Genomic DNA, 70,069 nt, shown 5'->3' with positions numbered 1-70,069 from the left:
AAATAAAACTTAATTTTTTTTTAATTTAAAAAGTGATTCCACTACAGGAACTGTCTGCATCATCTTTGTAAATTTTTTGTAAAACTAAAACTATTCTGAAATATGAAGTCTATTTTTTTAAGTATATCATTTACAATGGCATCAGACAATATCAAATGCCCTTGGATAATTCTGATAAGAGATTATTGAGGGAAATTAAAAACCTTAATAAGTAAAAGAATAGGCAAGAATTTCTTAAACAAGATATAAAGAAAAAGATTGTTTGAACGACATTAATATTAGAAACTTTAGCTCATCAAAACACCATACCTGGGCTTCCCTGGTGGCACAGTGTTTAAGGATCTTCCTGCCAATGCAGGGGACATGGGTTTGAGCCCTGGTCCAGGAAGATCCCACACACCGCAGAGCAACTAAGCCCGTGCACCACAACTGCTGAGCCTGCGCTCTACAGCCTGCGAGCCACAACTACTGAAGCCCACGCGCCTAGAGCCCATGCTCCGCAACAAGAGAAGCCACTGCAATGAGAAGCCCACGCACCGCAACAAAGAGTAGCCCCCGCTCGCCGCAACTAGAGAAAGCCCGTGCGCAGCAACAAAGACCCAATGAAGCCAAAAATAAATTTAAAAAAAAGAAAAGCCACCATACCCAGTGAAAAATTAAGCCCTATAGTGGGAGAAGATATTTTCAATACATGTAACCAACGTTCATGTCCAGATTGTGTAAAGAGCTCTTACAAATCAGTAAGAAAAAACATGCAACAGCTCATAGACAAATAGGCCAAGACTTGAGTCACTTTAAAAGAGGGACTTTCAAATGGAAATAAAAACAAAAATAAACAAATGGGACCTAATGAAGCTTAAAAGCTTTTGCACAGCAAAGGAAACCATAAACAAGACGAAAAGACAACCCTCAGAATGGGAGAAAATATTTGCAAATGAAGCAACTGACAAAGGATTAATCTCCAAAATTTACAGGCAGCTCATGCAGCTCAATATCAAAAAAACAAACAACCCAATCCAAAAATGGGCAGAAGACCTAAACAGACATTTCTCCAAAGAAGATATACAGATTGCCAACAAACCCATGAAAGGATGCTCAACATCACTAATCATTAGAGAAATGCAAATCAAAACTACAATGAGGTATCACCTCACACCAGTCAGAATGGCCATCATCAAAAAATCTACAAACAATAAATGCTGGAGAGGGTGTGGAGAAAAGGGAACCCTGTTGCACTGTTGGTGGGAATGTAAATTGATACAACCACTATGGAGAACAGTATGGAGGTTCCTTAAAAAACTAAAAATAGAACTACCATACGACCCAGCAATCCCACTACTGGGCATATACACTGAGAAAACCATAATTCAAAAAGAGTTATGTACCACAATATTCATTGCAGCACTATTTACAATAGCCAGGACATGGAATCAACCTAAGTGTCCATTGACAGATGAATGGATAAAGAAGATGTGGCACATATATACAATGGAATATTACTCGGCCATAAAAAGAAACGAAATTGAGTTACTTGTAGTGAGGTGGATGGACCTAGAGACTGTCAGACAGAGTGAATAAGTCAGAAAGGGAAAAATAAATACCGTATGCTAACACACATATATGGAATCTAAAAAAAAAGGTTCTGAAGAACCTAGGGGCAGGACAGGAATAAAGACGCAGACATAGAGAATGGACTTGAGGACATGGGGGAGGGGGAAGGGTAAGCTGGGACTAAGTGAGAGAGTGGCATGGACATATATACACTACCAAAGGTAAAATAGATAGCTAGTGGGAAGCAGCTGCATAGCACAGGGAGATCAGCTCGGTGCTTTGTGACCACCTAGAGGGGTGAGATAGGGAGGGTGGGAGGGAGACGCAAGAGGGAGGAGATTTGGGGATATATGTATATGTAGAGCTGATTCACTTTGTTATACAGCAGAAACTAACACACCATTGTAAAGCAATTATACTCCAATAAAGATGCTAAAAACAAAAAAAGAGGGACTTTCCAGATAGACAATTAACATCAGAAAAAGTTAAAACTCTTTAGTGACAAAAGAAATAAAAATTAAAACCACAGTGAGGTAGCACTACACAGTCATCCTTACCCTGATGGCAAACACTTTAAAGCCTGATAATACCAAATGTCATCAAGACTGCAAAACAATCTGAACTCCTGTCCATTTCTAGTGGGAGAGCATGAAATTGATTCAGCCACTTTGGAAAACTGTCAGTATCTACTGAAGTTGAATATAAACAAACTCTATGACCTAACAATTCTTCGCAAAGGTATAGCCCAACAGGAATCCATACATTTGTGTACAGACAGGCACACGAATATTTGTAACAACCCTATTCATTATAGCCCCAAACTGGAAACAACTCAAATACCCATTAACAGAAGAATGGATAAGTAAATGGTGGTATATTTGTACAACCGAATGAATTAGCTACTGCTCCAGGGAACAACATAGATGAACCTCAAAATATGTTGAATGAAGTCAATCACAAAAGAATAAATAAAATATGACTTTATATTTATGAAGTTCCAAAATGGACAAAACTAATCAATGGTGTTAGAAATGAATGGAAGGGGACATAAGGGGTATTCTGGAGAGCTGGTCATGATTTTGAACTGGTGACAGTTTACACAGGGATGTTGATTTGAGATGATTTAATGAAGTGTACATTTATGATTTGTGCAATTTTCAGTATGTAAAACTTCAATCAAAAAGTTCATAATGAAGGAAAACAGTTTGGCAATTCCTCACAAAGTTAAACATAGAATTGCCATATGAGCCAGCAACTCCTCTTCTCAGTGTAGACACAAAAGAATTGAAAGCAGGGACTCAAATACCTGCACACCCATGTTCACAGCAGCATTATTCACAATCGCCAAAAGGTGCAAATGCCCACCAACAGATGAGTGGGTGAAAAAAGTGTGGTAGACCCAGGGCTTCCCTGGTGGCACAGTGGTTAAGAATCTGCCTGCCAATGCAGGGGACACGGGTTCGAGCCCTGGTCCAGGAAGATCCCACGTGCCACGGAGCAACTAAGCCCGTGAGCCACAACTACTGAGCCCACGAGCCTCAACTACTGAAGCCCTCACACCTGGAGCTGGTGCTCTGCAACACGAGAGGCAGCAGCAGTGGGGAGCCTGCGCACTGCAGTGAAGACCCAACGCAGACAAAAATAAGTAAATAAAATAAATTAAAAAAAAAAACAAACATAGTAGACCCATGCAATGGAATATTATTCAACCTTAAAAAGGAATGAGATTCTTTTTTTTTAAATTTTTTTCCCAGCTTTATCGGGATATAGTTGACATATAATGTACGTTTAAGGTGTACAACATGTTAATTTGTTAATATTGCAAAATGATTGCCACCATAGCATTAGCTAGGAGTGACATTCTGATACATGCTACAACGAGGATGAACCTTGAAAAGACTGTACTAAGTGAAATACGCCAGACACAAAAGGACAAATATTGCATGACTCCACTTAAATGCGGTACCTGGAATAGGCAAATTCATAGAGACTGAAAGTAGAATAGAGGTTACCAGGGCCTGGGGAGGAGAGGGGAATGGGGAGGTTTTGTTTAATGGGTACAGTTTCTAACTGGGATGATGAAAAAGTTCTGGAGATGGATGGTGGTGATGGTTCTACAACATTGTGAATGTACTCATGCCACAAAATTATACACTTAAAAATGGCTAAAATGTTCAATGTTGCAAGGTAAAAAGAGTTCTGGAAATGGGTTGTACAGCAATGTGAATGTACTTAACACTACTGGACCATACTCCTTTTTTTATTTTTTTTTGGCCTCACCACTCAGCTTGTGGGATCTTAGTTCCCAACCAGGGACTGAACCCAGGTCCCCTGCAGTGGGAGTGTGGAGTCCTAACCACCAGGACCCCACTGCAGGGACCACCAGGGAATTCCCTGAACTATACTCTTAAAAATGGTTACAGTGGTAAATTTTATGTTATGTATATTTTACCACAATTTTTTTACATTCTTAAGTTTTATGGTTAGAATGAATTTCTTTATATGTATTTTACCACAGTAAAAAAAAAGAGTTAATAGTCAAAAATTCTTTGTTAATTTGAAAACATAGATCAAATGGACACATTTCTACAAAAACGCAATGTAACGTAATGTCTCTTAGGAAGAGACAATCAGAACAGTCCTATAATTATTAAAGAAATTGAATCAACTGTTTAAAAATATTTTCACAAATCAAAAACAGGCCCATGAGGTATTACTGGAGAGTTTTCCCAAACATCTAAAAAACAAATAATTCCAAATGTACATAAAACATAGCCTAGAACAGGGATAGGTAAACCACGGCTTGTGGGCCAAACTTGGCCAGGACAATTCTTTTACGTATTGTCTGTGGTTCTTTTCACACCATAACGGCTGTGCTGAGTAGTTAGGACAGACATCATAGAATCTGCAAAGCCTAATATTTACTCTCTAATGTTTACTATCTGGCCCTTTACAGAAAAAAACATGCCAAAAATAGAGAACTCTCTCCAACTCATTTTATAAGGCAAGTATAGCTTTGGCACCAAAATCTAACAAGGATAGCATGAAAAAGAAAAATTATAAGCCAATGTCACTTGTGAACTTAGAAAAAACCTAAACAAGACAGGAATGAATGAATGAAAGTCTTCCTGAGACTTTTTTTTTTTTTAATATTTATTTATTTATTTATTTATTTGGCTGCGTCAGGCCTTAGTTGCGGCACGCGGGATCATCGTTGGGGCATGTGGGCTCAGTAGTTGTGGTGAGCAGGCTCTCTAGTTGTGGAGCACGGGCTCTAGAGCACGTGGACTTAGTTGCCCCATGGCATGTGGGATCTTAGTTCCCCAACCAGGGATCGAACCTGCGTCCCTTATATTGGAAGGCAGATTCTTAACCACTGGACCACAAGGGAAGTCCCATCTTCCTGAGACTTTCCTAGTTTTCAGCCTATATTCACTGGGCATTTTGGGTCCCTTAGATGAGTGTCATCTTTTTATTGATCAATCTCTTCCAATTCGTTTACTCAACCCTGGAAGGCACCATTTCTGGCTAAGCATCCCCTTTTCCTTGCCCACTTCCCAGCCCCTCTTGTAGCTAATCGTAGTCATGTCTCTCACTGAGACATAAAAGGTAGTCAGCTGGGGACAGTTCCGGGAAATCTTTTGCTTTCTTATAAAAACAGGCAAGAGGAGAGCTTGCCAACATTGTTTCTTCCCCCTTTTTTGGCACTAAAATCAGGTGTGATGCCTGGAGCTGAGGCAACTATCTTGTGACCATGAAGATAAAAAGCCAGGGTGCTAATGATGGCAGAGCAGAATGAAAGGAAAGTTGGGTCCTCAATGGCTTCATAGAGCAGCTGAAGCAGTGTTAACAACTGCCTCTAGACGTCTTGTTATCCAAGAAAAATACCTTTTTTAATGAGTCTCTGGTAGTTGGGGGAGGGGGGCTGTCAACTGCATATAAAAGCATGTGATACATCCACAAATATACAATATTTCTGTCACTTTTCTAAGCTATGCTTTCACAGAGCTTACATTCTGGTTGGAGGAAACAAATATTAAAAGTAGATAAGGTTTTTCAAATAATTATAAATACATTAAGAAGATAAAGCAGGATAATGAGACGGAGGATGAGGGGAAGGTGGGAGGAAGAAGACGGGGGGGTCGGGGAAGGCCTCTCTGAGGTGACATTTGAGCTGAGGCCTGACTGAGAAGGAGCAAAGTGAAGATCTGAGGGGAAGAGTATTCCTGGCAAAGAACAGTTTTTAAAAATTCATCTCTTTATTGCATATTGCTATTTTTTTTAAGTGTATAGTCTCATAACCCATACAACATTTTTTTCTTGGTACTATAGCAACAGTCTTGCAGCTAAAGACTAAGTGGTTCCAACTGCTAAGCTAATAAGATACAAGACATATAATTAAGTTTACAAATTATAATGCTTTTTCTTTTTGGCATTAATTTAAAAACAAACAAAAAAACTTTTAAAATACACACCTAAGAGGAAAGTGGACACTTACACCAGCACCAATCTAAAAAGTAGTTTGTTTTTTTTCAACAATGGCACATGGAATTACCTGCACACAGCTTTCAGGGAAAGAAACAAAAAATGGAAATGGCAAAGGAGACCCACCAGGATGGCCACCCAAAGGTGGGAAGAAATTCGGTAAGTGTGAAGGTCACCCACACACAATCCATTAATCCCCTGATCCATCGTCAGCCTGATCTAAGCCACTAGCTCCCTTGCTTGGACACCTGCAGTGACCTCCACCTGGTCTCCCACTTCTACTCTGGTCCCTGAAGTCTATTCTCCAAGTGGCCACAGAGATCCTTCTAAAACATGAGCCAGCTCAGGGCAATCCTTGCTCAAAGCCATCCAATGGCTCCAATCTCACTCAGGGTTACAGAGTCCTCACCATGACTTCCAGGCCGTACACCATCTGCCCTGCTCTTTCTGCAACACCATCTCCTACCACTCCGCCCTCTTCTCCTGCTCTTCCTTAAACCTACCAAACGTGCTCTCACCACAGGGCCTTTGCACCTGCTGTTCCCCCTGCCTGGAATGCTCTTCCCCCAGATAACTCATGGCTCCTCCTTCATCCCATTCAGATTACTGCTCAAGGGCCATCTCTTAAGAGAAGCTTTCTCTGACCACGCATCCCAAAACAGCCACCTGTCGCTCTGGGTCCTTCATATTTATTCCTGTGCTATAGTTGTGAAGGCCGGCCAAATCTTCTTTTTAAGTTCTGAGTCTGATCTTTTTTCTGTGCTGGAAGTCCTTAGCGTTAAGGATGGGGAGAATTGGGGTGAATTCTCAAAGTCAAAGTATTCTTCTTTTCACTCCTGGGTTTGCTCAGATGTTGGGCTGCTGCTTTAAATCATCTATTGTTGAATACCTCATAGAAATAAAAGTATATTTTTTAGAAGTCTTATGCAAATTTGTGGATATTTTCTTATTTTTTCCAGCCCCCTGGCTCCAATTTCCCTAAGCCCAGGTTTCAACAGTTCCACCTTCATGAACATGAATAGGTTTTTAACAAACCATTAAAATCCTTATAACTTGCAGACAGACCCACCGTGGATAAATGACCCACCTTCCATGGTGTCCTCGGAAGTATTAGATTTAACCTCTCAAGAGCCCCAATTTACTTCCTACTTTGTTCACTGACCTTCGATCCTCATTAGAAAAATGTTAATGATGTTATCAACACAGGCGATTTCCCATAGCCAAGAGGAATAATTAAAGGGGCTGGTTTGCACATTCAGGCCTTCCTCGGCTACCCCAGCTTGGAGAGGAAACCAAGAGTACATTTATCAGTGAGGAAGTACTGGTGCCAAAACTGGGCATAGCCAAAAATTCCATAATCATAAGATTATGAAGTGGGATCAACTGTACTCAGGAAGATTTACAAGGAAGTTACCCTCTAGTGAAATTAAAAGACCAGTCAGTGGGAAATAAGATAGTGACAACTGGCATCTACTCGTCCTCATTTTAATTTTCTGGTTGAGCGGAGTCCTGTACTCTCTGAGGTCAAAGAGTCCCAGGTCACTCACCTTCCTTGGCCAAAATACTTGAGAAGTGGCCCTAAGAATACCTTATGTTAGATTTTGATTTTCTTCCCGTAACGGGTGATCCGTTGAAATATCCTGGAAAACACAAAGAAGAAGCCAGTGCTGTATTTTTGCTTATCTTCAATCCCCTGCATTTTGTTTGCTTCTCAGTCATGCTTGCAGAAACAAACTTCTCAAGGGCTCATTCCTTGATTACTTGCCGGGCACCCTCCATGCGGTCACGCAGAGGAGCGCTGCCAGAGTGGATGAAGCCGTGTTCCCCTAAGCATGCCGTTTTTCTAGCTGAAGCATATACTGTGCGCTCATGACATCCAGTGGTCAGAAAAATACCATGCAGAATTTTTTAAACTTTTATACAAGAGCCAGGGTAACTGCAAACAGCTGATCTGTAGAGGGATAAAGGATCCACAGTGAAAGAGGGATGAGTTTGGTATCTCGCTGCTGAGATGTCAAGGAGAATCCAGGCTGGACCAAGAAACCTATTTGACGGATGCTCAGGAAAGGTGGTTTAGCTTTTCCCAGAACACTCGTGGATGAGCTAGCTGTCTTTTCATTCCTTGTCTGTAGCCACTGCTGCTGTCCACTCCTCCTTGGGCAGTGAGTAACACGGCCTCTGCCTCTTCTAACTAACCCTGCACTATAGCAACACAAGCTTCCAGAAAAGCATAGACCTTAGTCACAGGAAGTGCTGCGGTCGGCACCCCCTCACGTAGGGGGTTGTTACATGTCACTCTGTGAGGGGAGCAGGATAGAAACACCCTGCTCTCCGGCAGTATCTACAATGCCATACAACCCAATTCCTGGTACGCGCAGTGAGAAATCCCCCTGTGATACTGGCCAGTCACATCTCGAGGTTGGCATATTTTCACCTCTTCTTTCGGGATGAACGAGGATCTGCACCCCCCAGGTCCCCCTTCAAAGAAGGACTTGTTGCCCCAATTGTCATCAAGAAGCCTCCAGCTATGGTTCCTTCAGGAACTACCTCAGCTGCAGGATGGCATCTTGCCTATGATGATCACCTCTCCCAGTCCAGCCCACCCCTGCGACTGACCACACGGTGGGTATAAAGGCCCAGCCATCTCAGCCCTCCAGGGATGACTTTGCGGGACAATATAGGCTCGAGAGCTCCCCAGGGTGGGCTGAGATCTGTCAGACCGGTTCAACTTCCCCCCTGCCCACCCCTGCTCTCTGCCCTTTCCTTCCATAGGTGTTCGTCCCTAATAAACATCCATTGTGCCCAACTCCAAAAAACAAAAAAGAAAAGGTGGTTTAGGGTCTTTGCTCAGAAAATGTGGTTTAAGGTCTTCCCTGCCGGTCCAGTGGTTAAGACCTCGCACCTCCACTGCAGGGAGTGTGGGTTCAATCCCTGGTTGGAGAACTAAGATCCTGCATGCCACAGGGTGTGGCCAAAAAAAAAAAGATGGTTTGGATTTTCAGGAAATCCCATTTCCCAAACCATCAAATATGTGGTTATAGAGAAAGTGATAGAATTTTTTAAATTGAGGTGAAATTTCCATAACATAAAATTAACCTTTTTAAAGAGTACAGTTCAGTGTCATTTAGTTTATTCACAATGCTGTGCAATCCCCATTTTATCTAGCTCCAAAATATTTTCATCACCCCCACGAAACTCCTGTGCCCATCACTCTCCATTCCCTCCTTCCTCCAGCCCCTGGCAACCACCAATCTGCTTTCTGTCGCTGTGGATTTACCTGTTCTGGATATTTCATATAAATGGAGTCATACTGTATGTGACTTTTATGTCTGGCTTCTTTCACTTAGCATTTTTTTGAGGTTCATCCATTTGCAACATTGTATTCCATTTCTTTGTTTATCCATTTAGCTGTTAATGGACATTTCCGTTCTTTCTACCATTTACCTGTTATTAACGGTGCTGCTGTGAACATTTGTGTGCAAGCCGTTGCTTGAGTACCTGGTTTCAATTCTTTTCGGTATAGCCTAGGAGTGGAATTGCTAAGTCATGTGGTAATTCTATTTAACTTTTTATTTTAATTTTTATTGGGGTATAATTGATTTACAATGTTGTGTTAGTTTCAGGTGTACAGCAAAGTGAATCTGTTATACAAATACATATATCCACTCTTTTTTATTTTATTTTATTTTTAATATTTATTTATTTATTTATTTTGGTTGCACCGGATCTTAGTTGCGGCACTCAGGATCTTCGCTGCAGCATGCAGACTCTTTAGTTGCGGCACGTGAACTCTTTAGTTGCCCCTACAGTTGCAGGATCTAGTTCCCCGACCAGGGATCGAACCCCGGGCCCCCTGCACTGGGAGCATGGAGGCTTACCCACTGGACCACCAAGGAAGTCCCTATCCACTCTTTTAGATTATTTTCCTGTATAGGCCATTACAGAGTATTGAGTAGAGCTCCCTGTGCTATACAGTAGGTCCTTATTAGTTACCTATTTTATATATAGTAGTGTGTATGTGTCAATCCCAATCTCCCAATTTATCACTCTCTCCCCATTTAACTTTTTGAAGAAAAAAAATTTTAGGCTCCTTGAAATTGAGAGGGAAAATTGAAATAGATTTTTAGATTCTTTGAAATGGATAGAGGAAGAATTTCATTTAGACCAGGATCAAATTTTCCCAAATGACCTGTTGATCTAACTTGCTAGCCCTATCTGAAAGTACCCACCAGAATGAATGCAGATGGGTGACATAAAAGAACCCATTCAGGGGAAAGTTAATTGCCTAAGGATTCTCTGTTGGCATTTGTTTAGCTTGAGATGACAGCTCAGCAAACAGAAATTCTTGCCCCAAATCTTTGGTATGAACTCTGTCATAACATTTTGTTTGAAAATTGCCTGCAGACCTAGAATGAATTTGGACAGCCAAAGTGAATTAATTAAGCTGAAAAGAACTCTCAAAACAATGATTTCCCTGGTGTGTTTTTTATTCAAAGCTTCCAGGTCACTAATTTGTCGTGTTTTCTTTAAAAGGAGAAAACAGTGAGGGGGTGTACTGGGTGCCCTCTACAGTAAAATATTCTTGATTTTAGCATCAATGGAGAAGGAGCTGCTTGGCATAAACAAACGTTCCCTTTAAGCCCCCATGATAAATATGTTAAACTTTTTGGATGAAATGCTTTCTAAAACTGAGCGTTTGATTTCCTGTTTCCTTAAACAGAGCGTTCTGAATGTGATTATAAACACATTAGTCAGACCCAGTTTGAGCTACAACACAGTGGTCTTCTCAAGAGCGAAGCTTGGAAAGTGGGGGTAGTGCCTGCAATCTATTTTTTTTTAATGTTTATATATTTATTTATTTTTATTTATTTGGTTGCACCAGGTCTTAGTTGCAGCAGGCGGGCTCCTTAGTAGTGGCAGGCAAACTCTTAGTTGCGGCATGCATGTGGGATCTAGTTCCCTGACCAGGGATCGAACCCGGGCCCCCAGCACTGGGAGCGCAGAGTCTTATCCACTGCGCCACCAGGGCAGTCCCTGCAATCTACTTTAAAATCCTTCAGCAGGATCTATCTGTACATGTGAATTAGTTTCAATCTACTTCCTAGGGGCAGCCCGCTCGGCTAAGCTGGAAATGCAAAAATCCAAAGGTAGTTAGAACCTACATTTAAAAGACTCATCAGAGACACTGCTTTGGGAAAGATCCTCCGTGTTCCGCTTACTTTCTGCAAGTAATAAATCCTCCCTTCTCCCAGTATTTGGCTTGGTTGTGTCTTTTGGCTCAACGCTCGCCAAGAGGTGAACCCAGTTTTCGCGTAACATAATGTTATTATTCGTTGCTGTGAAAGACCAATGTGTTGGTATAATTTTTTCCTTAAAATTAATGTAATTAAATAGGATTAATTCGGGAATTCCCTGGCGGTCCGGTGGTTAGGACTCGGCGCTTTCACTGCCGGGGCCTGGGTTCAGTCCCCGGTCGGGGAACTAAGATCCTGCAAGCCACAAGCCTCGTGGCCAAAAAAAAAAACAAAAGAAAAGAAAAAACAAATAAATAAACAGGATTAATTCATTGCAAACAATAATAAAATAAAAGACTCATCAAAAGCTCACGTTGGCTCTCTTTATCTTCAATCAATGCCAGATGGTTTGTTAACTAGCACAGTGGGTGCTAAGAATAATTTTTCATTGATGAAATGATGGAATTGCCGAGGATATTGTCTAGGATCTAGACTCTAGACATTCCTACCTGTGTATGAGCAGGGGGTATGAATCTAATGAGCCTCCCACACGTAATTTTAATTCTTTAATAGCCACCTTTTTAAAAAGTAAAAAGAAACAGTGAAATTAATTTAAATAATAAATTTATTTAATCCAGCATATCCAAAATATTATCATTTCAGCAAGCAATTTATAAGAAAAATATTTATGAGATATTTTGTGTTATATTTCATGTACTAAGTCTTGGCAATCCATTGTGTATTTTGCATATCACTAGCCATACTAGCACTGTGCTAGGAGCTTTATATGCATTTTATATCTCTAATCCTTAAGACAACCCTGAAAGTTAGGGTATCTTTGGGCCCATTTTACAGACGAGCAAATGGAGGCTTGGAGGAATTCAGTAACTTTCTCAGGTGATATAAAGGTGTCAGTGGCAGCCTGGCCAGCCAGCGGCAGCCAGGTGTAGTGGATAATATAATCACATCCAGATCCCCTCTTCATGGCAGGTAACCATCCTCCACCTGGTGATGCGGGCATACAAAGGCCCAGCCCTCTTGCCTCAATTTGGGACCAGAGCTTTCCTACAGGATGGGCCTCAGTTGCAGCTACTAGGGTTGCCTTCTCCCTGTGCCCAGTCCTGCCCTCCTCACTGCCTTGGGCATCTCTCCCCAGAGACTCCCCAGGCAACCTCTGCAGTGTTTTCACGGGAACCCCGTCTAAGACACCAGGACCCAACTCAGACTCCAAAGCCCTTGCTTAGGAATTTCTCCTTCCTTACGAGCTAAGCCTTGGCAGTCTTCCCGACACCGTGTCTCCCTACCAGGTTAGAGAACAAGCAGAGGAGTCATTTCTCATGTGGAAAGGGATTTTCCCAAGAGGGAATGGAGCCCTGCATTACTGACCCTTGGGTCTCTAGAAGCTCTGCAATATGAACTCATTAAGGAAATAAACTAAGGGGTAAGTTATCTGCATTTTTAGAGCACACACACACAGAGCAATTAACAAGAATAACATAGCGATGATTTCTGAGGAGTCCCCCCCCACCCCGCCCCATAACAAAATGTATCTTTAAAATGTTCATTGAAAAATAGCAAGAATCTTCACAAAGCCTTTGTCACCTGAATCTTTGTGTCACTTTCAATCAGCCCAACCTCAGAGATTACAGCAGCAAAATTCTCAAGTCGGCCAATAGCAGGTCAGGGTCACCTGGCAGTCACCCCTGACCCAGTTGCCCATCCCCAGAGCATGGACTCACCCAAGACCCCTGTGTTCACGTAGAAGCTAATCCGGGGGGCCCTCCAGGACCAGCAAAGACATTGCAGTCTTTGGAGACCCCTTACTGGGAGACCCAGGTGGTTAATTAAGCAAAACAGCCCTAGTCACTGAATTTGAACTTTCTGTTCAGCACAACCTTATGCTGACTATGCATTTGATTCCTGGGGTCCCTCTGGTGAAATTATGTAAGGCTTTTTCTAAATAATCAAAGGAACTTTTGGAAACATGCCCTAGCTGGTCCTTAACACCCCACTGGGGAAGACAAAGCAAAAGGAGACTGAAGAAAATGCATCACTTTTATTTACTTCTGGAACCCAGGGCCAACTCTGCATAGCAAGAAAAGTCATCATCAAACAAACCCTTCCCCAGAAAAGAAGAAAAGGCCGAGGGCCAGAGTGGACGCTGCAGGGCCCCACCAAGAGGTCCACCTAGCTTGTGGCTCATAACCCCGCTGGGGGCGAGGAAGTGAAGATGAAAACCCAGCTGAAGCTAGCCATGGGTGCTTCCCCTCCTCCCCTCCCCCCGGCCATTCCCTTTCTCCAATCTGCCCTAGGGGCACACATGATGTCACCCCCTCTTGTCGGGGCCACCCCTTACTGTACCTGATCTGAATCCCAGCCACAGACAAATGTGTGTGGACTACGAAACTGTACACTACAAGTAATACATGTTTGTTTTTAAAATAAATAAATGAAATAAATAAAATAAAATAAAGCAATAAATTAAATATCCAAGTAGTATATCAAGGAATAAAAATAAATCCATTTCCTTTCCTCCACTCAGCCCACTCCCCAGAGGCAGCCACTGTTAACTGTAGGTGTGTGTCCTTCCAGATATTCTCTAGATGCACACATACACACACATGCACACACAGTTGGGTTCATATTATGCAGATGGCTCCAAGGTTAGATTTTTTTTCCACCTCTGTATCGTGGACATTTTTTTCATGTTGTACAGATTTTGAGCAGAGCAGGACCACAATCTGATGATTCAACTACCCTGGGCACACTGTGCAGAGAACAGGCTGCAAGGAGCCAAGGATGGAAGCAGTGTGACCAGTTAGCAAGCAATGATAACACAGGAGTGAGATAACCTACGCCCAGCCTACCTGGGTAGCAAGGGAAGTAGTGAGAAGCGTTTGGAGAAATATCTAGAGCTTGCACGTATTTTTTTTTTTTTTTTTTTTTTGGCCTCACTGCGTGGCTTGTGGGATCTTAGTTCCCCAACTGGGCATCGAATCTGCACCCCCTGAAGTGGAAGCACGGCGTCTCAACCACTGGACCACCAGGGAAGTCCCTGGAGCTTGCATGTATTTTGAAGGCAGAGCCAACAGGAATTGCTGATGAATTGGATCTGGGGTGTGAGAGAGAAGTCAAGGTTTGACCTAGACCTCAAGGTTTTGACCTGAGCAACTGGAAGATGGGAGCTGCCATTTCCTGAGACAGGAAAGACATGGTCCCCCAAAGACAAAACTGCAGCAAGAACTTGGGGGCGGGTGGTTCACTCAGGGGTGATCCAAGCAAGCAGAAGAAGGGAGCAGGGAGAGTGAGACAGTTAGGAATAATACATCTGGGACCGTGTCATGTTTCTCCTTGAACACATAAATAAACATGCGGACACACATGTGTGAATTCACATTCCCCTCCCCACACTTTTTGCTTAAAAGCTAGCATTCTACAAAACCTGTTATGCACCTAGCTTTGTTCACATTACAGTAGATCCTGGCAATCACTCCTTGGACATGCTGAGTTTGAATGTTCATTGGCCCCAGAGGGAAAAGTGAGCTGGCCCTTGAATGTGCGTGTCTGGAGCTCACAAGAGGATCTGGCTTGAGATATAAAACTGGGAGGCAAGTGAGACCACCCAGGGCATGACTGTAGATACAGAAGTGGTCTGGGATGGAGTCCAGGGTCACACCATTGACACAGTATATTTTAAAATTTTTTGTTCTAGAGATGTTCAGTCATGCATAAAAGTAGAGATAATGGTATACTGAGCTTCCTTAAGCTCACCATTCAGTTTCAACTATTATCAACATTTTTCCAACTTTGTTTTATCTCCTACCACATGCACTTTTTTTCTTTTTTGGGATATTTTAAAGTAAATCCTGTGTCATTCTGCCCTTAAATGCTTTGTTACATCTCTAACTGACAAGGCCTTTAAATAATAATAATAACCACTGTATTAGTTTCCTATTGCTGCTGTAACAAAGTACCACAAACTTAGTGGCTTAAAACCATACACACGGGCTTCCCTGGTGGCGCAGTGGTTGAGAGTCTGCCTGCCAATGTGGGGGACACGGGTTTGAGCCCTGGTCCGGGAGGATCCCACATGCCGCGGAGCAACTGGGCCCATGAGCCACAACTACTGAGCCTGCGCGTCTGGAGCCTGTGCTCCGCAACAAGAGAGGCCGCGATAGTGAGAGGCCCGCGTACCGCGATGAAGAGGGGCCCCCACTTGCCGCAGCTGGAGAGAGCCCTTGCACAGAAATGAAGACCCGACACAGCTAAAAATAAATAAATAATAAAAACAAAGGAATTCTTTAAAAAAAAAAAAAAACCATACACACTATAATCTTACAGTTCTGAAGGTCAGAAATCCAAAATGGGTTTAAAATCAAAGTTCGGGCAGGGCTGCGTTCCTTCTAGAGCCTCTAGGGGAGAAAAATTTTCCTTGCCTTTCCCAGCTTCCAAAGCCTCGTACATTCTCTAGCTTATATAAAGCCCTGCATCACTTCAACCTCTACTTCATGTTTCCTCTCTGCTTTTGACCTTCCTGCCTCCCTTTTATAAGGATCCCTGTGATTGCTTTGGGCCCACCCAGGTAATCCAAGACAATCACCCCATCTCAAGTTCCTTAAATTAATCACATCAGCAAAGTCCCTTTTGCCATGTAAGGTAACATATTTCTAGATCTGGATTAGGATATGGGCATATCTTTGGGGGCCATTATTCAGCCTGCCGGAATGACCATGCCATCCTCACAATTAATGAAATTTACAGTAACTCCTTAATATCATCTAATACCCAGCCCATATTTAAATGTCTCTGATTTGTTTCCAAAGTGTTTTTTACATTTATTTTGTTTGGATCTGGAGCCACATTGTGGCAGGTTGTCAGGTTCCTGTAAGTCTCCATTTTCCTCTACCAGTCACTCCTTCCTTCCTATTTCTTTTTTTACAACTGTGATTCGTTAGAGAAACTGGGTCATTTGTCATGTGGAGTATGTGGATTGCTTCCTTGTGGTATAATTTAACCTGTTCCTCTGTCTCCTGTGTTTCCTGTGAAAGGGCAAATCTAGATCCAGTTTCCTTTTTTTTAGCAGGAATCCTTCAGACTTTGGTCCTCAGTATTTTCTATAACATCAGGTCATGAGGACATGTCTGCTGGTCCTGGTACTGTAATGTGAGGATTGATCACAGGGCGAAGACAGTAGAAGCCTCATGCCTCCCCCAGAGCCAGAAAGCAGTCTGCAAGAGGTGAACTTGGGCATCATGCAACCACACACGTCACTACCAACCTTCTGCCTCACTGCTTTAGCATCCATTGATAATTGTTATTGCATCAAGGACACACAATGTTTATTTTCTAATTTTATCAGTCTACATTAATTATCTGGCATTCTTCTGTAAGCAGAGCTTTCCCGTATCAATGGACGGTACTTGGTTACCCTGAAATATAGTTTCTTTTTTTTTTTAAATAAGTACATTTATTTATTTATGGCTGCGCTGGGTCTTCGTTGCTGCGTGCAGGCTCTCTCCAGTTGCGGTGAGCCGGGACTACTCTTCGCCGCGGTGCACGGGCCTCTCACCACGGTGGCCTCTCCCGTTACGGAGCACCGGCTCCAGGCGCATGGGCCTCAGCAGTTGTGGTGCGTGGGCTCAGTAGTTGTGGCTCACAGGCTCCAGAACACAGGCTCAGCTTCAGCAGTCGTGGAGCACGGGCTTAGCTTCTCTGCAGCATGTGGGATCCTCCCGGACCAGGGCTTGAACCCGTGTCCCCTGCACTGGCAGGCGGACTCCCAACCACTGAGCCACCAGGGAAGCCCCTGAAATACAGTTTCTACCAGGATAAATGCTCTCATTCTTTTCCTTCAATTACCAATTTCCAGAGAAAAGAATTTATGTTATAGTCATCTCCAATGGTAACAAATGAGACGGGCATATTTTTAAGCATTTTTTTCCATATTTTTTTCTTGTTTATCATTGACTTGTGGATTTTTATATATTTATTATGGTAGAACTCACTACAGTCATCTACTATTCTTCCCCCCCCCCCCCTTTTTTTTTCTGGCAGTGCCACTTGGCTTGTGGGATCTTAGTTCCCTGACCAGGGATTGAACCCGGGCCCGGGCAGTGAAAGCACGATGTCCTAACCACGGACTACCAGGGAATTTCCATTACTATTCTTCCTATATCCATTAAGGTTTGACCAGAACCACTAAGAATGAACTATAGAAGAAGGTACTATTTTGAGGTTTTGACCTTGGGTGAATGTGGGAGCTGGTCACATAGTTTATGTACAGCTGTGTTTCAGTGTAGGCAGACAGTTGAACAGGAAAGATGGACATAAAATGGGGAAAGTAAGGATAACTGGAACCCACAAGGATGAGCTGGACCCATGTTTGTCTATCAATCACCTCCTCCATGCCTCCAACTTCAATGGTGTGGGTGACCTGCAAGAGAAGTCGGGGTTTTCCCTCCAGAGCTGCACACAAACCTGGCTGGAGGAGGTCCGGCAGGAGCTGGAGTTGCCTTGGACCACCTGTGGCTCCACACCAACAAGGTGAACCTGTAATGATCAACATGTGTGAGCTGCAACAGTGCCTGACGTAACACAGACCCTCCCACAGAAACACGGCTGCTTCACTGCTGAAGGTATGTGTGGCCGTCCAATGAGCCACACATGGTTACCAAGCACCAGAAATGTGGATAAAGTGAGATGTGCTGTATGCTTAAGATGTACACTGGATTTCAAAGAGAAAGTGAAAATATCTCATGAATAAGTTTTTATATTAGTTACATATTGAAATGACATTTTGAATATACTGGGTTGAATAAAATATAGTATTAAAATTAATTTCACCTGCTTCTTTTTACTTTGTTTAATGTGGCTACTAAAAATTCTTAATTGTATATGTGGTTCACATTATATTTCTATTGGGTAGCATGGATATAAACTGTCAGGTCATCTTCAAATGATGACAGTTTGGTTTCTTTCTAATTCTTCTACATTTAATCTATTTTTCTTGTCTTACTGCATTAGCTAAGACCTCCTATTTCATATTAAATAGAACTGTAATGGTGAGGATCCTTGTTATGTTCCCAACTTAAAAGGATGGTTTCTCGGATTAAGGAATTTACTAGTTTATGTTATGGGTTGAGTTGTACCCCCCCTTCCAAATTCATATGTTGAGGTACTAACCCCCAGTACCTCAGAATGTGACTGGTTTTGAAGACAGGATCTTTACAGAGATAACTAAGTTAAAATGAGGTCATTGGCTGGGGTGGGGGCAGGAGGAGTAATCCAATATGACTGGTGTCCTTGTTAAAAGGGGAAACTTAGCCACATAGAGGGAAGACAGTTTGAAGAGACACAGGAGAAGACGGCCATCTACAAGGAAAGAGGCCTGGAGCAGATTCTCCCTCAGAGCCCTCAGAAGGAACTGCCTGCTGACACCTTGATCTCAGACTTCCAGCCTCCAGAACTGTGAGAAAATGTTTTTCTGTTGTGAGTCCCCTTGTCTGTGGTGCTTTGTTAGGGCAGCCCTAGAAAACTAATCCACTCAGATTCAGGAATTTCCCTCCTATTCCTAGTTTTGCTAAGCTTTCTTACCATTAATGACTGTTGACTTTTCTCAAATGATTTTTCCAGGCTATTGAGATCATCATATGGATATTCCCATGTAACCTATGTATGTCGTAGACTACTCTCAGCCATTATCTTTTCAGACATTGCCTCTCTGCATTCTCTCTTCTTGCTGCGGAACTCCAATGAAACTTACGATAAACTTTATCATTCAGTCCTCTGTGTTTCTTAACCTCTTGTGGTTTTTGTCTGTGTCTCCTTATGCTGCATACTGGCTAACTTTTTACACTCAGTCCTCCTGGTGATCAATTCTATCTTCAATTGTGTCTAATTGTCTGCTTTTAATCCATTCATTTTCATTTCTAAAAATTCTATTTGGTTCTTTTAAAATTGTACCTGGTCATTTTTGGAAGTCTCTTCTGATTGTTCATTTTTTCTTTTTTTCTTTTTTTTTTTAATTTTTATTTATTTATTTATTTATTTATTTATTTATTTATGGCTGTGTTGGGTCTTCGTTTCTGTACGAGGGCTTCCTCTAGTTGCGGCAAGTGGGGGCCACTCTTCATCACGGTGCGCGGGCCTCTCACTATCGCGACCTTTCTTGTTGCGGAGCACAGGCTCCAGATGCGCAGGCTCAGCAATTGTGGCTCATGGGCCTAGCCGCTCCGCAGCATGTGGGATCTTCCCAGACCAGGGCTCAAACCCGTGTCCCCTGCATTGGCAGGCAGATTCTCAACCACAGCACCACTAGGGAAACCCTGATTGTTCATTTTTTAAACTCTTTTTTTTTTAAATTTCACATACCATTATTTCGTGTTTTGTATCTGATTGCTCCACAGTCTGAAATCTTAGGTGATCTAAGTCTGTTGTTCATAGATTCTGCTGATTCTCACTCACGATGGCTGGCTTCCTTATGTGTTTGGAAATCATGTATCATGAGCCTGTATTTAGTTGAACTTAGTCTGTGTAATCCTGAGGGCTAAGTTGGGATACTTTCCTCCAGAGAGGAGTAACGTGACACAATCAGCTACAAAATGGAAAAGCAGTGAATGATATATAATAAAATACCCGGTGGTCTAACACTGTGGAAGCACTAAGTGTCCCAGGAGATGAAAAGAGAGAAAACATCTGAGATGGGTGTTAAAGGCAGTGAAAGAAATGGGTAGTTGTGTGATGAAGTCATGTGAGATCCTTTTTCTTTAGAAAAAAATTATTTTCACAGTCACACAGGAATGTTACCACGTAAAATCTCTTTGCAATCCTTGCTAACTTGGCTGGATAAACTTAGCCAGGAAACAGAACTTCAGCCTAGAGGACACTGATACAAGCTGAGCAGGAATTTCTGGGTAATATAGCATCTGGGTCAGAAGAGAGACTCAAAGATTTGCCTTAAAACTGCACTCGTGGGACTTCCCTGGTGGCGCAGTGGTTAGGAATCCGCCTGCCAATGCAGGGGAGATGGGTTCGAGCCCTGGTCTGGGAAGATCCCACATGCCGCGGAGCAGCTAATCCCGTGCGACACAACTACTGAGCCTGCACTCTAGAGCCCACGTGCCACAACTACTGAGCCCATGTGCCACAACTGCTGAAGCCTGTGCGCCTAGAGCCCGTGCTCCACAAAAAGAGAGGCCACCGCAAGGAGAGGCCTGCACGCCGCAGCGAGGAGTGGCCCCCCCTCACCGCAACTAGAGAAAGCCCGCGTGTAGCAATGAAGACCCAACACAGCCAAATAAATAAATAAATAAATAAGCAATCATTAAAAAAAAAACAAAAAAACAAAAACTGCACTCGTGCACATTTTTATCTAGATTGTGTTTGGGGACATGACTTGGGGGAGATGCTGGTGGAGATTGTAGGGAAGCTAAAGACCCTCTATGGATGCCCCCACTAAGGTCGGTCCACAAGCTGCAGAGAAATCAGTACCCCTCCCTCCATTCAGAGAGGTACTGAGCCCGGCCTGGAGCTGACGTTTTCTCAGCCTGCTCCACGCACCCTCTCTGACATGGTGTTTGGAGCCAGAGTGCTTTGTCAGTTGCTGATTACAGGAGAAAAACATTATGCAAACAGCAGACCGGTGCCAAAACCAGCGTGTCATGGTTGCCTGGCTAATGCTGCCTCGAGCAGCCTGCTGAGCTGAGTTGCTGACTGGTTCATCCTCTTGGTCCAGGAAGCCGGGGAGAGATGTGGCTGGCCCGCTAATCCGTGTACCTGCCGGAGTCCAGAGAGATCCTGCTGGAGCCACGGGAAGACGGAGGGGTCTCCTGCCATCCCCACAGCCAGTCCCCACTGGAAAGGGGATCCGGAGGCCTGCAAAGCCTGGATCCCATTCTCCTTTAGATGCTCACGGGTGCAGGTAGATTCCTGAAGAAGGTCACCAGCAAATCTCAGTATTGAGACAATGATATGAGACAATGAGAGGACAATGAGAGTAATCTGAGACTCAGAGAGGGGGTCTCAGGAAGCTAGAAAGTGGAATCCTACATCCCCTATGGAGAAGCACTTCATCCATCCAAAGAAAACGCATTGAGCATCTGCTTTGGGTTGGACGTGGGGACATGACGGTGAATAGGAGAAGTCCCAGCCTGGTCTTCCCTGTCTGATGGGGGAGACAACCTTGCGAGCAGGCGGTATTAGATGTGGGATATACAGGTGCCAGGAGCCCAGAGGAGGGAGCACCCAGTCCACAGTCTGGGGAGTCAGGAGCAGTGTGAAGATGGAAGAAGAGGTAGTTGGTTTACAAGTCCTCCGTACGGGCTCTATTTAAAGCAACATAAGAGGCTTTGGTGTTCTGTCATTTTTATCAGCCAGCCAAAGAGGAAGAGGGTCGGTACCCCAGGTGGAAGAAACCCCACGAACAGAAACACAGGTTGTTGCAGACCTCCCCATGTGTCCCCTGACCCTACAAAACTGCACAAGGGGCAACCAGAGCACAGGGGCTGGGACATCATGCTTCCTTATCCTTGAGCCTCAGGCTCCCTGGCCCTGAACCTGGAATTCTACCTCCCCAGGTACTGTATTTCTGGGTTGTACAAACTAAGGTCATCTCACTCCACATCTGGACATCAGTGCTTTCCAGAAAGCTAGAGATATTTTTTTTAATCAAAGTATAGTTGATTGACAATGTTGTGTTAATTTCTGCTGTACAACAAAGTGATTCAGTTATACATATACATACATTCTTTTTTATATTCTTTTCCATTATGGCTTATCGCAGGGTATTGAATATAGTTCCCCGTGCTATACAGTAGGACCTTGTTGTTTCTCCATTCTATACATACTCGTTTGCATTTGCTAACCCCAAATTCCCACTGCATTCCTCCCCCACTCCTCCTCCCCCTTGGCACCCACAAGTCTGTTCTCTATAAAGACATATTTATTAATATCACTAATTCATTGACTTTGTACAGAGCTTTATTCTTTCCAGTCCATGCTTGGGTTTGGGAAACAGAAACCATCTTCGCCAACACTCAGCTGAGAACCAGACCCGACTGTCTGCATTAAGGTGACTTCACTCTTCCCCTGTCTTCCGGAGCAAGTCTTTGTGCTGCCCAGAGTCTCCTGTCCAGGAAAATGGTTTGATCATCACAAGAAATTGCTGAAAGACCCATCAACTCTTCAGTGGAAAGCACCAACAGACAGTTTGCACCGTAAGATTCTCTGAATCCCTCGAATTCTTGGCTTATTTCAAAATCCTCGTCTTAACCGTTCCCAAAAATCCTGGACCACTGTGTCATGATTCTTACCCAGACCTAATCAAGTCTCCTCATTGAACGATTTGCCTGAAGCCACACTTCCAACTCTCAATCAGTTCTGACCTTGCCTTGCCCCTTCAGAGGCCCTGTGGAAACTTTGCCAAGTGGGATTCCTCCTTACCTGGTAAGCAATAAACTCAACTTGGTGTTCTCAGCAGATTGTGTTGGTGATATTTTTTGGAGCCAGTTTTCAACAGTTCCTTTTTGTGACAACCTTCTGAGTTAGGCAGGACAGGTATTTCTTCCCCCATTTAGCAGATAGGGAAACTGAGGTACTGAAAGTCATAAGGTATGTCCCAAGTAGGGGCAGGACCAGAGACCCAGGCTCAGGGGTTCATCCCCTGACAACAAGCATCAGCTAGTTCCCAGAAGGAAACCATCACTAAGCCAAGGGTGATTCAAAGAGGCCAGAACCCAGCTGCCCACGGGCCCCAGTTAGGAAAGGCCTGGACAGAGCTCTGTAGAAACCAGACATACAATAAAGGTGGTTGGAAAACTCACTCAGGTGGGTTCCCCCAGCACTCTGCCGCAACAACTGGGTACAGGTGAACAGGACTAGGTGATGAGGCTGAGAATGGGAGGGATTGCCATCGTAAGAAATCAAAGGACAAACATGTGACCCCAAGAACAAGAATGTTCAATGTTCATACACGTTCTGTTGCTAACATCAAACGGAGGCACCCAGGAATTCCCTGGTGGTCCAGTGGTTAGGACTCCACTCTTTCACTGCCGAGGATGCAGGTTTAACCCCTGGTGGGGGAACTAAGATCCCACAAGCCACGCGGCATGGCCAAAAATCAAATCAAAAAAGGAGGGGCTTCCCTGGTGGCGCAGTGGTTGAGAATCTGCCTGCTAATGCAGGGGATACGGGTTCGAGCCCTGGTCTGAGAAGATCCCACATGCCGCGGAGCAACTGGGCCCGTGAGCCACAACTACTGAGCCTGCGCGTCTGGAGCCTGTGCTCTGCAACAAGAGAGGCCGCGATAGTGAGAGACCCGCGCACCGCGATGAAGAGTGGCCCCCGCTCGCCGCAACTAGAGGAAGCCCTCGCGCAGAAACGAAGACCCAACACAGCCAAAAATAAATAAAATAAATAAATAATTGAAAACTAAAAAAAAAAAAAAGAAAAAAAGGAGCATTCAAATGATCCATCACCAGTAGACTGGAAACAAAGCTGGATTATTCCTACAGCAGGGCCCTATTGTGTTGTGAAAATGAACGGGTTAGAACCACATGCAGTAATCTCGGGCATGAAATATTGGAAGCCGGGGGCGGGGGGCAGGAAGGGGGTGACAGAGTGAGAGGAAAACAGAGTATAATTCCATTTCTATGAAGTTCAAAGACATGTAAATGATACAATCTATTATGTAGGGGTAAGAGCACGTGTAATATAACTTCAAAGAAAGGCAAGGGAACCATAAACACAGTTCAGGACCATGGGCTCCCCCGAGGTGGGCAAGGAGTGGGTGGAATCGAAGGACCAGGGGTCTTCACAGAGAGCCCCACGTTCTTTTTCTCCAGTGTGCGGTGGTCCCGGTGTCCAGTGGATCTCCATCACCCATAACTGATCTTTATTTTTCTTTAATTTTAATTTTATATTGGAGCATAGTTGATTAACAATGTTGTGTTAGTTTCAGGTGTTTCAGTTATACATACACATGTAACTATTCTTTTTCAAATTCTTTTCCCATTTAGGTTATTACAGAGTATTGAGCAGAGTTCCCTGTGCTATACAGAAGGTCCTTGTTGGTTATCTGTTTTAAATATAGCAGTGTGTACATGTCAATCCCAAACTCCCAATCTATCTCTCCCCCTGACCCACTTTCCCCTGTGGTAACCATAAGTTCATTCTCTAAGTCTGTGAGTCTGTTTCCATTTTGTAAATAAGTTCATTTGTATCTTTTTTTTAGATTCTGCATATAAGCAATATTATATGATATATGTCATTCCCTGACTTACTTCACTTAGTACAATAATCACCAGGTCCATCCATGTCACTGCAAATGGCATTATTTCATCCTTTTTTTAGGCTGAGTAATATTCCAGTATATATATGTACCACATCTTCTTTATCCATTCGTCTGTTGACGGACATTTAGGTTGCTTCCATGTCTTGGCTGTTGTAAACAGCACTGCAATGAACATTGGGGTCATTTATCTTTTCAAACCATGGTTTTCTCCAGATATATGCCCAGCAGTGGGATTGCTGGGTCGTATGGTAGTTCTATTTTTAGTTTCTTAGGGAACCTCCATACTGTTCTCCATAGTGGCTGTACCAATTTACATTCCCACCAACAGAGTAGGAGGGTTCCCTTTTCTCCACACCCTCTCCCGCATTTATTGTTTGTAGCATAACTGACCTTTAAAATATCATTTTGGTACTTCCCTGGTGGCACAGTGGTTAAGAATGCCCCTGCCAATGCAGGGGACACGGGTTCGAGCCCTGGTCTGGGAAGATCCCACATGCCGCGGAGCAACTAAGCCCGTGTGCCATAACTACTGAGCCTGTACTCTACAGCCCGAGAGCCAGAACTACTGAGCTCATGTGCTGCAACTACTGAAGCCTAGAGCCCATGCTCCGCAACAACAGAAGCCACCACAATGAGAAGCCCGCGCACCGCAACGAAGAGTAGCCCCTGCTCGCTCACCGCAACTAGAGAAAGCCCACGTGCAGCAACGAAGACCCAACGCAGCCAAAAATAAAATTAAATAAATAAATTTAAAATACACATATATATATATATATATATATATATATATATATATATAATTTTGTGGGGCTTCCCTGGTGGCACAGTGGTTAAGAATCTGCCTGCCAATGCAGGGGACACTGGTTCGAGCCCTGGTCCGGGAAGATCCCACATGCCGCAGAGCAACTAAGCCCGTGCTCCACAGTTACTGAGCCTGTGTGCCACAACTACTGAGCCCGTGTGCCTAGAGCCCGTGCTCTGCAACGAAGAGTAGCACCCGCTCGCCACAACTATAGAAAGCCCATGCACAGCAACGAAGACCCAACGCAGCCAAAAATAAATAAATAAAATATCACTTTGTGTCTAATCCAAAATTTACTCAAAACGATGAAAAACAAGAGAAGGAAGCCTGTGCCGCTGAATCGCCAACTTCTTTCTCCTGCTCCTGTTCTTTCTTTTCATGCCTCACCTCTGCCTCCTCATCTGGGACATGACCAGACACGCTCGTTTTCAAGTACGAGCCTCCTGTGTCCTTTATCGCGTCCCAGTGGACCATTTTAACTTTTAATCATTTTTAATCCCAGAATTTCATTTTAGGTACATTTTTCTGTATTTGGTGTTAGTCCTTTTTATACCCAAAATTTGAAAATTGAATTGAAAAATCCCTAAAATCCTTCTCAGGAAGCACGCTGTTGTCAGTTCAGAGCTCTCTGAACACTTGGAGGGTCAGCAGGTCACAAAGGAGCTGAGGACAGTGTGAAACCCCTGGGGGACCCCCGGCCCCTGCTAGCCACACAGGAAGCCTCTCCCTGCAGAAGAAATGGCCTCCCTCCCTCCTGCAGGGCCTTTGTTGGGGAAGGAACCCCGGGCTGAAGGCATCCAAGTGGAAATACATGGCCCAAACTCCCAACAGTAAGGAATTCTTATGATTCCCTATTAGAGCTTTATTAATATTTTTAAATTATGCATCACTCCACGAAAACAATTTGTGTTTTGTTTGGCTTTATTATCAAAATAACCCCCAGAAAAGATGGGGTGGGGGCCTCTGGGGAGCTGCTTACAATGCCACCTCCTAAATATTATTTTCTAGACACGGGTTGTATTTTGCCCAAAACACGCATTTGTTTTTGAGATTAGAGTTTGGGCATACTTAATGATATGAAAAGATGTTTCAGAGTATGTTTTTAAGTGTAAAAAAATAAGAGCAAGCTACTTAACAGTATGTTCAAAATGAGTCCATTAGTAGGGGGAGGGAACCCCTATATATCAATATGTAAGCAAAGGCAAAAAGATGAATATGCCATAAGAATTTCACTTCTAGGTTTACACCCAAGAGAAATGAAAACGTGTCCACACAGAAACATGAATATAAATGGTCATACAAGCATTACTCACAGTAGCCAAAAAGTGGAAACAACCCAAATGTCTACCAACTGTTAAACAGATAAATAAAATGTGGTATATCCATGCAGTAGATTATTAGTTGGCAATTAAAAAGAAATGAAGTTTTGACATATACTACAACATGGATGAACTTTGAAAAAATTATGGTAAGTGAAAGAAGCCAGACACAAAATGTCATATATTGTATGATGCCATGTGTATGAAACATTCATAATAGGCAAATTTTGTCAGAGATAGAAAATAGATTAGTGGTTGCTTAGGACTGGGGAAAATGGGAATTATCTGCTAATGGGTAAGGGTTTCTTTTAGGAAGGACAAAAATATTCTAAAATTATATTATGGGGCTTCCCTGGTGGCGCAGTGGTTGAGAATCCGCCTGCCAATGTAGGGGACACGGGTTCGAGCCCTGGTCTGGGAAGATCCCACATGCCGCAGAGCAACTGGGCCCGTGAGCCACAACTACTGAGCCTGCGTGTCTGGAGCCTGTGCTCCACGACAAGAGAGGCCGCGATAGTGAGAGGCCCGCGCACCGCGATGAAGAGTGGCCCCCGCTTGCCGCAACTAGAGAAAGCCCTCGCACAGAAACGAAGACCCAACACAGCCAAAAATAAATAAATAAATAAACAATTAAAAAAAAATTTTTTTAATTATATTGTGGTAGTGACTGCACACCCTTTGAACAAACTAAAAAAAAAAACTGAATCAAATACTTTAAATGGGTGAATTCTCTATTATGTGAATTCTATCTCAATAGAATAAAGCTGTTAAGGAAAAAAAAAACAACCTGCAAATTGTTAATAGGACTGTTTATGGGATGATGAGTGGGTGTAATTTGCTTCTTTTCACTCATCTGTATTTTCTAAATTCCTGACTACTTTTTAAAAGGAAAAGGGCTATTTTTAAAAAGATTATGTTTCACAGTGACTATGCATATTAATATTCTTGCTTTGCTCCTTTTGTTCTGACCATGGTTCACAACCTTCAGACTGCTTTCAGAAAACAAGGGAATTTTTTTTTTTCATGTAATACCAGTCAATAAACATTTATTAAGGTCTTACTGGGTCTTACCATATACTCTATTTGCCACTAATTCTACTTGTCCTAAGGCTTACTGGGGACACTGGCCTCTACCTCCATCGCTAGCTAACTTTACAGATACAAGCTTAAAGTTTTAATGACGGGCTTAATAGATGGCTTATGGTGTTTCTTTTAAGTATGAAATTTACATAACATTATTCTAGCTGATTCTAAAAAGTATGCAGGTTTAATAGTGTCAACTGATGGTAATCTAGTGATTTGGTGGCCCTTGTTTTTTGTTTTCGGGGGGTTTTTTGTTTGTCTGTTTTTTACTTTTAAGTGTAGATGATCTCTACTTCCTACTGAGTTTTTTACATTTTGAGCTAATCTCAACTGAGGTGCCAAGGAATCTCCCAGCCTATGAAAGGGAAGGCTGCGCCCCAGACAGAACTGCTGGCTTGGGTGAAGCCAATGGATAAGCAAGTTTCAAATTTCGTTACTCTCCTCTCCCATTCTTTCTGCAGGGGCTTAAGTCCTTAGAGGACTGCAGGGGCTAAAGAATAAACATGGGGGCTTCCCTGATGGTGCAGTGGTTAAGAATCCGCCTGCCAACTCAGGGGACACGGGTTCGAGCCCTGAGCTGGGAAGATCCCACATGCTGCGGAGCAACTAAGCCCGTGTGCCACAACTACTGAGTCTGCGCTCTAGAGCCTGTGAGCCACAACTACTGAGCCTGCGTGCCACAACTACTGAAGTCCGCGCGCCTAGACCCCGTGCTCCGCAACAAGAGAAACCACGGCAATGAGAAGCCCACGCACCACAACGAAGACTAGCCCCCGCTTGCCGCAACTAGAGAAAGCCTGCGTGCAGCAACGAAGACCCAACGCAGCCAAAAATAAATAAATAAAATAAATAAATTTTTTAAAAAAAGAATAAACATGAAAAGACGCTCAATTTAGCCTAAACTCATGAATACAAATGCAAATTAAAGCAAGATAATACCCTTCATCTCACAGACTAGCAAAAATTAAAATATTGGTATTATCAAATATTGGGAAAGACATGGAGACATGAGCTCTCTTTTGCTGACAGTGGGGCCATGGAAATTCGTACGGTCACTTGAGCAATATCTATGAAAATGTTATATATTTGTACCGTTTGACCCAGCAGTGCAAATTCTAGAAATCTGTCCTACAGAAACACTTGTACACTCAGGATGTTTGTCATAGCCCTACACATAAGAGTGAAAATTTGGGAACAACCTAAATGTCCATCAGCGAGACACTAATTAAATCCTGAGTGATATTTAAACGATGACATCCAAGATAGCCTTTAGAAGAGCAAGGACAGATAAATGGCAGCGGTGTTCTTGGAAAGATACATATGATATAACAGTGCGGGGAGGACAGCAAATTGCAGAATGTATCTACCATTATTCCATTTTAGTTTTTTTTTTAAAGTATGTAACCATCTCTATGTGAATATGTATGTTTCTTGCAACGTGCATAGAAAAAAAACCTGGAGGGTCACACACCAGACTGTTAACAGTGGAAAGCAAAATAAAGAGGAAACGGAAGGAGTATATTTCTGTTTTGACATTTTTTATAACCAGCATAGAGTACTTTTGTTATTTTAAAAAGCAAGTAGCAAGAAACTCAACTGCTTCTTTTCTGCCCTTTTTTTTTTTTTAAAAAAAAAAAAGGGACTTCCCTGGTGGTCCAGTGGGTAAGACTCCGCACTTCCAATGCAGGGGGCCCGGGTTCGATCCCTGGTCGGGGAACTAGATCCCGCATGCTGCAACTAAGAGTTTGCATGCTGCAACTAATAAGCCCACACGCCGCAACTAAAAGATCCTGCGTGCCGCAACTAAGACCCAGCACAGCCTAAATAAATAAATAAAAAAAATTTTTTAAATGGGAGCATCTTTAAAGATATAAACTGCTAGAATTTTATATTGAGAATTTTCATATGGATCATATACTATTCATACACACAGCAGTCCCTTTCCCCCTGAGAACTGTTTTAATGATCTCTGTAGCATTTACCACCAACTGACAATCTATATACTTACTGGCTTATTGTCTGTTTTCTGCACCAGAGTACAAGTACCATGAGGGCAAGAAATTTGCCTTGTTCTCTGTTCTATCTCCAGTTCCTGGTAGATAGCAGGCCCTCAATAAGTATTTGTTGAATGAGCCTTGACCAGCAGAGGAAGAGCACGGTAACTTTAGAGTACGTAGCCTGCATATTTCATCACAAATCAGAAACTAAAGGTATTGCTTCCCCAGTTATGACATTGTCAGGGAGGAAAAACTTTTCCTCTACTCTCTTGGGTTCTGTCATTGGAGTCCTGCAAATTAAAACTGACAAAAGACAGATTAGCAAGAAAAAAAAGATTTTTATTCACATATATAGGGGAGTTCACAGAAAAATATAACTAGGGGTGATTAGAATTAGAGGCTTATATACCATCTTACTAGGGGAAGGGAGGGGAGGGAAGGGCCCTTAGGAAAATAGATGGGACATAGGACAGTTTTGTGACAATGTCTGTTTATAAGAGCCAAGGGAGTTCCCTGGTGGTCTAGTGGTTAGGATGTGGCGCTTTCACTGCCGTGGCCTGGGTTCAATCCCTGGTCGGGGAATTGACATCCCGCAAACTGCAACATGGGGTGAAAAAAAAACAATTTAAACAGGAGCCAATCTTCTCTGGTTTATCCCAGGGAGGGAATTTATGAAAAATTGAGTTCTTTTTGGAGGTTCTGCTTTTGGGCAGATAAGGGAGTTCAGAAGAAAACAAATCCTGTTCTCAAATGCCTTCAGCTCAAAATAATTCTCATGCCACAGGGCCATATTCCGGACCCCAGCAACATTTAATTTTGCATCACAGCTGTGTACGCTTTTGTCCACTCAGCCAGCTAAGGTGTCTTGAAGGCAGGAACTGTATTTGACTCATCTTGGAATCCCCAGCACTGAGCTAGTGGGTGGGAGGTATTTAATAAATATCTCTGTGTGAGAAACTTTTCTGAATAGCTCATCCGTAAAGCAAGCAAGAAGGGGGTGCCCTCTCCCCACCTACATCTAAGAACAACCCAAAACTCTGTGTGACTCTACACACAAATGTACTTGTTTTTTTTTTTAGAATGGTAACAATTTTATTTATTTATTTATTTATTTATTTATTTATTTATTTTTATATTTATTTTTGGCTGTGTTGGGTCTTCGTTTCATGTGCGAGGGCTTTCTCTAGTTGCGGCAAGCGGGGGCCACTCTTCATCGCGGTGCGCGGGCCTCTCACTATCGCGGCCTCTCTTGTTGCGGAGCACAGGCTCCAGACGCGCAGGCTCAGTAGTTGTGGTTCACGGACCTAGTTGCTCTGCGGCATGTGGGATCTTCCCAGACCAGGGCTTGAACCCGTGTCCCCTGCATTGGCAGGCAGATTCTCAACCACTGCGCCACCAGGGAAGCCCCAAATGTACTTTTTTATTGGGAGAGAACCCCAAATTCAAAAACGGTATAAAACACTCTTTGAAAGGTAAAAACTACCAATTTGTCTGGTAGAAATTCATGCCTTTTTTTTTTTTCTTTTTTGGTTATATTCTTCTGACATATTTATCATAGATTCTCCAAATTAAATTGGCAGGGATGTGGTGCTATAAAATTAAATTTATCATAGATTCTCCAAATTAAATTCCCCTTTAGGAGTTTAAAGCAGAACCCTTAGCCACAGAAAATGTGCACAGACACACCACATTTGTACACAGTTTGGGGCATTCCTTGGACCTCTAACAGCTTGTTCATGGGACTCCAGCCCAGATTAAGAAACTGTGCTTTGCAGTAAATGGGACTTAGTATATTGACTCCTCTGAGGAAAGAGAATCAATCAAACTTACAGTATAAGAAGCACTGCCAAGACGTAAGCTCCTGCCTGCAGAGCTGGTATCCGTGGATCTGGCAGGAGTAAAAGCTCTGTCCAAAAAAAAAAAAAAAAAAAGGCTCTGTCCAGTGTGAGCCCAAAGACACCATTAGGATGGGACCAAGAGAGGGACCCTGGCATCACATTAGCGAGGCCTGGGACAGTGTCCAAATGGGGCAGACTTTAATTGAAAAGTAACAGAAGCATCTTTGTCTTTGCTGAATCATCTTTGTCTTTCCTGGATCCAAAAATCTACTTGCAATTAATGGAAGAAGAGGCAGGATACTGGAATGTTAATTCTCAGCCTTGGTTTTCTTGTTTTTTCAACTATTTCTTATGGTTTTTATGCTGTGTGTCTTTTTTTTTTTTTTTAATTGCGATCAGCCTTGGGGTTTTGTTTATCTTTTTTTTTAATCCCAAAGTAAGTTTCACATACTCTAAAAATCTCAAAAGGAATGAAAGTAAATTAATTTTAATTCACCATATATATATATATACACCACGAGCAACTGCAGACCCCAGACTCTCCCTGAACAACTTCCAGTGGCAGGAACTGTGTGTCGTTTTGGAAAAGATTCCTTCTTTCTATTTTCTCTTAAATTGAGTAGCTCTCGGCCTCCCTGTAGCCCTCATCCTCATTGCTGGAGCCAGAAAAATTAAATTTATGCCCTTTACTGCCTAATAATCCTTCAATAATTCTTGTTTGCTTCTCAAGACCCCCCAAGTCTGCACTCCTCCACCGGGGGGTATGGTCCTCCATCCCTACCCCCCAATCCTACCTCCCTAGAGAGGTCCTCTGTGGGCTTGTTACTCAGAACTCAGCACCCTTCTCCAGAGCCTGACCTTCACACTGGACAGGCATCTTCTATTAAATATTAAATATCAGCGGCCACAACACCCTGGGCCAGGAATTAGGGTGAGGCCAGTGAGGCACTCGCCTTGGGCAAAAAAATTCAAGAGGGTGCCGAAAACCTCAGGAATTGAGAGAAATCATATTTAAAACATCAACATTTACACCAAAAATCCACAAGGAGCAAAAATATCAAAATTTTAAATAAGAACCTGAAGCAAGAGGAAAGATGTATGGCGCCCCCCCCAGTACGTTTTTATATTTTTTTTAATAGCTGATTTTTTTTCAGAACTTTAAAATGGTTGAAAAAAATATTTAAAAATTGAAAAGTAGGTGTATTAAAACTCACATGATTTTAAGTTTAAATATTTTACTTATACCAAAAAAAAAAAGATTGATTATAATTTACATTCCTGGCTTTAATGGAAGCAATCTCGTCATAGTCTTTTCCAAATCTTCTATAATATGTACACTACTATGATGACCAATCACACACCCCCTCAATGCTTACAGGGAACTAAGTCCGAAAGCAGGGTCGTCACATACGTGCCCTCAGAATGCAACACCCAAGGGTGCCTCTAAAGAAACATCATTTCCATCATGGCCATCTTTCTTATTTTGACATTTTGATATTTTTATTATAACTGTAAACTCTTAAGATGGAAGGAAAATGTCTCGAGGAAGAGGTGGCTTTTTCTTATCCCCACACAGGTGCCCTCTGGCCCAAGGGCAGCCCTGCTCCCATGGGTTTGGCCCCACCTATGGCTGTTTGCCTCTCTCCCTTGATACTCGGTGCTTATTTTTCCAGTCTTGATTTAGCATGTAGATTTTATCGCAAACTTCCTTCGAGGAATCCCAGATCTTTTTTAAAAGTAAGTGGGGTAGAAATAAAGAATTCTGTGCTTTGCTCACATCCAGCCCATCTGCAAAAAACATCAGCTCTGTTTGCAACTATATCTGGAATCCAGTCACTTCTCACACCTCCACTGCTACCATCCTAGGAACCTACGGAGCCACCATGGTCTCTCCCCTAGACAGGCTTCCTGCTACCAGCCCTGCCCCTGTGGAAGACTGGTCTTGGTGGCCCCAGTGAGCCAATCTTTTGGTATCCACATGGGTAGCCCCTCCCACACTCATGCTAGGCTCGACCATGTGACCCGCTTTGGCCAATAGGACATCAGCAAGAGGCGTCTCCATCATCTCTTGCACACTGAGTCTTGTCCTCTTGGATGGATGCTTCTTGGGCTACCGCTGCCATGAGACAAGCTGGGACAGACAAAGCCAAGGGATGGGCAAAATTTCTCTATAAGGATTAGGTTTAGACAAATATATGATATGGCTTATATGTGGAATCTAAAAAAATGGTACAAATGAACGTATTTACAAAACAGAAATAGAGTCACAGGTGTAGAAAACAAACTTATGGTTACCAAGGGGGAAAGGGGGGGAGGATAAATTGGTAGATTGGGATTGACATATACAAACTACTATATATAAAATAGATAACTAAGGGGCTTCCCTGGTGGTCCAGTGGTTAAGACTTCGCATGTCCACTGCAGGGGGCATGGGTTTGATCCCTGGTCTGGGAACTAAGATCCCGCATGCCATGTGGCATGGCCAAAAAAAACACAAAACCTAATAAGAACCTACTGTATAGCACAGAACTCTATTCAACACTCTCTGATGACTTATATGTGAATAGAATCTAAAAAAGAGTAGATATATGTATATGCATAACTGATTCACTTTGCTGTACAGCAGAAACTAACATAACATTGTAAATCAACTATACTCTAATAGAAATTAATTTAAAAAGAAAAAGGGTTAGGTTAGGCTTTGCAGGCCTTATGGTCTCTGTTGCAACTACTCAACTTTGCCACTGTAGCTTGAAAGCAGCCGTAGACAATATGGAAACAAAGGGGCGTGGCTGTATTCCAATAAAACTTTATTTACAAAAACAGATTTGGCCCATGGGCCATAGTTTGTCAGCCCCTGAGCTAGACTGCTGAATGATGAGGGGCTGCAGGGAGATACCCTGCAAGATGGGAGGCTGGACTGGGTTGAATAGTGTCCCCCAAAACTTCATGTCCACCTGGAACCTGTGAATGTGACCATCTTTGGAAATAGGGTCTTTGCACATGTAATCAAATTAAGATGAGGTCATATTAGATTAAGGTGGGCTTTAAATCCCGTGTGACTTGCTTATAAAAAGAGAGAGATGTGGTGCTAATCCTCGGTCCAGTCAGTTGTGTGGAGGTGGCCAAGGACTGCCCAGTCTGCGAAATCCTTCCAATGGCTCTGTGAAAGTGGCAGGCACTCATAAGCTCCAGAAAAGGGGGCACTTCATCGGCCTGGCACCTTGCTTGGCCCTTCTGGTGTGAATCCTGAGTCAGCCCTTCACTAGGGCAGCTGTCCCGCCCAGCTCTGCTGATCTGTGGATTTACAGCTGCGTGTCCTCGCCACACTCGTCCAGGGGCGAGCCTTCAGTCTGAGATCAGCCCCTTAAGAGACCCATGCAGCCAGGTCTAACCCCCCACCCCCACCGCCCCGCCTGGCTGCAGTCTGCATTGCTCTTCTGGCCACAAGAATATCCTGATGGACTCTGACAAATGTTGTGCTGAAATCCGCTCTCTCCTCCTCACTTCCCTGGCCACCAGGAAACAAACAAATGAAACACCAGATCAGTCAGGGAATTCCAATGTAGGAGGACCAGGGATCTTGCTTCAAGGGAACTGTCAAAGATTGTAGAAAATCAGAGAGTTTCTACCCTTTTGTTTAGGAAATGCCAGCAAATGCCACCACGAGTGTGGGGTTGGGGACATTTTGTGATTGGAACTCGAATTGCCATACAATATAACTGCCGCTCCCATTCTGTGGGCTGCTCTCTCCTTCTGGCTGCAAATTTATTTGCGAGAGAACACAGTATCTAGCAGACACGAAACCTTCCTGAGTCCTGCTTCTCAAATCCTGATGCTGCTACAGTTAAATTCTGTGTATGGTTATAGTCATGGCTTAGAGGTGCAAATTCAGGGGGGGCTCTTTGGGCTAAGTTTAGTGTCGCGGCATCTCATCCATATCCAAGGTCAAAGTGAACTTCATCTCGGAAGAGCAGGATGCTGGATGGTTGGGGGCGAGGCCTGAGGAGCCAGGCTGCCTGGGTTGGTTCCCGACCCCTGACCCCTGACCCCTGACCCACGACCCCACGCCTCTATTCACTAGCTTCAGGCTTGGGCAGCTCAGCTCACCTCTCTGTGCTTTGAAAAGCAGAGATGACCACACGGAGCAGGATTAAATGAGTTACACCTGGCAGATAACATGGCCTCAGTAACGTTATCAGTCACTGATAGGAGGAGGGAGGAATTTCTCATTATCAGGCCATCCATGCAAAGCCTCCGTGGAAACCCTACTCTCAGCGAATCACAAGGGGCCACTTCCTTCTGAAGGAAGAACTTGGCTCCTGTTTTTCCATCTGGAGCTCACACACTGCATCGTCTGACTTTTACCGAAAGCAAGTTCGTGTGCCCAGTGCGCTCTGAGGCCAAGCAATACCGAAACGTCAGAGTTTGGAACAGAGAAAGGTTGACTGCAGGGTCATGCAAGGAGACAGGTGGCTCATGCCCCCAAAACCCGGAACTCCCAAAGGATTTCAGCAAAGCATTTTTAAAGGCCAGTTGAGGGAGGGGCATGGTTGGCTGCTGCAGACTTCTTGGTGTCAGACTCCTTTGCTCTTGTAGCCGTCCACGTAGGTCAGGTCACGATGTTCCTGTAAACCTCCAACAAGACAAATGTTATTCTCTGTTCTGCAACTTTTAATCTCTATATAAGTGGGAAAGTGTTATACCCTTAAAGGTCAGAGCCTTGAGAATGAACTATCCTGTATATTTCAGGCTATAGGCAACATTCTTTTTCATTTTTCTTTTTTTTTTTTTTTTTGCCACACCACGAGGCTTGCAGAATCTTATTTCCCGGACCAGGTATTGAACCTGGGCCCCAGCAGTGAAAGCGCCAAGCGCTAAGTCCTAACCACTGGACCGCCAGGGAATGCACTGTAGGCAACATTCTTAACGCAAAGCAAAAGCAATAGAATACAAGGGTTAAAGTAAAAGAAACAGATCTAATATGGAGTCTTCCCTATTACAGGACTTCTCTTTCCTTCACAGCGACTGGCATTTTTGGAGCGGGCCATCCGAGGGTCTGGTGCTCCAGCCTCTAGCAGGGCTGCCAACCTGGTGACTGCAGATTGGGGTTTCTTGGCCCCCGGGCTGCAGCTGCCCTGGGCCTCCCTTTAAGAGACAACCTTAAGAACTGTGAGAAAAAGAGGATGGGGAGAGATAGAGATGAAAAGGGAAACTGCTGGGGAAGGGGGCCGAACGCAGCTGCTATTTAGAGATATCAGTGCCTTGCAGGCCTCCATTCCAGCTGTAAGCAATGATTCCCAAACTGATGGTAAGAGGGCTGGTGCGGCTCAAAACTGCCTCCTGAGGGTGGTCTTTTCACACCCATTTCAGAAATTAAGGAGCTGAGGCACAGAGGATCCACGCAGAGCTTTCTGACACAGCACAGCAACTCTTCCCTGAGATTTTCTGTTGCTGGGGCAGAGCCCTCTCAGTGCCCATTTGCCCCTCTTCATTAGCTCCTCCGGGAAGCTCCTGGTTTCCCTGAGACTCCTGGGGTTTCTTTCTTTAATCTCTCTGCTCCTTACTCCCCTCATTTGGGCACCCCTGATAAATGCCCTCCTAGCAATGACTTTGTTTAAAAACCATACTGTGCTCTCCCTTCTGCCTCCCTAGCGTCTGCCTTGCCCAGTCCCTACTTCTACAGCTGACTTTGTGAGGCGCTGTTGACAGCAGGGAGCCCTAAGAGGTGCCCTCAAAGCCATCATAAGGGTAGAATGCTGACTGTAACTTACACAGAGGGCACAAGGGTTTCCTTAAGCAAAGGACTTGGAAAGGATGTTAAATTGAAAATCAGTAGGGACTTCCCTGGCGGTCCAGCGATTAAGACTCCACGCTTCCACTGCAGGGGGCACAGGTTCGATCCCTGGTCCGGGAACTGAGATCCCACATGCCATGCAGAAAAAAAAAAAAATCAATCAAATTTCTAGAAAAGAATTGCAAAGGAAGAGCTGAATTTTATTTTTTTCCATCTAGGTCAGAACTCGTATACACTGCTGGTGGAAGTACATAAAGATACGAATACTCTGGAAAACAAAGTTGAAGATGTTTATACCCATGACCCAGGAATTCCATGTCCAGGTGTGTGTCCTAGGTATTTGCCCTAGAGAAACTCTTTCTTGTACCTGTACTCAGGAGACATTTGCAACAAAATTCATAGTTGCAGTGTTGGTATTAACAAGAAAAAAAGAACTGGGAAACTCAAATGTACATTGACAGGAAAACGTGTGATAGTCACACAATGGAATACTATTAAGCACTGAAACAAACCATCTACAGCTCACAAATGTCAAGTTGAGCAAAAAAAAATTGTAGCAAAGGCTAGAAACAGTATGATGCCATTTATATAAAGTTCAAAAAATATTTAAAAACCACAAAGAAAAGTGAGGGGAAAATAAACACAAAATATAGGACAGTGGTTACCTCTGGGGCCAGGGAAGAATACACAGGGCACGTGAATGGCATTGCCAGTATCCCACTTCTTAAGCTGGTAAGTTGGGTACACTTCTGTTTATTATTTTTTACATCAGATATACTTTATGCAGTCTTTGGTATATGTTAAATATTTAGTGGTGTAGAATGGAGAAAAATGCACAATCTAAAAGTTGAGGATTATGTTCTATTCAGTGGACTTACTGAGGGCTTAAGCACAGGATACAGCCTCTCAGATAGCTCTGAGGGACTATTCCAAAGAGGTACGGGAGGAACCAGGATATATAGAAGTTTTTGCAAAAAAAAGACCCAGGTAGTTGAACAGCAAGAGATTACTGCTAATTACAGAAAAACCGGACATCTCAAATTAATGAATTTAGTACTTTTCTGTGTATGGGAAGATACAAGAATCCGGGCTAAATGAAATTATTCTTTTGAGATGCACCTTAACTATCTAGGGCCAGTATCTTATTCTTCTCCATCCTGAATCCCTTCAAAGTGCTGGAGGTGGCTACAGTGGCTGATGACTTGATGGCTGTAACATCCTTTGTTTACTGATAAGGCAGGCGACATTCTTTGTCCTCAGTGGTAAACAAACACAAAAACTTCCTAGTCTGTTAAGGGGAGGGGCGATCCACCTAGATCCCCTGAGGGCCTTCCTCACTCATCGGATCTCCCTTGGGCTGCTTCTCCAACCCAGAAGTTTCCTATCTGTCTAAAGACCTGCCTTCCAAAAGAGGTATGTCACTTTCTCCACCGACCAGCAGTTTTCAACCAGGGGTGCGCAGACCACAGATAGAATCGGTCAGTAATCCAGGTGGGTCATAGGCTGCTGCAGATTCATCTTCCCTCAATTCTGATGTCCCCCTGCAAATGTCATGCAGGCACTACCTGGAGTGTGGTCTTCTGATAATAGCCTTGCACACACGTTTCCCCTCCCTGCCCACCAGCCTTTGGTATGCCACTGCACTAAAACTGCTCAATAAGCATACTGTCAACTAAATGCCTGTAACAAGGTAAATGCCCCTGCACTGGACTGAAGGCGCACACGAGTCCCACAGCCTGCTAGCAAAGCCTCAGGAGCTGTAGAGACAGGCAGGGCATTTGGCAGCTTGTGGATTTTGGAAAGGATCTGAGGGCACCTCTCATTAACAGTTGAGCTACAATTTGAGGTCGAAGTGCTGGCTCAGAACACTGTGCTGTGGCCTCCAAGAATCTTGCAACAGCAGCGGTCTGAGATCATGTTCTACATCTGATTTCCTGCTAGGAATCACTGGTTGTGGCCAGAGAACTGTTATAAGAGCTATGTCTTTCTATCTTTATCTCTCTAACCATTTTAACATAAAACGAAAGATTGTTTTGGAGCCCTTTCAGGGCCACACCTTAGAATTGCTCTGAAAATAAGAGTTCTAAGTGTCTTGATTTCTGTTGAGTTCTTAAGGTTTAGCAGATGGTGGCTGTTGATTTAGCTGCTGAGTCATGGGGCTGGGATCTTGGTCTTAAGCAGTCTGAAACACCAGTGTATTGCTGGGGAAATCACAAACTGCTTGCAAAATTCACATAATTCTTTAGGAAACATTTTACAATTTCCTTGTTGCTTTTTTGCTGAATTTAATCCTAAAGTTCTTTCTCCTTAGTCAATGGAAAACAAATACAGTGGACTCAGTAGGCCTTCAGCTTTACCCAAGGCTAGGAATTAAGGAATAAAAGCAGTTTTTGCAGCTGACCAGAAGAAATAATAATTAAAATCAAATATACACTCGAAATCTCTCCATGTAAGGCAACGGGTTAAGTATGGCGATGTACGACATTGTTTTAGCTCACAGACTTACAGACCAAGAGGAGCGCTAAGAAAATACAAAAACAACTCTATTAGAAAACGAAGCCCTTCCTTGAGTGTGTTTTGCGGGGTCGGGGGGAGATGTGCTGTAGAACTGATCTGAAATGGGTATCAGTTCTTTCTTCATCAGAAGGGGAAAATAACTGCACCCACTCTTGCCTGGTTTTCATTCGTCAGACTACTCTGGAATATTACCTGTTTTGAACTTTGAGAAATTCCCCGAGTCTGTGTGAAATTCCATTCCCAAATCAGTACAAGTATGGTTCACATGTATGGGAAAGGGAGGTATAGAAGCTTACTTTCAAGATCCAACATTAACAAGAGCCGAAGAATGAACTAACCCTGGGCACGCACGTGGAGGAGTGCCTGGCACATAGGAAGCGCTGTAATTAAGGGAAAGCGAACATTCTTTCGGCTCTTGGCCTAATAACTCCTGTGTGACCGACGCAAGGACAAAGGGACCGGGTCACCTTGGCGGGAGGGCAGCCGGGCGCGCAGGGCGCAGGCGCGGGTGGGCACACGTGGCCGGGCTCGCGACCCCGCGGCCCGGGAGCGGGGTCCGGGCGCGCGGCCGCCAACGTCTCCAGGGCGCCGGGGTCTCCGGCACCGCGCTGAGGGGCGACGGGTGGGGCGGCCGGGAAGGGCGGGCCGCGAAGGTCGTCACCAGGGTCGTGGGCCGGACGTGCGGCGCCGGGGCGACGCGGCGTGCGTGCGGGACTCGGAGTACGTGACGGAGCCCCGAGCCCTCATGCCGGCCGCGCCGGCCGCGCCGCCCCGCCCCTCCCCCGAGGCCCCGGCGCCACAGACTCCGCTCAGCCGCGGGTCCCAGCGGCGGGCGGGAGCGAAGGGGGACGGGGGCTCGCCCGCATGCCGACATAGCCGCGGGGGAGTGGGGGCGCCCAGCCCGACCCCGCCCCAACTACCCGAGACGTCGCCCCCTCTTCCAGTTCCCGGCGCCCGCAGTCCCACCCCTCCCTCGGAGGCGAGGGCCCGAGTGACGGCGCGCTGGGCCAATGGCGAGGCAGCGCGGAGGCGGTGGGCTTGAGGGGCGGGAAGTGGGCGGGGTCCCCTCGAGCTCGGCAGGAAGTCCAGGCCGGCGGAGCGGAGACGAGCTCGCGGGACTTGGAACGTCCGGACATTGCGCGTTAACGCTCGCTCTCGGCGACCGCAGCACCCTCTGCTTCTCTCTCGTGCGGCGACCTCAGGCGGCCGGGTGAGGACTCAAGGAAGGGCTGCCGAGCAAGCGCCCGGGCAGGCGGCGCGTGGGTGCCCCGGGCCCGCGGGCGCTTCTGCCCCTCAGACGGCGTGCCCGGGGGTTCGGCGGGGAAGGGGCGGGTCGGCGCGCGCGAGCGGCCTCCCCGGGCCGGAGTCGCGGCCCGAGGCGGGGGCGCGGCGCCCGGTTTCTCCGGAGGCGAAGGTGCAGCTCAGCCTGTGATTACGAGTTACGGGGCCGCGTCACTGTCTCGGGAGGTTAGAGGTAGAACACGCGGTCACCAGGACAGCAGGCGGTGAGGGTGGAAGGTGTGGCGAGCGCTCCAGGCCTAACCCGCGTGTTCATTAAAGCCAGGTTCTTCCGAGAATGGAGAAAGGGGGCCGGAAAAGGAGAGAGGCCCGGGAAGCTGCAGGCCACCCCACCCCCGGCCCCGCGACCCTGCCTCCCGCTGGTGGCCCTCGGCCTGGCGCCTGAGTGTCCAGCCCGTCCCTGCTCCGGAATGAGCAGGGACTGATCTGCCTTCAGAAGGCACTTGATCTGGAGGGGACTGCAGCAGAGCCGTGGGGTCATTGGAAGCCCTGCAGGCGACCTCGCCCAAGTCGGGCACGAGGCGCTCCCTGCTCCCCGGGGCTGGCCACCAACAGTCGGCCCCTGATCTGACATAGAAAGGATGTACTTTGAGAAAACTTCCTGTTCGCTGGTTCCTCGGCAATGTGGTCTTCCCCCTGGGCGGTGTGGGCAGCCGGCTGACCTGCTTCCGGGGCACACCTAGGCCCCGGCTGCCCGGTGTGCTCGTGCCGCCCCTGGTCCGGGCTTCAGTCCAGGCAGATAAAAGGCTGTGCAGGCTCCTAGTCAGACCCACCTTCCGCCCTGCCTGTGCTCCCTGCATTTTAATGACTTCGGAGAAAAGTTTTACTACCTAATTTCAAGATAAGTTGAATTTTATTTTCACATCGTGAAATCAGTCGACTGCCTTGTCTTATATCACTAAAATAAAACCAGAAATGAAATCTTAATAACTGTATGATGAAGAAGTGTAATGAAGATGTGCTTAAAAGTGCATCTAAAATCTATGAGGTAAATCAGTGGTGGCCTGGGGATGCAGGGGGAGCAGTGACTGGAAATGGCCTCTGGGGACTTTTTTGGGGCGGTCAGTGTTACACGGGTATATGATTTGCCAAAACTCAAAGTTAACTAAAATTTTAAAACTTAAAAGATTTTAAACAAATTTGCCTTTTTGAGATTAAGAACTAGATACCTTTTTATTGGCTAATGAATAAAACTCCATTGTTACAAAGAAAAAACAAAGCCACAGAAGTGACTTCAGTATCTAATTTTGAAACTTAAAAAGATGCCATTTGCTGCTTCAGAACATTCCAGAGAAGATAATGGAGAGGAGCCCAGCTAGATAATGGCTTCCAAACACTGATTTGGTTCCTCTCCACTTCAGTCCTACAAGTTGTTCGATTCCGTTGTTCCTTGGAGAGCCTCTGGGAGAAAAAAGCAAGAAAGGGGCTTTCTTTGAGCTCTTGATATTTGTTCTCTGTGGCTGCAGACCACCCCCCTCCCCTTCTCTCTAAAGGTGTTTTCAAAGGAAAGCTCTTCCCTTGGCGTATCCTGGTGCTCAAAGATAGAATCCTTTTTCTAGTTACAGATCACGCCATTTCATAATTAAGTTTTTTAAGTGGGGTGAAATGCCCATTGAAAGCAACACTGACTAGATAATGTTATTTGTGTGCCCTGTCTTGCTAAAGGCCCAAGTACTGTGAGGTTTGAAAGGCTCAGAAATTGGCAAAGATCACAGCACATAGACCAAGGAGCTCATTTCTGGCCTCCAGACTCAGAATTTCTAACTGATTATCCAACATCGACCAATTGAGCCTTCTCCTGCTACCTCAGGTTTTACTTGATGAACTGTGTTCCCAACTTTTAATTCACTGTTCCACTACAGACCAGATTTTCCTCCTGGTCACCCCCCCACCCACCCTTTTTTTTTTTTTAAATCCTAGATGGGTTTGCTTGTGGCCTTCACGTCCCCTTGGTCCTGATTTGGTCCCTTTCCCATGGCCCCGCGCCTACCCTCGTTGGTAACTGATGACAGCCAGTTTCAGACTCTCTTCTTCAGACACTCTGCACGCCATCAACGTGTGAATCTTGCCCGTCAGCACGCGCACTGCCGGGCTTGCTTTGCCTGTAGGACAAGACCTGAACTACTAGGGCCTTGCAGAGCTGCCCCTACCTACTTTTTAGGAACAATTCCCAGTGCTCTCCAGCAGGCATTTTCTCCCACTCCAGTCAGCCTTCCTACATCCAGTTTTTAGTTTATGCAGACTCTTTCTAGTCTAGGGATCCTCAGAAGTGACCCCTTGCATAATGAGTCGAGGCTGCCTTATGGTTTATGGAAAATATGGACTGTGCTTCCCCACAGAAATTCACCATGTCTATCCTCAAGATCCACGCCAGAGAGATCTTCGACTCTCGTGGGAATCCCACTGTTGAGGTTGATCTCTACACCTCAAAAGGTATGGGCCGCCTTTGTTTCTATAGTCCCTAGCACCACACTCCATTTTTTAAAACTTCAAATGACAGAGCCTTAGGCAAGAAAACGTCTGTTGTGGTAAAAGCCCTTCTTTCTGGTCTGCACATGCTGGTAGGCTGTGGTTCCCCACTGGGGGCAGGTTGGGAGGGTTTTAAGGCAAGAGGTCCTTGTCTTGGTGCTTCTTGGTACATAGAGCAGAACACAGGTTGGCTGCTAGGTCAGTGAGGTGGGGAGGTAATGTGATAACCTTGTCCCTAAAAGGGCCTATCACTAGTTTGCTTCACAGCTTGCTGTGACCAAATACGTAGATACGGCGTGATAGGATGGATCTTTCTTCCTTGAAAAGGAAAGAGATTAGGGGAGTACAAGGGTATATATAGCGCTCTTATCTCCGTTTCCAGAAATCACTCTTAGAGGATCCGGGACAGTTTTTACTTTGGGGTGTTGGAACATTCCAGAGGCTCATATTTTTACCTGGCTGTAAGTCCTCGTAGGAAGAATTTGCCCACGTGAGAAAAGAATAGAATGGGAACCCTTAAAAGCTCCCCCATTTTTCTTTTTTACTTTAAGAAACTGTAGTGCTTCCCTAGCCCTGCGTTACCTCCAGCAATGTCTCTGCTGTTTTCTAAATGGTTGAAGCTGGAAAAGGAACTTCAGGCAGAATCACCCAGTGGTGCTGAGCACAGGCCTGCCAGTCAGAGCTGAGTCATGGTCTGAATCACAGGCCTGGCTGTGGAAGCCTTCCCTTCCTGTCCTCCCTTCCCCCTTGCCCAGAAAATGAAGGCCCCTCGAGTCGAGATTCACTGGGCAGGAGTCTGCCTTTGGTTACTGTCGGGGTGCCCTCAGAACACGATTGCTTCTGGGCATGTGCCTTGTGGCAAATGCCGTGTGTTCTCAGAAGATGGTGAGAATTTCCTTTCAGCTTATGAAACTGGCACACTTAGTCAGAGAGTGGAACTTTCCACTTGGAAATTAATGGACTTTGAACAACGAAAAAAGACCCAGGACACTAGAAGATTGTTGGGAGGGGGAGTTTTCTTTGAAACTCTTTAAAATGACTAAAATTAATGTCTTTTGACATTTAAATGAATGGAACTTTCTCTTATGTGTCTTAATCCTTTCAAGAAAAGAAAAAAATAACAGGAAGTCATAAATTTGTTAAGAACGTTTCATCACTTCTTTCTTTCTTAGAATTTATTTTTTAGACCAGTTTTAGGTTCACAGCAAAATTGAGTGGAAGGTACAGAGCATTCCTGTCTACCCCCTGTCCCCACTATCACCGCCACCACCAGAGCGGTACCTTTGTTACAGTCGAACCTGCGTTGACACATCATCACCCAAAGTCCATAGTTGACATTAGGGTCACTCTTGCTTTCCTCATTTCTTCACCTGGTCCAGCGCCTGATGGATACAGAGAAAGCCAGGGCCTGTGCCGAGAAGAACGTGTGTCCTGCTGGTCGCACAGTCGGTGCGGTGGCACAGGCATGCAACCAAGTATGACTGCGATACTTGGTTGGGTTTTTCCTCTTAGTTCATTTCCCTTCACATCTCCCGCATACCTCAGATGGGGAAATCCCTAACGGTTTCAAGGAGATTCAAGAGGCTGCCCACACTTCCTGCTCCCCTAACCCTTCTGCCCTGTGTAACCGATTTCTGCAGTACCTTTCTTGGCACTGTCTGTCCTTCTTCAAGAAGCTTTGCCGTTTTTCTGCTCCACAGTCTAGGCTTAACCAGGCAGCTGGTTTCTATGTCTGCAGGATTGTGCAGTGCATGCTTGATTGGGTTCTAGTGTTACTGTGCTTATTCCTTTTCTCTTCCAATCTGTCCTGTTTTCTGGTTTCCTGTTATGCAGAGAACCCCCAAATAGCATTTATTGCTCCCTAAGCTGAGGCAGGTGAGCTGTAGAGATACCTCTTGAGCCAGCGCTTTCAAGGCTGGAAAGCTAGCAGCCTCATCTCACTGGCCTGAGGGAAGCTTGGCCACGGTGCTCTACAGCTGGACTGTCTAAAATAGCCCAGTGTTTTCGTGGGTTACTAGCTGCTAGACAAGCTTAAATCCCGTAGGTGGCTTGCATTGTATTTTAGGCCGCGCTGCTGGGGGTGGTCCACGGCCCAGCTCCGGGGCCCCAGTGGGGAGCTTTGAGAGGTGTGGGCTCAGACCTCCCATTTGTTTTGGAATCTGCACTTTAACCCACAGGTGATACGTGTGCACGTTAAAATCTGAGAAGCTCTGCTCTAGACCTTTTTCTTTAGAGAAACTCGTCAGCTGTGCTGTAGTGTCTGCCGTGCAGAACCCTAACAGCATGAAAGGCGGGAGGAGCAGCCCGGCTGAGTCTTGCCGTCGTTGGGAGGAAGTAACCCTTCCTAAGGGCAGCTGCCCTCTGTGAGCGGGGAGGGACTTGGGTGAGGGCGGGAGCTGTTTCTTAGTCGTTAACTGTTTTTCGCCCTCCTCTCTCCACATCCAGGTCTCTTCAGAGCTGCTGTGCCCAGTGGCGCCTCAACTGGTATCTACGAGGCCCTGGAGCTCCGGGACAACGACAAGACGCGCTACATGGGCAAAGGTAAGCGCCGAGCCCAGGCCGGCCCCCGGCAGCCACAGCCTGCCTCCTGCTCCCCACGGCTTGCGTTTGAGGGTAGCAGGCCTCTGATTCGGCCCAGAGTGTGGGCGCCGCACGTGGAGGAGCTGGGAGAGCTGGCTGACTGGTTCCAGCATCCCTGACCCTGGCGCTCAGGGCAGGCGTTTTAACACTTACTTCTACTGCGGTTTGTCTCCAATCTGTGAAGAACTCCTGGTTGGGTCAGAGGATGTGGGAGAAGAAGAAGACAAGTTATCTAGTACTAAGGAGCAGCCTCCCATCCTCCGGGAGGGCTCTGAGGGCCTTCCGGGCCATCAGGCCTCTTCAGGGTCTAGTCGTGGAGGAGAAGAGCTCCCGAAGGCCTGGCTGATGGCTCACCATTGATGGCCTGTCGTTGTCTTTCGGTCTCTGGCAGAGCCAGCCTCCGCTGGGCTGTATGCACACGGGCTGGGTACTGTGTTGGCAGTGTTCACCTTTCTGTAGATAGAACCTGTGTGCCCAAACTACAGAAAAGCAGATAGGGCTAGACTGGGCATTCTCAACGGGGACGGGAATTGGTTCTGGAGAGGAAGCAAAAGCATATCATGACAGTTCATGGTTTGTGGTCTTCCGAAGGGCCACACGTGTAGACAGGTGGAGGGCACGTGTACTGCCAACTCTCCAGGGAGGGCGATGAGGAAAGAGTCCAAAAACGCCGCAGGGGAGGAGGCGAGGGCGAGGTGGGGCTGGGGGCGCTGGGCCAGGGTCGCAGCGCCCCACTGGAGGGAGGCAGCTTGTGCAGAGAGCTCTCCCCAGGGGCCTTGCTGGCGGCCCAGGCCTACGTGCCTACAGCGGCAGGGCAGTGCTGTGCCCTGGCTGTAATGAGGACAGATGCACGGTCCCTGCAGCGTTCTCCCTGTCTTCCTGTTTCCTCTCTTTCTCTCACTCAGCCTCCTGCACAGCCTGTTCTCTTCTCAGTCTTTCTTTTTTCCTTCTCTGCCCATCTCTACTGGTCAGGTGTCTCCAGACCCATTAAGTATATTAACGAGTTCCTGGCGCCAGCCCTGTGCACACAGGTAACACATACATTGGGCGTCCTTTAGTCTCGGCAGCTGGCCTGTCCAGTGCATGGTCTTGCCAACTAACCTCCCTTCAGACACTCTGGATGGTTGCTCTGTGTGCGGCTCTAACCCTTGGGGGTCCTAGGTAAGAGCACTCAGACTGGGCCAGAAAGCCCTCCGATTCCGGGGGGGAGAGGGCGATGGGGATTTGAAGGAGGTCCCATTGAAGGTCTTTGGTGGGCTCTGAATATCTGGGTTAACGTGGTGAGTGGTTCTCTCCAGCAATGCTGCTCAAGCCTGTCTTTCATTAATGTCGGTAATTTGATTTGATTATTCCTTCCAGGTGTCTCAAAGGCTGTTGAGCACATCAATAAAACTATTGCGCCTGCCCTGGTTAGCAAGGTAGGACCTGCCTCCTGATAACTAATGTATATTAATGCTATCAAAGCGCCTCCCAGGCCAGCCCAGGAGGCTTTCCTGTTCATGGAAGAGCTTATTCTGAGAGCTAAAGAAGCCAGTTGGATTCCCTGTCGTGCATGCGAATAACTTCGCCTTTCCTAACCCACCCTCTGCCTGTCCACGTGTCCATGGCTAACAGCGCATGGAATTGGATCCGAGGGACGGGAAGCTCTTAGAGCCTTGATGTTTCCCCACAGCCATCTTGACCTTCGGGGAGTTAAGATCCAGATTTTAAGAGCAGCTCTCAGGGGCGTTAAATGTAGTATCCGTGGCGACTGACCCATTTTTCATGAACTGTGGAATTATTTACTGTCTTTTTAAACAGCAGAACTCCCGTTATATAAAATCCTACTTGAAACCTCAATGTGTCAAACAGATCAAAGTGGAGCTGCTGTAGCTGAAGTGGGTCTGGGGCTTGGTCTCGTTTATCCTCCCTCCAGCCCCACTCTCCGTAACTATGGCCCTTTCTCGGGTCCAAACCCAGCCTCGGCCTGTGTGTCCTCCTTGGTATGGCCCCTCTCCCGGCTCCACCCTGTACGCCGGGGGCAAGCGGCCCCTCTGCTGATCCTCTCCCCAGCTTGCCTGCTGTGGCCTGGCCCACGTGGCTGTCTGTAATGGGTCCCCAGGCGGAGGTTTTCAGCACTGCCTTGCCACGCACACCTTCCGGCCCAGCCTCCTGGGGCCCTCCACACACCGCTGTTCTTTGTGCCTCTGCGCCCTCACCTGGCCTGACTGACAGTGAGCAGGGCTTTCCTGGACATTTTTCTTTACTTGGGGGAGACAAACTTCAGTCTAACTCTTGGTGAGGGTTGGCCTCAAGCCATCTGCTGGGGTGGCTTCTAACTTTACCCAAAGATGCCTTGTCACGAAAGCAAAAGATGCCGTATTGTTAACATGGCATGATGGACTTACAGATTCTGGTTTTCTTTCATATTTTAGCTTTTATATAAGAAACGTTATAAATAACATGCTGGTATCATTCACTTATGGAGTTTTTAAAGTAATGCCGACTTTTATTACATTACTTTGAGCCAGTTTTTAAGACACCAGTTTTATTTATACTCTCACCAAAAATAGTCATTTTCATCAGTCGTCAAACATTTTGCTAAATGATTGTGGACTACGTACAAAACTCGTATCTTCCATCAGATGATGGAGTTTGCTGTCACTGAGGGCAGCCGAGTGACGGCAGAAACTGACTTTGATGGTAAAGAACAATGAATTCTGTTATTTGCTGCCCCAAAAGTCACACTGCTTTGGAGTAATTCCTTCTTTAGCATGAAGCAGACAGTTCTGCCTCATGTGTAACGTGACCTCGGACTCCCTCAGTAGACTCCCCTTTATGACATGAGGACCATGCATTGTCGGATCCCTCGTGCTTGGAGAAATGCCTGATGCTCTTAAAGCAAGTGAAGGGCATTGTTCTGTCTCCCCATTTTCTCTTGGCATTCCCCCTTTTTTTGCCTGCCAAACACATGGATAACATAGAATTGATCTGGGCTTTGCACGGTTCCAAGGGTTGATGGCTCTGTGACAGGAGGGCACAGGGCATGCAGGTAGAGGCACCACTCCCTCCCAAGCAGCTTATCCTCCCTCTCCCTGTAGAAACTGAACGTCGTGGAGCAGGAGAAGATCGACAAGCTGATGATAGAGATGGATGGCACAGAAAATAAATGTGAGTGGCCTGAGGTGGGGTCTTTGCCAGGAAGATTGTGGCTTCTCCTGAAGACCCTTGAAGTCCTTTGGGGAGAGGTCGTGTCGTCCCTAACGATGAATTACGTAACTGTCTGCGGTCCTCCCCTAACTCTAAAAAATCACATTTTTAAATATCAGGAGCATAGCTAGCTGACAGCAGCAGGCATGTAGGGTTACTCAGAAGAGGCTCGTGCTTTATATAATCGAGCAATTTGTGGAATTTTCCAGAGTCCCATGGACCAAAGAAAGGGCTTTCTCTTTGGGGGAAAAAGCAGCCTACGTGGAAGGCTATTGCATTTCTGGTGTGAATATGCAAAGGAGATAGAAAGGAAAAGGTTCCGAATACAATCCAGGGTGCACACAGTAGCGCAGGCGGGGAGGCGGGAAGGCTGGTGAGTAAGAAATCCCTTAACATAACCTGTTCTGTTCTAGCCAAGTTTGGTGCGAACGCCATCCTGGGCGTGTCCCTGGCTGTGTGCAAGGCTGGCGCCGTTGAGAAGGGGGTGCCCCTGTACCGCCACATTGCCGACTTGGCTGGCAATGCCGAGGTCATCCTGCCAGTTCCGGTGAGTGGCGAGCGTTCGCTTTCTCATGGGGTCCCGAGACCTCCCGCCGCTCGACCTCATACACGGGTGACTCTCCAGCACACGGGTAGAGCAGGCTCTGGGGGTCTCGGCTGCAAATAACTCCGCCGCCACCAGCTAAGAGTGACCTTGAGCAGGTGACTCGGCCCCCCTGCACCCATCTCCTTAATTGTCGATGGGAGATGAAAATTGTACCTGCCTTGTCGGGTTGTGTGCACTTGTGGTGGTAGTGACCGCGGTGCAGAGAGACCTGGTGGCTTCAGAGCCGCACGGGCCCCACGTGGGAGCCGTGCACCTGGGCATCGGGGGGCTGCTGAGGGGCGCGACCCCCCCGGGCCTGGAGCTGTACTTGTCTCTCTCCCCACAGGCTTTCAACGTCATCAACGGGGGCTCTCACGCTGGCAACAAGCTGGCCATGCAGGAGTTCATGATCCTCCCCATCGGGGCCGAAAACTTCCGGGAGGCCATGCGCATCGGAGCGGAGGTGTACCACAACCTGAAGAATGTGATCAAGGAGAAATACGGGAAAGACGCCACCAATGTGGGAGACGAAGGCGGGTTTGCTCCCAACATCCTGGAGAACAAAGAAGGTAGAGGCTCCGGAGGAAGCCCCTGGATTTCTGAGCACCGCCCCCAGCGTCTGCGAGCCTTCCACGCCTGCCCTCAGGGGCGCTGCTCTTTCCACCTTTCGTTCATTAAGTAGCAAAATGCAGAACCCTGCAGATGTGGGAGCTAGCGCTTCATTAAAAAAAAAAAAAAAAAAAAATCACGAGAAATTTTCTTATTAATTCGACCTCTGAACGGCCTGATGATTTGCTTAAACTGGGCTGTCGGTGGGCTAGGGAGGCGGTTCGTTTTCTTGCTGTCGTCCTTGCTCCCCCAGCGATGGCAAAGGTTTGCAACCTGCTCCGTGTTCAAGGATGCTGGCTGCGATGAGGACTGCTGTCAGTAACCGTTTCGGGTCATCCAGCCGCCCTAATGCTGCACGGGCTTTATTTAGCTTTGAATCCTTAGGCACAGGATTAAATGTGAGAGTTGAGTAGAGAATACAGAAGTCTTAGGAAAAGAATTCACGGATGAATTTTTTGTTTTAGAAGAAAAAGTAGGGTTCCAAGCATATTTCATTGCCTTCAAGGATGGCTAGTGAAAGAAAATGTCCATCCTGCTCTTTGGGTCAGTCATACGAAATTGCTGATGTTCGGCTATTTTAACCTATAAAAAGTGGCCCTTCACGCAGTTTGAATCTTGGGGATCTTTGTTGTGGAACAGGGGCCGGTGTCTGTCAGTTTCCCGACCAGCAGCGCTGCTGAGCGAGGCCGACCCTGAGCCTGGGCCGGACAGCAGAGCAGGGGCGGGGGCCTCGCTGTGCGGGCCCCCTGTCCACTGGGCTCCCTCTTGGATCTCAGCCTTGGCTCTATTTAAAGCTAGTTCTGCGGGACAGCTGGTCTCAGCTGGTCACTGTATCTTGGCCGGCACAGCTGTTCTTTGGTGCTAAATTTGGGAGCATTTGTCAGTGAAAAAGCCTCTTAGGGTCCATTTCCAACTTGGCCATGCACTAGTGCCCCTGACCAATGGTTTCTTGCCCCAGAGCAGAAAAGAGTAACTGGAATCTTTGAAACTGGTGCTTGGGGCCAGAGCATCTCTTCCTCTTCCGGTACGGTTCCCATTTGGCAGAGTTAAAGGGGAATTTTGTCTCCATCCTCCTGGTTTCCAGACTCTCACCGCCATCTCTTTCCAGCCCTGGAGCTGCTGAAGAACGCCATCGGGAAGGCCGGCTACACCGATAAGGTCGTCATCGGCATGGATGTGGCTGCCTCTGAGTTCTTCCGGTCGGGCAAGTACGACCTGGACTTCAAGTCCCCTGATGACCCCAGCAGGTACATCACAGCCGACGAGCTGGCCAGCCTGTACAAGTCCTTCATCAGGGACCACCCAGGTGAGTGTTCCCGGGCGGCTGCAGGTGTGCGAGTGGCTGGAGCCTTCACTGGGGTGCTTGGTGCCGCAGAGCGGGCAGCCGGCCAGCCGCGGTGCGGTGTGATCGCCTCCTGAGCAAACGTGGTCCCGGCTCCACTGACAGGAAAGGAGCCTTGAGAGCCAGGACCACTGGGTGCTCCTAGGCTCTGCGTCACCTGATGCACACGGGAGAGGGGACACACAGGCACAGAGTGGGTTAGAACTTGCCCAGGGGCACACAGCAAATGGTGGAGCAGGTGTTCAGACCGGGAGGCGTCTCTAAGTCCCTGCGTTTAACGTTAAGTAACTTGGTGGAAGCGGAGCCAGGACCCGAAGCCCGGTCTTCACCCCTCTGGGTCCACAGCTCTGTTTTTGCTCTCAGTGGCGCTAAACTCAAACCACCCTGGGCAGGAAGTTTCCCACTTAACAACTGTGGGGTTGCGGGATCGCAGGTGACTGCAGTCCTGGTCCCAGGAGGGGGTTGGGAGGCCAGGTGAGGCGGGAAGGAGGGCGGGAGGGGGCTCTGGGGTGCTGCGGGTCAGCAGCCTGGGAGGCCACGCTGATGGAACACGCTCTGCCCTGCTCTGCTCAGTGGTGTCCATCGAGGACCCCTTCGACCAGGATGACTGGGAAGCTTGGCAGAAGTTCACTGCCAGCGCGGGAATCCAGGTGGTGGGGGATGACCTCACCGTGACCAACCCCAAGCGGATTTCCAAGGCTGTGAGCGAGAAATCGTGCAACTGCCTCCTGCTCAAAGTGAACCAGATCGGCTCCGTGACCGAGTCCCTGCAGGCGTAAGTGCCCTTGCACGGAGGGAGGGGGCCCTCCTGACTGGAACTCCTGGTGGCGTTTAAAGTAAGCTTTGGCCCCTAGAGGATCGGGGCGTTGGGCAGTTGTGTTCTAATCCTGACCACTTGGTGGCCCTACACTCCTGATTTAATATCACACGGAGAATGTTTGTCAGGAGACACACGTCTCTCTCCCTTGAGGAGTCTGAACCCAGTTTTTCAAACGTGACTAGAGAGCAGAGAAAGGTCCTCGGGCCCTTCAGAGGAGGGCGAGGGTTACCCTCTTCCCCAGCAGTTGGGAGCTCAGGGCTGCCCCGGGCCCCCCACCGGGAGTGATGGGTCATGGCCTCAGGAGGCCAGAAGGGGCCACAGTGCCCAGACAGTGGACCCATGCCATCTGGTTGTCCCTGGCTTCTAGGTGCAAGCTGGCCCAGTCCAATGGGTGGGGCGTCATGGTGTCACATCGCTCCGGGGAGACTGAAGACACCTTCATCGCCGACCTGGTGGTGGGACTGTGCACCGGGCAGGTAAAGAGCTCCCTGGGGTGAAGGGTGCTCCCTGCTTCTCTCTCTGACCTCTACTTCCTGAGCACAGACTGGGGGAGCAGGGGGGAGAATGGGGTCCTGGGTGCCTCTTTTATCCCCTCCTTCCTAGGGCCTGGGATCCTCTTTAAGAAATTGCTGGCTCTCTGCCGTGGCACCCTCCCCTTGCCCAAAATGCCCATGAAGATTCAGCGTCCACTGTAAGCAACTGTGGCCTTTCTTTCTTCCTTCCAGATCAAGACTGGCGCACCGTGCCGATCTGAGCGCTTGGCCAAGTACAATCAGATCCTCAGGTAAAGCGGCTGCCTTCGCTGCCTGTGTGGGCTTGCTTGGTCTCCAGGAGGAGCCCCTGGCCCTGTGGGGCTGGTACGAGGGTGGGGCAGGGGCCCTGGCCCGATATGTTAGGTTGGGACGGGTCAGGTGCCTGGCAGCGTTGGCCCAGAGCGGGGCCTGCTCCACACGATGCTGCCATCTTCTGGTGGGAGAGGGAACTGGCTCCCCTTTAGACAACTGATGCTCTCATTTTACACCCTTGTTTTGTGGACAAAGATACCAGAGCTCAGAGAGAGGAAGAAAAATTGCCAAAGGGCAAACAGCAGGGTTTCCACTCTTCAGCGCCTTCTGACGTTCTGGTCCCTCCCCTTTTTTGTCTCAGTGTGTCCTTGGGAAGCACCTATAAACACAGGGAGATCTGCCCTTTTGTTATTTTATTACAGTCTTGAAGGGAAAAGGAACGTCCATTTTATAAGTCCTCCCACATTACCCCGTCTTTGAAACTTTATCCTGGAAAATTTCAAGCCTATAAAAAAATCAGTGAACAGTAGATTGTACTCCCTTCCCCATTATCCGGATACACCAGCTGTCTGTATTCCTCCATGTTTTGTCTCTTTACACCCTTTTTTCATGGAGAATTTTAAAGCAAATTCAGGCATCTTATGATTTCACTTGTATATATTTCTTTCAGATAAGGACTTATTTTTGTTTTTTAACATAACCACTCTACAGTGATGATGCCGACGATTAGTGGTAACATCAGTACCCTTTTTTTTTTTTGATATCAGGATCCAAACAGAGTTCACACTAATGAGTGCCCCCTCCTTATTTCCCTGTGCCATTTGTTGCAGAAACTGGGTTATCCTTTCATTGAAAAAACATTTTTTTAAATATTCTAAGAAATAGTCCTACCATATCTTCTTCTTTGTCCTTCAGAAACACTGGGGGGAAGAGAAGGAAGGCGAAGGGGCAGCCGGTAGACAGCTTGTTGCGTGAATTGGGTGGACGGAGAGAGCCGAATGCTCTTCTATTCCTGGCATCTCCAAGAAGCTCATGTTTAGGGGAATAGTTAGACAGACTGGGCGATGGTTGGGTCCCCAACTTCCTGGCAGGAAATGTGTCTTTGACCACTTCTCTGGGTGGGAAAACTTACTGCACTGAGGTGTGACTTCTCTCTTTCTCTCCCCGTCTCTCTATCTTTCTGCTTCCTAAGAATTGAAGAGGAACTGGGCAGCAAGGCCAAGTTTGCCGGCAGGAACTTCAGAAACCCCCTCGCTAAGTAAGCTGTGTGCGGGTGAGCCCTGCGGTCACTCGTCGGCTAATTAGACCTGCTCCTGATGTCACCTGGGCAGCTCGAGGCCCCCGCCGATGCTCTGAGGGGCCTCTGATAGTTAACTGCCCTCTCCCCTTCCTGTGACGTTCTCACTGCTTCCTTAGACCTGCTGCAGAAGCCGAGCTTGACCATCTGGAACCCTGCTGGAAACCCTAGCTCTCTAATTATATAATTGGCCCAAATCATTGTTTTTCTCACCTCGCTTCCACCAAGTGTCTGGAGCCATGTGTATCTGCATTGTCATCTCCGAGGCGTCCACAGGCAAGATCCCCGGTGGTTTTGTGTGCAAAATAAAAAGGCCTCAGTGACCCATAGGGATGCTCTGTGTGTGTATGAAGTGGTCCGTCAGTCTGTCTGTCCTCGCGTCTTGAGTATTCACGGAGCACCTCTACAAGAGCTGAGGCTTTGTGTCATGACAGAAGGGGAAGAGGAGTTTGTGCAGGATGTCGCGTAAGCCCTGGGGAAGGGCCGGTTTGGGAAGAGGTGAGAGATGGGCAGCCCGTGCCCTTCCCCAGCAGCTCGGGCAGCGCCCAGAGGCCTGACTTGAGGATCAGACATGTTAATTTGGGAGAAAAGACAAATGCAGAGCTCTTGCAGATTACCTCAAGGACAGCAGCTTCTAGGTCACACCAGGAGTCCAAACCAGAGGGAAGCTGAGCGTCCTGGGCAGGCTGCGGGGCAGGTTCTCCATCCTTAGGGGAAACTGGTAAAAGAATGGTTAGGGGTAGCTCGGGGGCAGTAGGAGGGCATCCAGAGGGTCTTGGAGAACCCTACTTAGATACATTCAAATTTAATTTGGGGACTTCCCTGATGGTCCCGTGGTTAAGACTCCACACCCCAAATGCAGGGGGCACGGGTTCCATCCCTGGTCGGGGAACTAAAATCCTGCATGCTGCACAGCATGGCCTAAAAAATTGAAAAAAAATTTTTTTAATTTAATTTCTTTCCTCGTTTTCACTAACCTGATTTCAAGTCCTCAGAAGCTCCACGTGGCTGATGCCCACTGAGTTGGGTACCACGGGTGTGAAGCATTAGCATTGCAGAAAGCACCATTCTGGAGAAATGACTAAGCACCAGTGAGACATGAAATACTATGGTTGCTCTGAATTGGGTTATAATACCTGGCGAGGCCCCCCAGTGGACATTGTTGTTATTGCTCATCTGTATCAGGGTTTAACCCAAGAAGCAGAGCCAGTAGAAGGTACATATATTAAGGGATTTATCACAAGGAATTGGCTCCTGTGATTGTGGCTAAGCTAATCCACAATCTATAGGGCAGCCAGTCAGAAGGGAGGGTGACCAGGACACAGGTGAAATTTCTCTTGGGTCAGCCCTGCTTTTAAGACCTTTCACCTGATTCAGGCCTACCTAGATCATCCAAGATCATTCCTTGTTCAAAGTCAACAGATAAGTGGTTTTAATTATGTCTGCAGAATAGCTTCACAGTAATACCTAGATTAGTGTTTGACTAAACAGTAGGACTCGAGTCATGTCACAAAGCCACCACCCCTTTTGAACTTGGCAACCACACACATACGTCTTAAACCATAACTTAATCTCCAAATAATGACAAAACGCTTCTTCACCTAATGTGGTACAGCTCTCCTGTGTACAGCCAAAACCACTCGCCTGTCCCAGCTTTGTATGACTGGTTTCCATCTAAAAACTGACTCTGCAAGGAAGTGAGTCGAACTCAGCCTGACGGTCTCACTAGAATGTTTGTTCATCCAAACTTTAAAGCAGCAAGTTAGCATTAGTGTCTCTAAACTTGGTCTCATGTCAACATTTCCTGACACTTTTATTTTAAAACAATGGCAGTTAAACGCATTTTTCACTCTTGGGTTAAAGGGCAAGGAGCCCTTTCAGATCTGCTCCACCCGGAAGGAAGGCTGCTGGGGCCCCCCTGGCCCTGGGGACACTGAGCCCCTGGGGAGGATGGTTGACAGCTCTGACCCAGCAGAGACAAGCACGAAGCATGTTCCTGATGCGGATGGGCAGGAGTAGGCCAGGAGGAATTGCAGACCATTGGCCTCTTCCTGGAGGCCCTGTCTGAAGCAGGACAGGCAACGTTAATTCTGAGTTTCCAGAAAGCCACGCTTGGGCTTTAAGATGACCTGTGATGTTAAACATTTCTCTGGATCACAACTGCAGGAACTTAAAGTGTTTTTAAAGTAAACATCTCTGGTAGTAGTCTCTGGACTTGCATTATGTGTTTTCTTTTTAAATTTTAACCTCATAGTACAAATACTTTCCCGTGAAATATTTACTTTTCATCTGTGGTTGTCTTCCAACTTCCAGATTCCTGCAACATTAGAACAAAAATCAGCTGAAAAGTTGAAACAGTGTAGTTTGCAAACTTGGCCATACATTGGAATCACCTCGGAAGCCTTTAAGTCTCCCATTGCCCAGACCAAGTAGATCAGAACCTCAGAGTAGAAACCAAAGACCCCGTATTAAAAGTTTCCCAGCTGACTCCAATGTGCAGCTCAGCTTGAGAAGCACTAGAGTACAGGAGAGGGACTGCAGCATTGGTGATGACCAGGCAGGCCTAGAATGCCAGGCTTCCCCTGAAACCCCCCGGCCGCCCTGGTCATTCTATTTTTGTTGCACGCAGCTGAGGCCGGAAGATGGCGTCCGAAGGCAGTCACCTCGGGCCCCAGAGCTGCGAGCTGTGCCATCTGCCGGGAGGAAGCCCGGACAGGAGCCTGGCTCTTGACTACGAATTCTGTGTGCGGTCAGCTCTCCTCCCGGCAGTGGAGATCCTGCTCCCCACAGCAGCCCAAGCTCGTCCAGTGCAGTGGCTGAGAGCCCAGCAGGAGCTGGACCACGTAGGTTTGGGTTCTGGCCCTCCCGCTGAACAACTGAACAGATCTGTACCATGAGGCTAATACTCCAATAGTGCTACCTCATGGCTTATTACAGAGTATTATAGATGGTCACCTCAGCTTAGGCTCCCACCCAGCATAGAATGAATTAAACCATCAGGTGCTGATACACTTACCTAGGAAGAGGTACAGGGCATAGGGAAAGAGCAGGAAGGTCTTTAGAGCATATAAAGCACCCGTGGCCATGACTGAACAAAAAGGGACAGAGTCTGGAGTGGAAAGTTCACAGCAACCTGGGAGAAGTGTGGGGACCCACTGAACCAACCTCAGTGACGTATAATTAACATTCAGTAACAGGCACCCGTTTTAAGTATACAGTTTGATGTGTTTTCACATATACGCCTGGGTAACCAGCACCACCACCACAACGGACCGTTTCCAACACCCCCAAGAGTTCCTTGAGCCCCTTCCCGGCTAATCCCCACCCCCACCCCCCAAACGCAGGCAACCTAGTGTTGTTGTTTTTTTTAGTTCAAATGAGTTGTCAAAATCTAAAAAACAGATTCCTTGTAAAAAAAGAAATCTTGCCTGGTGGCGCAGTGGTTAAGAATCCGCCTGCCAATGCAGGGGACACGGGTTCGAGCCCTGGTCCGGGAAGATCCCACATGCCACAGAGCAACTAAGCCTGTGCGCCACAACTACTGAGCCTGTGCTCTAGAGCCCGCGAGCCAAAACTACTGAGCCCACGTGCCACAACTACTGAAGCCCACTCGCCTAGAGCCCATGCTCTGCAACAAGAGAAGCCACCGCAATGAGAAGCCTGCGCACCGCAATGAAGAGTGGCCCCTGCTCGCCGCAGCTAGAGAAAGCCTGTGTGCAACTATGAAGACCCAACACAGCCAAACATAAATAAATACATTTTTTTTTTTAAATTCCAATTTCTGCATTCTAATGGATTGGAAAATTGCCAACACTGGGCCCGCATTCCTAGAAGACAGCAGTTGGCCACCATTTTTTTTTAAGCCGTTTTTTTTTTAAATCTTTATTTATTTATTTTTGGCTGCGTCAGGTCTTAGTTGTGGCACGCAGGACCTTTCATTGCAGCACGAGGGCTTCTCTGTAGTTCTGGCCCTCAGGCTCAGTAGTTGCAGTGAGTGGGCTTAGTTGCCCTGCGGCATGTGGGATCTTAGTTCCCCGACCAGGGATTGAATCTGGGCCCTCGGCAGTGAAAGCCCAGTGACCTAACCCCTGGACCGCCAGGGATTCTTCTGAAGGCAGCCCCCTGCCTCCTGCTTCCCTTAGTTACATGCCTGCCCAGCCCTCCACAGCTTTTGAATTGGCCACCCCTGGTCCACGGTCTCTTCTGCACGCCGACATCGTCCCAAATCTTTCCTTTTTGTAAGAACCCTCTATCCCCAAGGGTTCCGGAGTTCAGGTCCGCCAGGGCTCCTCTGCCATTGACAACTCATCTCCCGGTGCCTCCAGGTAGTAACGACTCCCCAGACGCAGCCTTGAACGTGTCAGCTCATCTAGGCCCATAAATGTGGCCGGCAAGGCACCACCTTCATCCAGTTCTGCTCTAGGGGGAGGCCAGCCCGGCCTTCTTCCTGCCCATCTTGCTGCAAAGTGTGAGGGCTTGGTAATCAGGGCTGCCATCCACAGGGACCAGGAATGATAGCAGACTCATTTGCATATGTGACCTAAGACAGTAATTAAACCCAGGCGCCCCAGGGGTGAGGAGTAAGCACATTAATTCAGGAGCAATTAAAACCCTCCAACATCACTGTCACACAGCCGCCACTTCTGAGACCGGCTGTAACTGATGACAATCACCTTTGGGCTCCCTCTTTTGGCCACCAGACGGCCACCATGACTGCACATTCTTGAGGGGGGCACGCTCGTGCCTAAGCGGGGGCAGCTTCCCCAGACGCTCGGTCTTTCTGTAGGGCCCCTGATGCTATTATGGACAAGTTACTGTGAAAGACAATGCCTTAGTCTTTTTCTTTTTCTTTTTTTTGGTGGCAAAATATACATAGCAAAATTTACCATTTTAACCATTGTTAAGTGTACAATTGGCTGGTGTTAAGTACATCCAAAGCTTTCATAACCATCACCACTATCTATTTCCAGAAGTTTTTCATCATCCCAAACAAATTCTACACCTGTTAAGCAATAATTCCCCATTCTCCTCCCCCCACCCTAACTCCTGGTAACTTTTATTCTATTTTCTGTCTCTGGGTGTAAATTTGCCTATTCGAGATATTTTATATAAGGGGATTCATACAATAGTCATCTGGCTTATTTCACTTGGTGTAATGTTTTCAAGGTTTATACGTGTTGGAGCCTGTGTCAATACTTCATTCCTTTTTATGGCTGAGTAATGTTCCATTTTATAGATATACCACATATATCCATTCATTTGTTGATAGACACTTGGGTGGTTTCTACCTTTTGGTTATTGCCAGTAATGCTTCTATAAACCTGGGTGTACAAATATCTGTTTTAGCCCCTGCTTTCAATTCTTTTTGGTATGTACTTAGCAGTGGAATTGCTGGGTCACATGGTAATTCTATGTTTACCTTTTTGAGGAACTACTAAGCCATTTTCCACTGCAGCTGCACCATTTTACCTTCTCACCAGTAACGTATGAAGGTTCCAATTTCTCCACATTCTTATCAACACTTGTTATTTTCCTTTTTTTTTTTTATTATGGCCATCCCAGTAGGTGTTAAGCGATATCTCACTATGGTTTTGATTTGCATTTCCCTAGTGTCTAATGATGTTGAACATCTTTTCATGTGCTTATTGGCCATTTTTTAATCTTTCCAAGTCACTTGGCCTTTTTTTTTTTTTTTTTTTTGGCCATTTTTTTAATTGGGTGGTCTTGTTCCTGAGTCATAGAGTTCTTTATATTTTTTGGATCCTATTAGATATATGATTTGCAAATATTCTCTCCCATTCTGTAGTTTGTTTTTTCACTTTCTTGTAGTCTCTTTTAAACTTTTTTTTTTTTTGGCCAGGCCACGCGGCTTGCAGGATCTTAGTTCCCAGACCAGGGATTGAACCTGGGCCCTCAGCAGTGAAAGCGCGGAATCCTAACCACTGGACCAGCAGGGAATTCCCACCTTGTAGTGACTTTTGATACACAAAAGTTTCTAATTTGAAGTCCAAGTTATCTATTTTTCTTTTTGTTGCTTGTGCTTTTGGTGTCATGTTTAAGAAACCATTGTCAAACGCAAGATTATGGGGACTTCCCTGGTGGTCCAGTGGGTAAGACTCCGTGCTCTGAATGCAGGGGGCCCAGGTTCGATCCCTGGTCAGGGAACTAGATCCCACATGCCACAACTAAGAAGCCTCCATGCCGCAACTAAAAAAAAAAAAAAAAAAGATCCCACATGCTGCAACTAAGACCCAGCTCAGCCTAAATAAATAAATAAATATTTAAAAAACAAATCCAAGGTTATGAAGATTTTTTTTTTTTTTTTTAAATGGGAATTATTTATTTATTTATTTTTGGCTGTGTTGGGTCTTCGTTTCTGTGCGAGGGCTTTCTCTAGTTGCGGCAAGTGGGGGCCACTCTTCATCGCGGTGCGCGGGCCTCTCACTATCGCGGCCTCTCTTGTTGCGGAGCACAGGCTCCAGACGCGCAGGCTCAGCAATTGTGGCTCACGGGCCTAGTCGCTCCGCGGCATGTGGGATCTTCCCAGACCAGGGCTCGAACCCGTGTCCCCTGCATTGGCAGGCAGATTCTCAACCACTGCGCCACCAGGGAAGCCCGGTTATGAAGATTTGCCCCTGTGTTTTCTCCTAAGAGTTTTATAGTTTTAACTCTTGTATTTAGGTTTGTTTTTTTTTTTTTTTCTTTGGCTGCGTTGGGTCTTCGTTTCTGCGCACAGGCTTTCTCTAGTTGCAGCAAGTGGGGGCTATTCTTTGTTGTGATGCGCGGGATTCTCATTGCAGTGGCTTCTCTTGTTGTGAAGCACGGGCTCTAGGTGCGCAGACTTCAGTAGTTGTGGCTCACGGGCTCTAGAGTTGCGGTGCACAGGCTCTAGAACACAGGCTCAGTAGTTGTGGCACACGGGCTCTGCTCTGCGGCATGTGGGATCTTCCCGGACCAGGGCTCAAACCCATGTCCCCTGAGTTGGCAGGCAGATTCTTAACCACTGCGCCACCAGGGAAGTCCCTGTATTTAGGTTTCTAATCCATTTTCAGTTAATTTTTATCTGTGGCATAAGGTAAGGGTCCAACTTCATTCTTTTGCATGTGCCATTTGTTGAAGAGACTGTCTTTTCCCCACTGAGTAGTCTTGGCACTCTTACTGAAAAATCAGTTCGCTATATATACGGGTTTATTTCTGGGTTCTCTATTCTATTGGTCTGTATGTCTGTCCTTATGCCACGCCACACTGTTGCAATCACTTTCGCTTTATAGGACATGACCTGGCCTTTTACGTACCTGGCCCTTCATCTCCTCCTCACCAAACACTCTGAAGTAGGCATTATAATCATTCTTACTGGGTAAAGTCAGGCCTAAAAGGTTAGGGTGACTTACCCTCCGTCACAAAATTGGTGGATATATTATCCTTTGCAAGGTGACATTGCAAGTGCTCCCAGGTTGACAGACATACAATAACAGTGAATTCTTGTATCTTGACCTTAAAAACAACCTCCATAGTCAGGTGATGTCTAGCCAGGCCTTCAGCAACGAGGATCCCAAAGCCAGGATCTTCCAAGAGGAAGAAAGTGACCCGGAGCATCTTTGATCAAGGTGAGGACAAGAAGGTCCTTCCCCCCAAAGGCCACAGATCCCCTCCTGGAGACGGCTGCTTACAAACTCCCTTTGCCCAAAGGGCTGAAGCTGCCCTCTTTGCACCCCAGCTAAATTTTTCCTTAAAAGAAGGAGACGCTGGGCTTCCCTGGTGGCGCAGTGGTTAAGAATCCGCCTGCCAATGCAGGGAACACGGGTTCGTGCCCTGGTCCGGGAAGATCCCACATGCCGCGGAGCGGCTAGGCCGTGAGCCACAACTACTGAGCCTGCACGTCTGGAGCCTGTGCTCCGCAACGGGAGAGGCTGCGACAGTGAGAGGCCCGCGCACCGCGATGAAGAGTGGCCCCCGCTCGCCGCAACTGGAGAAAGCCCTCGCACAGAAACGAAGACCCAACACAGCCAAAAATAAAAAAATAAATAAATAAATTTATTTAAAAAAAAAAAAAAGAAGGAGACCCTGGAGCTGTTTGGGTTTGCTTTCTCTGGCCACGATTCTGGGCAGGTCTTACAAGGAAGTTTCCCTCTGACCTGCTCTACAGTCTGGGCGTGTCTGTTTGTTCGCGAGTTCCCTGCCTATCAGGATGCTGGGACTTTGAGAAACACTTTCAAGACGAGGGGGTGCTGCCATCTCCCCCAAAATGCACATACACACACACACCTGCCCCTGCTGACCCTCGACCCCCTACCCTGCTGAATTTTTTTTCAAAGCATATGACATCACTTAAAATATCCGGCATCTGCTTTTTGGTCTTCCTTCATTAGAATGTAAATTCCACGAGACTTTATCTTGCAGGGACTTTTAGTTTTGCTGACTGCAGTGTGTCTGAGGCCGAGAATAGTGCCTGACACATAGCAGGTGCCTCAGGCGTGAATGAGTGCATGGACCAGACCTGCGGTCCACACAGGCCACACCAGGTGCCATGCGTGAGGAATGTAGCCACCTCTGCCGAGTGGACCTTTGAGCTCAGAAGCTTGGGTGCTTAAGATGAAAAGGAAACGAAGACTTTTTTTAATTACAGAGATTAAAAAAAAAAAAAAAAGTTAGTGGTTGAAGTCCACGAGCATGGTCTCAGAAGCAATCAGCTGCAGGAGAGGGAAAACCTGGAGAATAGGGTCAGCCGGGAATCAGACGTTTTCAAAAGGCGAGATCATGAGGAAGGCAGCGCCTTGGACCTGAGAGTACCTGAGTTCCTGGATCCCGCAGGCTGGGGCTTCCCTGAGCTGTGAGGTAAGAAATGTCAGCCTGGGGCTGCTGGGCCCCTCAGCGAGCAATGATGTTTTCAAGGTTCATCTGGGTCGTGGCTTGTATCAGTGTGTCACTTGTTTTTATAATATTCCATTGTACAGATATACCACCATTGCCTAATCCAAGGTCTCAAAGGTTTACACCTATGTTTCCTTCTAAGAGTTTAATAGCTTTACCTCTTGTATTTGGGTCTTTGATCCACTTGAGTTAATTTTTGTGTAAGGTGTTGCATGTGGATATTTACCTATTCATCAGTGGGTGGATATTTGGGTTGTTTCCACTTTTTGGCTATTATAAACAACGCTGCTGTGTACATTCATGTACAAGCTTTTGTGTGGACATATGTCTTCCATTTTCCTGGGTACATACCTACTAGTGGAATTGTTGGGTCATATGGTAACTCTATGTTTAACTTTTTGAGTAACTGCCAAAGTGTTTTCCACAGTGGTTGCACCATTTTACATTCCCACCAATACTGGGAAAGTAAAACTGGGAATTTTCTATATCCTCACCGACATTTATTTTCTGGTTTTTTGAATAGTGGTATCTCATTGAGGTTCTGATTTGCATTTTATTAATGTCTAATGATGTTGAACATCTTTTCAGTGTGCTTATTAGCAACTTGTATATCTTCTTGGAGAAATGTCTATTCAAATCATTAACCCATTTTTTAATTGGTTTATTTGTCTTTTTGTTGTTGAGTTGTGAGAATTCTTTATATATTCCGGTTACTATCATATATATGATTTGCAAATATTTTTCCCCATTCTGTAGTTTGCTTTTTACTTTCTTGATAGTGTCTTCTGATACACAAAAGGTTTTAATTTGGATGAAGTCAAATTTATCTCTTTTTTCTTTTCTTTCTTGTGCTTTTGGTGCCATATTTAAGAGACAACTGTCTAATCCAAGGTCCTGAAGATTCACACCTATGTTTCTTTCCAAGAGTTTAATATTTTTGGCTCTTACATTTATGTCTGTGATCTATTTGAGTTCATTTTTATGTAAGCTGTGGTATGTGGATATCCAGTTGTTCTGGCACCATTTGTTGAAAAGATGTCATTTTCACCTGATTCTCAGATGTCATGGTCACCCCCAGCACCCTGCCTCACCCTTGGCTGTGCTTCTTGCTATCTTTCCAAAAAAAATGAACTCTTAGGGTACAGTAAGGGCTGTCAAAACTGCTGCCTCAGCTGAGCTCAATCCTGGCTAGGACTGGGAAAACGAAATTCCCAAGTCAGCATGAAACCTTCAGTCTGTCTGCTGATGTGGAACTAGGACCCCAGGCGTGTAACGCCTGGGGCTACAGGGATAGAAAGGATCCCAAGCCCTCAGCACCCTGGCATGAGAGCAAGGTGCCCCTCCGTCCACCATCCTAGGGTGAAAGTCAGGGCCAGGGCTAGGGTGAGGCAAGAGAAGCCTGCGGGGCACAAAATGTAAGGAGATGCTCGCTCCTGCTCTCTCATCCTGGCTACTCATGGGCAGAAGGTAAGCTAGTGGCTAACAGTCTGGGCTCATGGGGGTCAGGGGCGCTAGGGCAGCCCTTAGCCACCAGGGGGTGCTGTGGGAGCTGCCCTGAGCCCCTCGGCCTCCCGGCCTCGCCCTGCCTGCTGGCTCTGCCGGGCTGGCCAGCCTCCCAGCCCCAGCTGACACTGCCCTGTGGCTCTCAGGGGCTCGGGGCCAAGGCCAAGGCGGCCCAGAACTCTGGGCAATGCTCGGTGAGATGAGTGGAGCTGTCACAGGACAAAGGGAAATTCCTGGACAGTGTCAACACCTGCTCTTCCCCTGTCACACAGATGCTGTGTCGAGGCGCAGAGGAACTGGCCACTGCAGAGGCCACCACAGCACCACGGGGACATGGCCCAGGGGAGCTGGTCCTGGCTTGCTTTGCTCTCTGAACCTTTCAGGATGCACACCCCTCCCTTCAATTTCTTCCACGTTGAGGACTTTTGTTCAGTCTTTCCAGGAACCAAGGGAAGGAGAAGGAAACCGGCAGAGGGACATGCCTCCCGCTCTTGCTGTGCTGCCCCTAAAACCACACTCTGGGGTCAAGCAGTGGGCCTCAGCTCGCCTGCCCAGCCTCCCGGGGACTCGGTCCAGCACACGAGGGCCGGCGTGGCTCTTCCTGGGAGGCGCCCCGGCGGACTCTCAAGGAGCAGGGCCCAGGCAGCTGCATCGTGGCGGATGGGTCCACGTGCCCCTGCTCCCAAGGAAACCACTGCTCGCTGGACGCCTCTGCGCTCAGACAGCAACTCGAGCTGGGAGTTTCCCACACCCTGAGTGACAGCACCCGTTTCCAGGGATGCTCTAGGGTCGGCTTTCTGGCCTTGCAGTCTGGCTCTGCCCTGTTCTCTGTTCTCCTCTGGTTCCCTTCAGGGAGAATCAGCAATTGCCCGAAAGGCAGAGATGCCTAGTCTGGGGAAGGAGGGCCCGCGATGGGGGGGGGGGGGGGGGCAGCGATCACTTTCCTTGAGTCTCTCCTTTGCGGCATCCTGCTCACGCCTTTCCCTGCTTTTCTGGAATGTCGGCCCTGTATTATCTGCCAGCGTCAGATCCAGCCAGCCTCCAGAGAAAAGGTGCTGAAGTATTTGGCAGAAAGAGCCTGTGGCATTAAAAGACTCTGGCCAGCACCTCCATGAGCTCTAGAAGTATCGGTACTGGAGGCATCTGAATCCTAGAGCAGAAAGAGAGACACCGGCTGAAAGAGCAAGGGCTTGACCCTCGCTTCTCTGGCCTCAGGGGAGGCTGTGTATTGTGGGGTGTGGCCCCTCCTCCTGAACGAAAGCCACTCGCTCAACTTGATCCACCAGGACTAATGTCTCCATACTCGTATCACCTCAATTCAAGTGACCCTGAGTACAGAGACTTAGAAATTAACCACTGACCTCAAGTGCTGGAGCTAAAAAGAAATGCCCCTGCCCATGTGGGTGTCCTTTGTCCTAACCATGCCTGCCCAGTAACGCGACAGCCTCTGTATTCACAAAATCTTGTCGTGCCCTGAGTCCCATTCACGTGGAAGTGTGGGGATGCGGGTTCCTCAGGGGTGTTGGCACGTGAGGTTTGGAGTAAAATCCCCCAGAAACTGCACACAGACTGGGGGCGACATATCATCAGACAGCCCTTGAGATCTCGGGGTGCAGCGCTTGCCAAAAACGATGTTTGTCACCCATGAGCCCACAGCAGAGCAGTTGCATTTGTCACACCAACAGTGACGCTGGAAATTCACGCAGACACTGGCACAGACTAGCTCCCTAGCTTGATTTCTTTTTTTCTCTGTAAGGGATTTCTCCCCCCACCTCCTGCTCCTCCTCCTTCTCCTCCTCCCCCACCCCCAGATACTATGAGGAAACATCTGTGGAATAAAAATAACAAAAGTTTATAAGATACAAAGCTTATAAAGTCTTACCTATGGGTCCCCATCATGGTTCCTGCCTCCTTTGAGATGGTAGATGGAAGCTTCCATTTCACTTGTCTCTAATTATCTCCTTTTTAGAAGGACGAAGAGCCCATAGGGTGACTGGAAAGGAGGCAGAAGGAAATGCACGGAGGGCATCCTGGGCTCTGCTGAGGGTCCCGCTCTCCCTGGAGCTAATTTGATCCAAAGGAGGGGACAAGAGCAAAGCAGCAGCCTCCTGGTCACCTGTCCCCGCCAGCACCTATCCTGCGCTGGGACCTTGTCAGGGGCCGGGTTTTAAAGGTGAACACAGTTTACAGAGCAGAGACAAGCTGAGGCTAAGTACTGCTGGAGTAGGAACCCCAGGGAGGGTTGGAATGGTGCTCTGGGGGCTTGATGGACTGGCTGATGGCAGTTTGGTGTCGGGAGGGGGCATGGATTTGGAGTCCACCTGGTTAAGGACTTTTCGTTTGCAAATGGCAGTGACCAATTCAAATGGGCTTAAACCAAAAAGAACATTTATTGGCACTTAGCTTCAGGCATGGCTGGATCCAGAAGCTGAAAGACTGTCACCAAGACTCAGTATCTCTCCATCTCTCCACTCTGCTGTCCTCTGTGCTGGCTTTTACCCACAGACAGGCTCTCCAGGCTTGGCGGCCCCTCCCCACCTCTTTATGTTCAGCTCAGCTGCCCCAGCTTCTCTCTCACAACTGTTCTAGCCAAAATCCTAAACCTGACTCTCACGGGCTTGAATTGGGTCATGTGCCCATCCTTGAACCAATCATTGTGGCCAAGGGGGATGAAATCACTGATTGGTTAGGCCTGGGTCACATGCTTACACCCAGATTCTGGGGTCAGGTTAGCCTCACTCAACAATATGAACTAAAATTAGGGAAGGGACATTTCCCAAAAGAAGAATGGGGATGCTGCAACTAGAAAAAGGGTGAATGGATGATAGTCAGGCAAAAACTCCATACCTGCTCTCTCAGAGCAGCAACTCCTGCCACCTCCTGGCTGTGTGACTTTGTCCAGGTCACTTAACTTCTCTGAGCCTCAGCTGGAAACACAACTTGCTTCAGTTTTAATGTCCTTTCCTTTATAAAAACAGGGATGGGGCAGAGGTATCCTGGGGCTCCTACTGTATTGGAAACTTCCGTTGGAATAGATTACGAGGTGATTTATTAAGAATTCAGTTCCTTTAGCCCAGATAAGCAAAGGATGAGGAGGAGGAATGGAAAATAATGATACTGGCAAAGGTAAACCCCTCAGGGTTTGCTTTCCCTTACCTTTCTTTAAAGGTGTTCAGCAAAGGGAAGGAGGAAGTGGAGCTCAGATGAGGAGGAGGCCCAGCTCAAGGGCACAGGGGGAGTAGGCAGCCTTGTCAAGGTCCTGGCCTGTCTGAATTTGTGTTGGAGCCTCAATTCTCCCTCTGGGGCCTTGGAGCCGTCAGGGCTGAGCAGAGACGGAGTCGGGCACCTCCACCTGGCCCTCTGTTCTTCCTGGAAAGGCTGGAGCAAAGGGGTCCTTCCCTGTTTTTACAGCATCTGGACAAGGCGGCATGTTGATTTCAGGGACCCATCCACAGCCAGGGTCCGAGCACAGTTACACAAGGCGGTCTCTTTCCCTTGGAGCCCCGAGGGCGCTGCTGGAGGCTGGTCCGTGTGCAGCCGATAGCTGACCTATTTATGGCCACCGCTCTGCCGGTGACCAGGCTGGATTCATCCTGGTTCAGCGGAGGTGAAGGGTGACCGGTCCTTCCTTCTGTTTCCCAGTGACTCTGAACCGGTTTGCCTGGAGCTGTGAATAAAGCCCCAGATCCCTCCAGCTACTCCTCCCAACCTCTCCCTGTTCTTCCTGGCATCACTTAACAGAAGAAGCGTTTCTTGGCTGTTATGCTTATCACAGTTTTGTACAGAGTTGTTTTGTTTGGCTTTGTTTTTTAATTTTTATTGGCATATAATTGATTTAGAATGATATGTTAGTTTCAGGTGTACAGCAAAGTGAATCAGTCATACATATACATATATCCACTCTTGTTTAGATTTTTTTTTCTCATAATAGGTCATTACAGAATATTGAGAAGAGTTCCCTGTGCTATACAGTATGTCTTTATTAGTTATCTATTTTATATATAGTAGTGTGTATATGTCAATCCCAATCTTCCAATTTATCCCTCCCCCCACCACAGAGTTTTAAACGCAAAGTATATCAGAGTGATCTCTCCTGCACAGTCATAAGCCATCATGCTACGATTGAAAATGAAACAGATGGGGCTTCCCTGGTGGCGCAGTAGTTAAGAATCTGCCTGCCAATGCAGGAGACACGGGTTCGAGCCCTGGTCCAGGAAGATCCTACATGCCGCGGAGCAACTAAGCCCATACGCCACAACTACTGAGCCTGCGCTCTAGAGCCCACGAGCCACAACTAGAACCCGTGCTCCACAAGAGAATGAGAAGCCCGTGCACCGCAACGAAGAGGAGCCTCCACTCGCCGCAACTAGAGAAAGCCCGCGCAACAAAGACCTAACGCAGCCAAAAGTAAATAAATAAAATAAATTTATTAAAAAAAAGAAAGAAAGAAAGAAAATGGAACAGAAAATGTATGGTAATATGAACCATTTTTCAGTAAGAAAAAACGGACCGGGAGGTGGGGAGGATGGGGAGGGGGAATGGGGAGTTAGTGTTTCATGGGGACAGAGTTTCAGTTTAGGAAGGTGGAAAATTCAGCAGATGGATGATGGTGAGAGTTGCACAACAATGTGAATGTATTTATGCCACTGAACTGTACAGTTAAATATGGTTAAAACGGTATGTTTTATATTACGTGACTTTTACCACAATTTAAAAAAGAAAGAAAAGAAAAAACTGACCACCCTTCTGATTCCAGCCACTAAGGGGTCTTTGCTCTGCTGAGCTCTGTGTCTGCCCCTGGAATACGG

At 46.7% G+C, this 70,069-nt stretch overlaps 1 protein-coding gene and 1 non-coding gene across 3 annotated transcripts; both read left to right on the top strand.

Moving 5' to 3' along the window:
* The first annotated feature begins 41,012 nt into the window (after positions 1 to 41,012).
* Positions 41,013 to 55,216, top strand: ENO1 (enolase 1). 2 transcript variants are annotated; one of them, XM_059912103.1, is made up of 12 exons: positions 41,013 to 41,121; positions 43,550 to 43,643; positions 46,125 to 46,220; positions 47,619 to 47,677; positions 49,340 to 49,409; positions 49,862 to 49,995; positions 50,381 to 50,603; positions 51,752 to 51,949; positions 52,559 to 52,760; positions 53,173 to 53,281; positions 53,531 to 53,589; positions 54,783 to 55,216. In XM_059912103.1, the coding sequence occupies exons 2-12, from the start codon at positions 43,559 to 43,561 to the stop codon at positions 54,850 to 54,852; spliced, it is 1,305 nt and encodes a 434-aa protein (XP_059768086.1). In that variant the 5' UTR covers positions 41,013 to 41,121; positions 43,550 to 43,558; the 3' UTR covers positions 54,853 to 55,216. The 2 variants fall into 2 exon arrangements, with proteins under 2 accessions (XP_059768086.1, XP_059768077.1); XM_059912094.1 differs by lacking the exon at positions 47,619 to 47,677 and adding an exon at positions 47,232 to 47,290 and having other exon boundaries at positions 41,028 to 41,121.
* A 5,763-nt stretch (positions 55,217 to 60,979) lies between these two features.
* Positions 60,980 to 61,052, top strand: TRNAQ-CUG (transfer RNA glutamine (anticodon CUG)). The gene has a single exon. It is a non-coding gene; the product is annotated as a tRNA-Gln (tRNA).
* Positions 61,053 to 70,069: the final 9,017 nt, after the last annotated feature.

Source organism: Balaenoptera ricei, chromosome 1 (assembly GCF_028023285.1).
Source record: "Balaenoptera ricei isolate mBalRic1 chromosome 1, mBalRic1.hap2, whole genome shotgun sequence".
Classification (NCBI taxonomy): Eukaryota; Metazoa; Chordata; class Mammalia; order Artiodactyla; family Balaenopteridae; genus Balaenoptera; species Balaenoptera ricei.
The sequence above is the reverse complement of the archived record's forward strand: the minus strand, read 5'-3'. Positions and strand labels throughout refer to the sequence as shown.

Excerpts from the sequence above, each read along its gene's own strand:
- ENO1 (XM_059912103.1), top strand. The coding sequence starts at position 43,559 with ATGTCTATCCTCAAGATCCACGCCAGAGAGATCTTCGACTCTCGTGGG. Across the intron at positions 46,221-47,618 it reads GACGCGCTACATGGGCAAAG|GTGTCTCAAAGGCTGTTGAG; the intron begins GTAAGCGCCGAG and ends TATTCCTTCCAG. Across the intron at positions 52,761-53,172 it reads GTGACCGAGTCCCTGCAGGC|GTGCAAGCTGGCCCAGTCCA; the intron begins GTAAGTGCCCTT and ends CCTGGCTTCTAG.